Raw genomic sequence first — 72,089 nt, forward strand, 5'->3', positions numbered from 1 at the left:
AGTGTATGGCCCTCACCCTTCAACCCGGCCCCTTCGCCAACAACGTCTACCTTCATCCACCCGCCTTTATGCACGAGCTAAAGTTGCGTGCCGCCGACTATGTTCACATGGAGGAAATGCAGACCCTCTACACCAAATTCAGCAATGACTATGCACCCACCGCCGCCAACCCCACCCCACAACCCTCCCGCCCTGACCCAAGACCATGAGAGTCCCAGCAACCCCGCTTTACTAGATATGCTCCCCTCAATGTCCCCAGATCCCGCCTCCTTGATGAGGTCTTACAAGCCGACCTCATCCCACCCCCACGCAAGACGACTACTCCCACCAATGTTCATATGACCAAATATTGTCGCTATCACCGCAACCATGGCCACACTACAGAGGACTGCAAAGCACTCCAGGATAAAATTGAAGAGCTGGTGCGTGCTGGCCACTTTTGCCGCTTCATCCGCAGAGAGGATCATTCCTCTCAATCCCGCCATACTCATCGCTCCGACCACAGACGCCCTCCCTATGACTCTCGCCACGATAGACGCCCTAACCAGCCCAACAACCAAGACCCCCAACCGGCTCGCACCGATGTTACCCCTACCGACCCTCCTTACGTGGCACCATCAACACCATCTCCGATGGTTTCGCTAGTGGAGGATCCACCTCTTTTGCCAAAAAGAAACACCTCCGCCATATCCAATCCATCAACCACATTACCCATTCCCATCACAGACGTTGCATGCCTCCCATCACCTTCACGGACGACGACTTTCACGACCTCGATCACCAAGAAGATGACCCTATGGTCATCACTGTTGAAATCGAAAACTATGCAGTCAAAAAAGTCCTCATCGGCCAGGGCAGCTCCGTTGACATCCTCTACTGGGCATCATATCAGAAACTTCAACTCCCAGATACCGCCATGGTCCCATATGATGAACCAATTTATGGCTTTTCTGGAGAACAAGTTTCCACCCGTGGCTACATTGACCTTCACACCGTCTTCCGTGATGGAGCTCAAACCAAAACCGTTCCCATCCGCTTCCTCATCGTTGACGCACCCACATCTTATAATGTCCTCCTTGGCCGCCCCTTGCTCAACACCCTTGGCGCCGTCGTCTCCACCCCTCATCTGACCATGAAATTTCGCTCCCCTTCTGGCGACATCCTCACCATCCATTGCGACCAACGCCTGGCACGCGAATGCTACATGGCCAGCCTACGCCCACAACTCCCTATCCAGCAAACCAATCACATCGAGCGGTCACCCGGTTCTTGGATCGCTCTATCGGGTGACGACCTAGACCCTAGAGTGGGCCGAGATGTTCGCCTCGAACTTATTGAATAGACCACCCCCCTGGAGCTCCCGAATGGCTACTCCATCAACCTTGGCACCGGGCTAGACTGTGACGAGCGTGCCATCATCACACCCATTCTAGTCGGCAACACGAACCTTTTTGCTTGGTCAGCCGCAGACTTACTTGGAGTGGACCCTCTGGTAGCATCCCACAAGTTATCCATCTACAAAGAAGCCCACTATATCTCCCAGAAAAAACCCAAACTCGGCGAGGAGCGACGCCTAGCGGCTAAGGCTGAGGCCGATAAGTTACTGAGCGCATGATTCATTGAAGAAGCTCATTACACCACTTGGCTTTCTAATGTAGTCCTGGTGAAGAAAGCCAACGGCAAGTGGCGGATGTGTGTCGATTACACAGATCTAAACAAAGCATGTCTTCGAGATGCCTACCCCTTACCCAACATTGACCGACTTGTTGACGGTGCGGCGGGAAACAAAGTCCTCAGTTTTCTTGACGCATATTTCGGTTACAATCAAATCCCCATGGCCGCATCCGACATGAACAAAACCACTTTCATCACAGACGACGCCAATTATTTTTACAAAGTTATGCCTTTTGGCCTCAAAAACGTCGAAGCGACCTACCAACGATTAATGGACAAAGTTTTTAGTCATTTGATGGGCAAATGTGTCGAAGTATACGTCGATGACATGGTTGTCAAATCTCCAAGCCATCACCAACATGCGCAAGACCTCTCAACAGTCTTCTCCGCATTACGCCAATACAACCTTCGCCTCAACCCCGACAAGTGCGTATTTGGCGTCGACCACGGATAAATTCCTCGGATTCATGTTAACCCAGCGCGACATAGAGGCCAACCCTGAAAAGTGCGAAGCGATCATCAAAATGCGTAGTCCCACCAACGTCAAAGAAGTCCAACGCCTCATAGGCCGCCTTACAGCCATTTCCTGCTTCCTGCCCAAACTAGCTGAACCAACCCAACCCATCATACAACTCCTCGAAAAATCCGCCAGATTCACGTGGACTGACGATTGTGAACAAATTTTCCAAAAATTGAAAAACACCCTTACCTCACCACCTATCCTCCAAAAACTAGATACTCACCAACCTTTGCTGGTTTATATCACAGCTACAGATCACACCGTCAGCGCCGCGCTAGTTCAGGATGTAGCCGGCACCCTACATCCTGTTTACTTCGTCAATAGAACGCTGCAAGATCCTAAAACCAGATACCAAATGGTGGAAAAGCTGGCCCTATCCTTGGTACACACAGCCCACCGCCTGCGCCCATACTTCCAAAACCACAGCATCATCGTCAAAACCGATTACCCAATTCAGAAGATATTGCAAAAACCAGACCTGGCAGGACGGATGTCGTCCTGGGCCGTTGAGTTGTCCGAATTTAACATTCGTTATGAACCTCATGGCCCCATAAAAGCTCAATGCCTCATAGACTTCGTCAACGACCTCCAACAGATACCCACAGAGGTCCAGTGGACACTTCACGTAAATGGTTCTTCAAATCCGATAGGTGTAGGCGCTGACATCATGTTGGAAGGCCCCAACGACATCCTCATTGAGAAATCCCTTCACTTCGCTTTCAAAACATCCAACAACCAAGCCGAATATGAAGCCATCATCGCCGGCCTATCCCTGGCCCGCGAGGTTGGCGTCAAATCCTTAACATGCAAAACCGATTCCAAGTTTACTGTGGGCCATCTGAATGACGAGTTCCAGATCAAGGACCCCACCCTTTTAGAATATTACCATCTAGTCCGTGCAGTCATCCAATCCGCCTTCAACCAAGTCCGCATCGAACACATTCCTAGGACCGACAACATCAGAGCCGGCATCCTATCCAAACTAGCCAGCACCAAATTAAAAAGCTGCCACCGATCCCTATTGCAACATACACTATCCACCCCTTCCATCACAAATACTTGCCATAGCCTAACCCACTCCCAAACCGACAACCTAACCCATCCCCAAGCCGACAAGTGGACCACTCCTTATAATCGATATCTCCAAACCGGTAACCCCCCACCAAATATTGACAAAACTTGGATAGCTAAAGCCGCCAGATATACCATGATAGGCGATGATCTTTACAAACGTGGATATGGCCAACCACTTCTCAAATGTGTCACTGCAAAACAAGCCCAGTACATCATTAAGGAATTGCATGAAGGCATTTGCGGCACCATTCCGGCGCACGCACCATGGCTACCAGAATCCTTCACGCCGGTTACTTCTGGCCGACTATAGAAGTAGATTGCCAAGACTTCGTCAAAAAATGCAAACCATGTCAAAAGCATGGCAACCTCATCCACCAGAAATAAGAACAACTTCATTCCATACTATCCCTGTGGCCCTTCGCTAAATGGGGGATGGACATCCTCGGCCCTTTCTCCCCCGGCAAAGGCCAGGTAAAATTCCTAATAGTAGTCGTCGATTACTTCACTAAGTGGATAGAGGCCAAGCCACTAACCACTATCACAGCCCAACAAGTCCAACAATTTGTTTGGAAGGATATTATATGCTGGTATGGTGTCCCACATACTATAATCACAGACAATGGCCGACAATTTATAGATAAGGAACTCGCCAAATTCTACATCGGTCTAGGCATTAAACACATAACCAGCTCTATGGAACACCCACAAACCAATGGACAAGTTGAGGTGGCAAACAAGGTTATCCTAGTGGAACTACGCAAGCGGCTGGACAGCGCCAAAGGCCGATGGCCTGAAGAACTAGTAGATGTGTTATGGGCTTACAGGTGCACCCCTCAATCAACAACAAACGAGTCTCCGTTTAGCCTAGTATACGGTGCAGACGCTATGATACCCGTTGAAATTGGCGAACCATCCCTACGCCGAGAACTATATGACCCAACCCACAATCATCAAAACATGGCCACTCACCTCGACCTCCTACCCGAGCTAAGAGAAAAAGCTCAGATACGCAACTTAGCCGCTAAACAAAGAGCTTCCAGGAAATATAACGCTAACCAATGACCAAAATCGTTCATAAAAGGAGACTTAGTTTGGAGAATGACCAACAGTGCAAGAAAGAAGGATGGCAAGTTCTCCGCCAATTGGGACGACCCATACCGAATACGTGAAGGCGCTAGAGGAGGAGCATACCGGCTAGAGCAATTATCTGGGGAAGAAATACACAATACATGGAATGTGTCCCATCTCAAGTTCTACTTTAGTTTAAAACATGTATGGTATCACACCAAACACTTGTAACCCTGGGTGTACTCTTTTTCCTCACCTGGTCTTTTTTCCCTAAGGAGGGTTTTGGCCGGGGAGGTTTTAACGAGGCACCCCAGATTCAATGAAAAATACGAAGGGTTCCCAACTTTATTACCATTCTTTACTTCACTTCTCACATTCGTTTAAGTTCCCCACCCTTACCATAAGTAAGCGGCCTGGGTCGAACACCCTTAACTTGTTGTTAATTCGTTTAAGTTCCCCACCCTTACCACAAGTAAGCGGCCTGGGTCGAACACCCTTAACTTGTTAATTTTTTTAAGTTCCCCACCCTTACCACAAGTAAGCGGCATGGGTCGAACACCCTTAACTTATTAATTCGTTTAAGTTCCCCACCCTTACCACAAGTAAGCGGCCTGGGTCGAACACCCTTAACTTGTTGTTAATTCGTTTAAGTTTCCCACCCTTACCACAAGTAAGCGGCTTGGGTTGAACACCATTAACTTTTTGTTAATTTGTTTAAGTTCTCCACCCTTACAACAAGTAAACGGTCAGGGTTGAACACCCTTAACAAACAATCAACTTCGCCAAACATAACATCACGACTATTGACATCCGACAAACAAGATAGCATACGCAAAGCATTAATCACATTAAAATAAAAGCAAATTAGTGTACGGAGTGTCAAAGACATAATGTACCAATTATTACAAACATAGGATCAATAACCATTTCAAATCATAAAAATTAAAATTCCTATTCCGCCTTGTCATTGCCACCTTCCACGGTAATCTCCGCTTCCTTCTCCTCCTCGGCCGCTTCCTTCTCCACCTCCTCCTCCGGGCTACTCTCAGCCTCGTTCACGAGCTGCCCATCAACCACATCTTTGTTAACATCAAATTTAATGTCAGTTGCATCAACATACTTATAAAAGAAGGCCGCCTGCCGCAATCCCTTCTGAATTGATGTGCTCTCGGATGATACAACCCTTCAAATCATCAAGCTCCACTTTAGCACCCTCATATTTTTCCTTCAAATCGTCATAGTCCGCCTTCAGGTCCGCTATCTTCTTATTAAATTTACCCTCTAAATCCAAACATCGAACCTTCCAGGTTCCCAACCTTCCTTCTCTTTCTTCCAGGCCGCCCTCTCCTCCGTAAACTTATCAACCTTCTCCTGCAACTCCTCCACCTTTTCCCGGTTTCCCTCCTTTACTTCCCGACGGTACAAAAATCCAATCCGGCGACTTAAAATCAACGCCTTGCTTCCAAATCCCACCATGGTCCTCACAAGATGATCCGGCTCCATACTATCGATAGAGTTGATGATTATCTTCGGAAGATTGATATCGATATCTTTCCTGACAGACGTTTCCGGCAGCTCAATCAAACCAGATTTTGGTCCTTTGGCCCTACTCGATGACCCCAACCCAAGCAACGCCGCGCTGACCTTCTTCAGATCTTTACCCTTGTCGGGTCGAGTCGGTAACTCAACCTTCCTTTTAGTGCCGCCATGCACGTGCACCTCAACCAGTGACTCCTATAAGTTTGGAACATCAGTGTTCCCAACTGTTTTGGCCTTCGCGGCCATCTCCTTCCTCAATGCTTGAAAATGTGCCAAGTTCTTCTTCCCAGATTGAGCCATGTGCCCTACAGAAACGCACCAAGACCCGGTTAAGTCAACTTAGAAACATTAATACAATTTAAGTCATAAATAGATACCTTCAATATCAATAATCGGGTGAACCGAATTATAAACCCTAACTAGACCCTTAGTGGGCAACTTATCAGAAAACTTCATCAAGACCTCCACCACCTCCTTATCCACCGCCGACAACTCGTCGGTGCCCATGTCCTTGTAACGAGAAGGGTTTCTTGTCCAACTAAACGGGAATTTTGTACTCCCATATGCGTTAAGGAAATAGGACCTGCCCTCCTCCTTCACCACAACTTTAAAGTACCCGTCCTTGAAATGCTTGAAGGACTACGAGAACGCGTCCAATCTGCTAATGCTAGGACGACTCACCAAGGATAACCAGGTAGTCGACTGGCGAGGTCTAGTGTCATAAAAATACAAAAAGGCACGAGGAGAAGGTTGTAGATATAGTGATTGACACAAAACACGAAAAGCTTGCATGTAGGCCCAATTGTTCGGATGCATCTGTGTAGGTGCAACGTTGAGCTCACGAAGTACCCCCATGGTGAAGTCATCCAGCGGTAACCTCACATGCAACTGGGAGAAATGACACATATACATATAAAAATGCTTCTCGGTCGCCCCTTCTTGCCCATGGCATACGCGGTCAATGACGCTCACCCGCTCCAAGGAAATGATACCCCGATTTACACCTTTCGCGATAACAGGGGTACAATTTAACCAAGAATTCAGCAGACGAGACCACTGAAACAAAGACGATTGGTTATGAACATCAACAGCTACCCACGCATAACTGCCCTTGGCCAACCAGTTACTCTCCGCTATTTCTTCTAGAGGGTCTTCTCGCACCTCAGTCACCGTCTCCATTGAAATTCTGCCCACCATAGCGGCATGGCTAGTACTCTCCTCCTCAACATGTCTACCTATACTCCTCTCGGACTCCATACTCTCACTACTGGAAGAAGACAACGACACACTATCACTACTACTAGACATACCTTTTTTCAAAAAAGATGACGGCAGGAACTAGGAACTAGTCGGACAGGTATAACGCATGCAAGATCTTTAATTATGAAATTCTCGCAAATGAACCAACAAACATAAACCCATCGTGAAATCCACATTTATAAGTGTGAATCCCAAACGATAAAACTTCTTCCTGCCAAAATCACAATCCATACCAATCGACGCAATCATCCTAAAGGCCATGAGTATCAGAAACGATGACGCAAAAACCCCCCTTTGATTAGACCTCTGACACCCCTTCACTTGCCACCTACCTTTTCCCATCTTTAGCCTTAACACTGTTCACCATACTTAAAGGCTGGGGGACTGGTGTATCACACCTAGCCGGCCTCCCTGGCATATCCGCACATATCATCCTTCACCGACATACCTATATCGGTAAAGGCGGGGACTGGTGTATCACACCTAGCCAATTCAACCAAGTAATAATAATAAACGACCACCATATCTACACGTGAAGTTATTCAGGTAACCGGCCTTGGTTGACCTAATTCTAATCGGCCTAAACCGGTAACCTAAGACACTAAAACTAGCCTAGGACCACGTATCAGTAATGGCAGCTGTAAGACCCGAGAAAATTAGATAATTAAATAAGTAATTATTTAATAAATACGAGAAATGGACGCCTTTATGGCATTTAATGCGGAGTGCTTTGGTGTGGAAAAGTACTAGCTCATGTGGTTGAGAGTACTTTGATTTTGTGAGAGGACTTGGGTTTGAGTCCTGTGTATGTCAGTTATGTGATGTTTGTTTTATTGTATTTTTATATATATAATATGTGTGAACAAGGTATGTGATAATGTAATACTATATCTGTGATTATTATCACAAAGTGTTAGTTGGTTTGTTGGTTGTGACTTGACCTTGTATTATGAGGGTATGGGTTCGAATCCCAGTAACCCAACTTTAACTCTCTTTTTGCTAAATATTGGATTATGGTAGGAATGTGGAAGGGTGGAGGAAACCCAGTAGAAGAGGCAGCAAAAAGGGGCTGAAAAACCATTAAATCATGGGCCTTGGGTAACAAATAAATCACCACTAAGTTAAGTTTTCGTTTTGTCACTTAAACCTATTAGTAGGATGCCTATATAAGGTGAAATTGAAGTGAGATGAAGGGTTTTGGCAGCTGTAATTTGGTATAGGCAGAGGAGTGCGAAAATCTGGGAATATTGTGGGTGCTAGGGCAATTGAGAGTTGAATTGGGAAAAAGCCAAAGAGAGAGCATTGCTACTTTAGGGGAAGACGCGCAATTCTAGTTAAAAGCCACGAAAACTCCAGGTTAGGGGAGCTCTTTTGTGTATCTTTCATGAATTATTAGAGGTCCTGGTGTAATTTGTAATTGGCAATGAATTATGTACCTTTACCACAAAATTTTTGTGTCAATATGTTGTGCATTGGAAAGTATGAAGGTTTTGTGGTATTTGATTAAACCCTTGTGTGTGTATATGTGAAAATACTGGAGCTTTTGGTACTGCATGATTATTGTGGATAATTGCATTGTTGGGGAGTCAAATGTTAGGGTCTGAAATAAGTGTGTAATATTGGAACGGTGAAAGGGGAGCAGTTTCCATGGTTGAATGAAGTTTTGGCATGGTGTGCGTGTTTTGAGTGCGCGAGACAGTGAGACAATCTGATAGTCTCGCTTAGGCGAGCCAGGCTCGCCTAGGCGAGAGTTGCAGAGTCAGGATTGTGTTTCTGCACGAGCTACTCGCTCAGGCGGGATGCCAGGGTTTTGGGCGACCTGTTGTTTTGCTCAGGCAAAACTTTCTCGCATAAGCGAGAATACGAGGGTGTGAGGGTATGTTTTGGCACGTCTCGCACAGGCGAGGGGATTTGGACTTTGGGCGACTAAGTGTCTCGCCTAGGCGAGAGGTTTTCGCTTAAGCGAGACCTCTTGTGAAACTTTGCGTCTTGTTTAACTCGCCGCCTAGGCGAGAGTTGGAATGTTGGGCGAAGTGTGAGCTCGCCTAGGCAAGGAGAAACTCGCTTAAGTGAGACCTCATAGGTAAACCACTTTAGCACGCTCGCTCAGGTGAGGAAGCTTAACTTAAGCAATACAGGCCTGGTCGCTTAAGCTGAGGCTCCTAGCCTAAGTGTGTTGAGTGCAGTTTGTGTGTGTTGTTTGTACTCACTATGGAAACGTGGATCAGGAGGTGCTGTGGCATAAGCACGTAGGTTCATGGATGGTGATTAACATGTGATGGTATGAGCGGGAAGGTTCATACTCAATTACTCTCTTGTGGGGGTACGAGCGAGGTAGGTTCGTATGTTCCGTGCTCACAGTTGAGAGATGCTACGTGCGGGGAGGTACGTAGCTGGTGGATCACATGTGTTGGACTACGGGCGGGAAGGTCCGTAGAGTAGGACTACGAGCGGGGAAGTTCGTAGAGGCAGGACCACGAGCGGGCAGGTTCGTGTGAGCATCATTAATCCTGAATCCATGGCTAACTTTGTTGGATAAATTGGAGGTTTAGAGAGTCATGGGGGCACCTATGATATGAATAGGGTCAAATGCTGGGAATATAATTGGGTGTTTATGTTTTATATTATGTACGTAATATACGTTTTATATTCTTTTGAGCTCACCCTTTCTGTTTGTGTATGGCGATGATCGTGTAATTCGTTACACGGGAGCAGATGATCTTTCAGGTGATGCCGAGGGTGCACATGCGACGGAGTGGGGGCTAGCTGGGATAGAGCTAGGATTTTTATTAATGTTTCTAAAGTGTTATTGGAACTTGTAAAGACGTTGGATTTATTTACTTTTAAAAATCTTCTCGCAGTTAATCTTAAACTTATGTAGTTTCGAGTATAAATTTTAATAAGTTGGAGACGCTTGTTTTCTAAAATATATTTCTTTAATATAAATCAAGTAATATTCACTAGGGCTGTTACAGCAGCACGAGCCGCCAAAGAGGTAATCGGCCTATGCCGACCACCCTGGTATACTTAACGAAATCAAAGCCCACAACAGTCGAGACTAAGGGCTTGGGCCAAAACCTAGGCCCACCTATAGCCCAAACCAAGGCCCAACCCATGGAATAGACAAACATAATTAATAATCTATAAATACACATGGACCCCACGAATTAAATGTACGTATTCATTACTCCATTAATCACCTGATTTGACTTTTTGAGAGCTTTGGCTGACTTAAGCTTCAGAGTCCCTTCTGCAGGAAACCCCTCCCGGGTCCAAGCCGATATATGCCAAATGGGAAGAAGCCAACTGAGGAGATAACGAATATGGGTAAGGTGATACTTGTGCCTAATTGATCTTATTTGTTCTCTGCAGGAACAATAACATAATTTTACAATAACATATGACATAATTAAAATATTTACTTAAACATATATTTACAATACTGTGTGCATCTTATATCCACACCATTTAGTACATCTTATATTTCCTACACTAGAAGAGGAAGAAGTGTTATTTACTGTTTTCCTTTCATATACTGACTTTCAAACAGGTGGAGGGAAAAGGTTATGGATAGGGTTCACTTGGACTGTTGGGGGTTAATAGAAGGTAACTTTGATTTTTCCTTCGATGATAATATAAATAAATTAAATATAAATAAGTAAATGAAAATAAATATAAATTGAATAAATAGGAACGAGAACTAAATATAAATTAGAATGAAGTTAAGTACACCTCACTTAAGGTAAATATAGAGATAAAAATAATTATGAACATATAAAAATAATCAAAGTAAAAAGATAAAATGATAAATGTCTCCTCCCCTTACTTTAGTTATTGTGAAAGATATATCCGAAAATTTTGTAGTTACTCTGTGAACGTTTTAGCTTTCTTCTTCTTCTTTTTTCTTCACTGTCAATGTCCACACTTTTTGTAAGACCCATGAAAAATTTAATTAATTAAAGGAGGGAGGTGGGAACTTGAATGCCATTAAATGCTATTTGGTATGACGTGGAAAAGTACTAGCTCAAATGGTTGAGAGTACTTTGATTGTGTAAGAGGACTTGGGTTCAAGTCCTATATATGCCTTTTTGTGTTGGGTTGAATTATTCTTATTTTGTTTTGGTAATATAATTTTGACTAGTGAGTGATATTATAGTCATAAGATTATAATGGTTATCACTAAATATGAATTGGCATAATGTTTGTGCTTTGACATTATGAGTGGAGGGTCACGGGTTCAAACCTTGTTAGCGATGAAATAGACCTTGTTTTTGCTAAATGAAGTTTGAGGCTTGAATGTGAAAGGTAAAGAGGTGAGTTTTGGGTGTGCAAAGGCTGAATTGGGAGAGAGGGTGAAGCACAACATTGGTGAACTTAGGAACCTCCATTTTTCTTCTCAATTTTAATCAAGAATTTCATGTTAGGGGTGCTGAAATTATGTGTGTGACTTATGCTTTGTGATTCTGTGTTTTACATTCTCAATTGGTTTCTATGTATATGAAATTTCGTAGTACATACAGTATGATTGAGAATTGGTTGGTTGATCATGTGCACAAAGTTTGGTTTATGGGTGTTTGATATGAATTGAGTAGGGTTGTGGTACTGTATTGGTTGTTATAGCCAAACCTTTGGTTTTAGTGATTCAAATGTGTATGCAAATATGTTCTTGTGGCTGGTTGATGAAATGGAAGGCTTGGTAATGATTGTCTTGAGTTTTGGTATGTGTTTGGTTGTTTTCGTGCAAGAACAGTGGAGAAATACTACAATACTCACCCAAGCGAGACACTCTCGCCTAAGTGAGAGTTGCAGAAATTTGCCACTGGTTTAAAGGTCGAACATCTCGCCCAGGCGACTCGCTTGGTGTTGAGCGACGTGTTTTCTCGCTCAGACGAGAATGGCTCGCTCAAGCGAGGCCATGACGAATCAAGGTTGGATTTTGCGTTAAATCCTTGTTCAGGTGAGGAGCTGAGGGTTTGAGCGAACTAGGGTCTCGCTCAGGCGAGAAGATCTCGCCTAAGCGAGAAATCATGATAAATAATGGTGTGTTGCTTGAATTGTAGCTCAGGCGATAATGAATTGTGTGTTTGGGCGAGAGATGACCTCGCCTAGGCGAACAGACCTCGCCTAAGCGAGATAGCATAGTGAGGCCACTGTTTCACACTCGCTCAGGCGAGGTGATTCAGCTTGGGCAAGATAAATGCACTCACTTGGGCGAACAGGCGTGGCTTAAGCAGGAATGGCGAGGAGCCAGGTTCTTATGTATTATTGTACTGAATTGCTTGTGTTTCCTAGGCTAAGGAACTTATTATGCATGTGTTTGTGGTGTTGGGCTTGAAGGAATAAGTCCTTAGGATTTGGGATGTGCTTGGTTTGAGTCGCGAACGAGGAGCTCGTGATGGGTGGACCGCATGCGGAATGTGAACAGTTCAGTTCACCAGAGGTACCCTTGTTGGGATGAATGAGCGAGGGAGTTCATTTCATGCTCAACTTGGGAATGCTATGAGCGGGGGAGTTCATAGTAGGAAAGGCGGGTATGTGGTCCGGGTCCGAGCGAGGAGTTCGGATGACGGGCGAGGGAGTCCGTGAAGCAGGACTATAAGAGGGATAGGTTTGTAGGTTGGACCACGAGCGAGGAGGGTCATGGAAGCACATGAAATCCCAGATTTAGAATACATGCATGAACTCATATTGGTTATGAGTGTGGGAACGAGGGTGTTTTTGGAAACCAATGAATAATTATGAATGGGCTGGGAAATTATTTCATACTTATTTATGTTTATGTGCATAGCTCACCCTATCTGTTTGTGTGTGGCGATGATCGGGTAATTTATTATCCGGGAGCAAATGATGTTTCAGGTGAGCTAGGAGCTGCTTAGTGGCGAAGAGTGGGCTCAGAGTACAGGGGATTTATTTATACAAGACTTTATTTTAAATCTTGTAATTTGATTTAAGTTTTCATGACTTTGGACTTTTATCTTGTAAAGGCGAATTTTGGAGTAATGTAACTATCAATAATTTATTATTAATGTTTTAAAGTTTTAAAATTTCTCGCGTTTTGGAAAATGATTTATGAATAAATGAGGAATTTATTTATTTTATTTTACTTTATTTTATTTTAAGTAATATCCTAGCGGGATGTTACACTTTTCACACTCACAAACTCCTCTTCTTCTTTTTTTATCTTACCATCTCCGTTCCCCTTTCACATTCCCACCCCTATTTATAATACATGTGTAATCATTACATTTAGTTAGAAAATACTGTACATTTTTTTCTTCTTTCATTCTATGGTTAGTTTTGTTTCTTATGGATTAAGTTCTCCATATATTTTTTTTTCTTTTCTAACCTGTATTGTATTGAATCTCAAATAGCATTCATTATCCATCTTATCCGATGCAAATACGTGGAGCAGAGAATTGTGGTGAAGATTTTTCTCTCTCTTTCTTTTCACTATATATCAATATATGAGTTTATCTATTATTATATATATACAATTTTATCCGTAACCGTAATTGATATATATTTTATATACATATATACATATTTACATTTACGTAACTTAACTTATATATTTTATTGTTTATATATATATATATATATATATATATATATATATTATAATTTAGTTTTATTTTTAATTGAGACAAAAAATAATATTTTAATGTCTTTACAACAATTTATTATTGGAAAATGAAATAATTCTACACGTTAAAAGTATATTTGATATTTTAACATATTGAATGTATTGGTTGTTATATCCTAATTATTGCATAACTTTGATGTTAGATTTTTATATTTTAGAAACCCATGGATTTTTATATTTTAGAAACCCATGGTGTGTTAATTGACAAAGAAAACTTTGGTACATACATAAAAAATGGAAGATAAAGAAAACAATCCTCTCAACGACAGAAACCTATATCAACATTTTAGTAACAAACTTAGAAATACATTGCATGTCATTGACTTCTATTTATTGTGTCCAATCTTATTCACTACACTTACCAACATCGTCTAATCGATCATTACTAATGAGAAATTGATGTTGCAGGAATTTATAAGTAGTTGAGTAAGTCTTTTTTTTAAATAAGTTGCAGTGTCTTTTATTTTAATTTCATTTCAAAATTTCTTTTAATTTTTTGGATGTTATAGATACTGATGATGCCTAGAGACGAAGAGAGGACTCGCATGAGATTTTGAATTATAATTATATGAGTTTAGTTTTCAGTTATTTTAAATTTTGAGAACTTGTAAACAATTATGTTTTTGTGGATGTATTACTTTGGATATTTAAGCGCGTTGTATGAATTTTAAAAACTTCCAGCGTTGGGAATAATAAATTATGATGCTTGAATTTTAATTATTATTTATTTATTTTACTTAAGTAATGTCCAGTAGGGACGTTACACTTACCTTTCCTTTTGAGATATTTTCCAAACCTTTTAACTAGTAGATTCAAGTTCTAATTCTCATTTGATTCAGTCACTTCTTCCTCGGCTTCATCACTCTTTTTGGTGCTAGTCTTCAAGAATATTTCTTCACCTTTTTTGCACTTGACTCTTGCTTATTTAGTTTATGCATCTCAATCTCATGCTCTTTTAACTTACCAAACAATGCAACAATAGTCATAGTAGATAGATCACTTGATTATGAGATGATCGTGACTTTAGGTTGCCAACTCCTACCAAGACACTTTAGCACTTTGATGTTTAGCTTCTCTTTGTCAAAATCTTGTCCCAACTTATAAAGTGGTTGACAATATATGTGAATCTCTTTTGTACTTTCGTAATTGATTTACCTTGTTGCATCTTGAACAACTCATATTCATGTATCAAAGCATGCTTTGTAACTCTCTTTGCATCATTTGTTCCCGTATGTGTGACTTCTAGTACATTGCACATCTCTTTTGCACTTTGCATTGAGAGACTCTAAAGAACTCATTCAAGTTCAATGAAGAGGTTAGAATATTCTTTGTTGTATACTCATATTGGGCAAGCTTCTTTTCCTCCTCTGTCCATTGATTCCATGGCTTATCAACATGCTTGTCATCAACATATGTTTAGGGATGAATCGGCATTCACAATTTTATTCCAAATTCCTTGGTCAATTGAATGAACGATAATTTACATACGGATTTTCCAAAATTGGTAGTTTATACCACTAAAATAAATGGCCTATGCATATAAGCACCTTCTACAAAATGAAGTTTGTTTTTAGCTATTTTTCAAAAAGCAGTTTAGGATCACACTTGAATAGCTTTCAAGAACCCGCTTTGATACCAATTGTAAGTTTAAAATGTCTTTCTTAGCCAAGAAGGGGGTTGAATTGGCTGAGAACTAAAGATTATGCCCAATTAAAACTTGTAAAACCCTTTTAATTCGAATTTAATTGACCAACAAATAAGAGTTGTATTCAAATGATTAAAAACAGAAATAGGTGATTAATTTGTTCATGTAGTATGATTCATCAGATTGAAATATAAAATCAATCAACTGATATCTTGGGAAATTATGTAGAAACATGAAACCACCAAACTCACTCGAACAACATGCTTTTATCACAAAAGATTGTTTCCAATTGATATATCCAACTTAGTTATAATATCAAATAACATAAAAATACATGTAAACCATACAAAGATTGAATTGATGAGTTTTCTTGAGATTTAAATGAAGAACAAGATATGGGAGAAAGGATCACACACTGATTTTTATACTAGTTCACTCAATATTACATCTAGTTTATCAGGACAACTTGAGCCTGATCATGCACTATATCAAAAGAATTACAAAATTCCTAAAAGATTACACTTTTGAATAAAGAAAAACACCAAGATTCTTGAATCCCACGAGAACCTTATTCCTTACATTGCAAGATCCCATTTGCAAACCTAGAATCACACCAGGAAACACACAAAAGCATAAGAACAACCAAACATGGTTGGAGGCTCTCCCTACCCAGCCAAAACACGATCTTCAATGCTTCAAACAAGCAAAACTTTTCTCCAAGATTGAAAGATATTCAATCACAAGTTACATATTGTGTAATTAGAGAGAGAGAACGAGAGAGAGAGAGAGAGAGAGAATTTTCCTAGGGGTGGCAATGCGGACTGACCTGACCCGTTTAGGACCGACCCCCACTTGGCCCGCAAAATGTAGGTCGGGTTGGCCTGCCCCGCATTTTCAGCGCAAGCTGAAAATTTTGGCCTACCTCGCATAAGTGCAAGCCTGTAGGCCTGTGGGCCAATCTGCCTTTTTCTTTTAATTCTTATAATGATAAAGTTTTCAATGTTCAACAAATTAGGAAACTTTAACAAGTTCACAAAATTAAGCAAAGACTTTAAAAAGTTTGATGATAAATTAATAATTCAACATTTTCATCATATTCATGTGTACTTTTTTACAAACACGATGTATTATTCAAATTTTAACACATTAAAAAATACATAATACTAGTCTTTTTCGGTTATATAAGAATTTGGAATGTTCATGCAAAAGTCTAAAAGGAAAGTAACTGATATACACAAGTGCAATTTTTTTTATGCGGCCATGTGAGCCGAGCCTATGACCTGGCTCACCAGGTCAACCCCATATTGCCACCCTTAAGTTTTCCCAATTTGTTTCATTATTTTTCATTCTCAGAAATCGCAAGTGTTACTCTGATCTATGAAAAACCAACTAATGTAACTCGGTCATAAGAGAATTCAACGGATTGATTTGTTCGTATAATCGGTTGGTTTCATTTTACTTAAGTTCAATTAATCCCAATTTAACTTTTTGTAATAAAAATATCAGTTTTTTTTTTCTATAAAAAATAAATATGTAATAGGACTAATTACTCGTCTTTATTTTATAATTTTTTTTTATTGTTTTAACATTTTTCTCACCTCAATCCACCTCATTAATTGACATAAAAAAAAAATTGTCCAATAAAATGAAGAAAGAAAAAAAAAATAAAAAGAAGCGATGTTAGTACAGGAAGTCACGGTCACTTCTAACATTCAAGTTTGTGACCCATTTCATTTAATACTTATATGTTTATCAATAGACGTGATACAAAATTAGTATAAAGAAAAAAGAAAAAGTATAAAAAAGACATAAATTAAAGATAGGTAATATTAGTACACCGAATCTCAGTTACTAGGAACATTCTCGTTCTTATGATGTCCCATTTCCATGTCCAACTTTTCCTCGTGCCCGATTTGCTTGTTCGCTTCTTCCTTCTGTCTCCTCTTCCCGTATTTGCAGTGCAGAACCAGCTGCAGGATGCCCAACGGAGTTCCAACCACATTTGGCCCCTGTTACATATTCAACATTATCACAACATCACTTTTCTTATAGTTCTTTTTTAAAATTGTCACTTAAAAAAAATAAAAAACATTATTTTGAAATAATAAAATTTATATTTAATCTTGAATTATTATCATTTTGTTATTATTAAAAAATAATATTAAAAAGTGAACTTTTAAATTAACTCAATTCCGCATAATCGAATTATGAGATGATAATAGATAATAGGTAAAATAACATGCCGCATACATAAATTTTGTTGGAATAAAGTTTTAACTCATGATGAGTTTTTTCTCGGTAAAATTTATCATGTTATCATAATTTTTGTTCATTAATTGGATCGTTACTCAATGTGATCTTTTATAAAATTAAAAAATAGATCAAGTTTTCATACTTGCAAACAATGAGTATGTACATACCGCAACGAAAATATCACGAATGAGGAGACCATAAGTCATCCACAGTAAACTGACCAACAAGGAGCTCAAAGACAAAGGCAGAGGCATGAATTCCACGCTCTTGGTTTCTATCACTTTCTTCTGCAATATGAACAAAACAATATTATGTAACACCATTTAACAAACATCTGAAGGGCATGTTTGGTTTTTCTCTTATGATGGATCGACTCTGTTCCTCTCTTTTGTTTTTTCTATTCTCTGTTTTCTCTTAATCAGAACATGGCTCACCATTGCAACCAAAGGCGACGCATACAGTGCTATTGACACCCCCAGGCTTACGCTACCCACCAGAAGCTTTCGGTGACGATGATCGGGGATGGCAAAAGTTGATACAATGGCAATGACACCGACCACTGTAAGAACTGCTGCTGCTGTCATGGCCACCTTCACCTGTCAAATTTCATGTGTAGCCATATATGTGAACCATGAATTGTGGTAAAGACAGAAACATGTTATGGTATTAGATTTTTTGCGAGTTTGTCATTGGAGTTAATGTTTGGCCTTTCTTTTTGTTTCTTCAAGAAAATTAATCTGATGAAAACTTCATGCTGTGAATTCTAAGAAATGGGTGACATTGCATGCCAATTGGTTATGAATGAATTGTACGAGGTACTTTTTCTTCTATTTTTCTTCAATGAAATATTTGTTGTACCCCAATTCTTAGGTTGTTATATTCTAAGAATTTATACTATCTTGGTCATTGATTTTGATTTAAATTTAAAATAAGCTTTAAGATTTAGGAAGATTTTTTATACACTGAGAAAGTAACTTGGTCATTAAAGAGGTGGTAGATCAGGAATAAACTTGCCTTTCCTTTGGGTGAAGAAAACCAGAAATAGATGAGAACGTAAGATAGTTCAAAGAGAACCCCAACTCCATTAACTGTGACAAGAGGAAAATTTTCCCACTTGTTGCTTACTACTGGCAAACCATACCAAGTGTAAAGGAGACTGTTCATCAGGGCTATGATGTAAGGAATGCATGAAAACTCTTCTGTGCTTTTCTTCCTTATGACCCTTTTGAAGGTAACCCTGCACAAGTAAAATCATGAGAGTCCAATGCTTGATCACAGCAAAATGAGAAGGTGAAAAAGGTAAGAAGTGGTGGAATTCAGCATACGTTGGTGCAGCATAAAGAGACATTGAAGCAACATTCCCTGCAAGAAACATCAGAAACATGCGGACAGATCATTATTTTTTGCTAAAAAGTAGAAACACCGAGAGGGCTAAGGAATGAATGAACGAACAAAGAAGTACCAAGAACAGCAACAACCATAAGAAGGGTTAGTGCCATGTTGAGTTCTTGACCCTGTTATAAAATGAGATGAAGCTTTTGTGTACAAGTGAAGAGATGGTAAGAATGGCCTATTTATAAGACTTTTTCTGAGGGTACTCTCATGGCACTGTTGAACGCCAAGTGGCGGTTTAAACATTACAGTAAAATATGAACATACAGAAGATGAAGAAAAATTGGAAAACAGAAGAGAGAGATAGAGAGAGGAAGTGCTGTCTGGTGCTTTAATAAACTTGTGGATGCAAAACTTTGTTTAAATTGAGAATATTTTCTCTCCACTTGTTTTCCCGTTTAAGGGCTAATATTATGGTATAGCCTTGGTACATATTTTGCTACCAACTCCTATCAGAGTAGTAGTAGATTAGTAGATTGCTCTTGATTTGTAGCATCCACTTTTGACAAATTTCCTGCGTGTCATCTGATCTGATCTGATTTGATTTGATTTGATTTGATTTGGTGTCTTCTGCTTTTCTGTGATTTTTTTACCCCAGTAGTACGGTTGTGCTTTTTAATTTCTCAAACAGTACACTGTTCCTAATATATACCTCAATAGCATGGTTTTATTTGTAGGTGAGAATTCGGTCTTCTGGGACACGAATTTTACCCTACAAAATGTAATTTTTTTTGTATCCCAGTCAGAATTCAGTCCCCAGGGACCCGAATTCTGAACTGGATTTTTTTTTATTTTATTTTTTTAAATTACATTTTGTAGGGTAGAATTCATGTCCCAGGGGACCGAATTCCCACCTACAAATAAAACTATGCTATTGAGGTATATATTAGGAATAATGTGCTGTGTGGGAAATTAAAAAGCAAAACCGTGCTACTGCGGTAAAAAAATCGCTTTTCTGTTGGTAAAGCATTAATAACACCAATAATGCCTTCAAAAAACATTACTAAATGAAGTGTTATCCTCTTGATGATGTGACTTCCATTTTGCAGAGATATGAGAATTTATTTGGCATGCCACTGAATAAGATCATCGTGGATGACTGCTTCTTAATTTACTGTGTCAAGAAAGAAAACTTCTTTTTTATATCCATTACTGGAAAATGGGCTTATAATGACAGGTAAAACGAGCATACTATGACAGGTATTCTGGTGTCATAGTTTCAGGAGTCATAGAAAATGCACCTGTTTTATGACACAGCAGAAACCTGTCATAGTAAGTCAAACTTACTATGATAGGTGTCCGATTAACAATCATAATAAGTCTAAATAGAATGGAATGTAAAGATAATAATTGGAACGTAAAGATAATAACCTGAAGTTTGAGATTACGAAACTTTTCCTCAAATGTCGAATTCACTTTGGCAGAAGCACTTGATTTGGATGATAGCCACCTATACTATTGATTCAAAAAGTAATTGATTCAGATTAAAAATAAAGTACCAATAATAAATTGAACAAACATGGTTCTAATAGTCTAACAAACAATGCTCGAGTTCTTTTTTGAAAAAAAAAAGGATCTACGTTTTACTTTGAAACTCATTGAAAAGCCGTGAGATAAAGCTCACTTACTTGAGAAGGTTGAGTCCAAAGGGAGGCTGAATCACCACCGTGGCAACCACGACCAGTGCACGAATGGAGGGCGAACGGTGCGCGGAGGACGTGCGAACAGCTCACGGACAGTGTGCGGAGGCGTGCGGACAGCTCGCGGACGATGTGCGAAGGCGTGCGGACAGCTCGTGGACGATGCACGGAGGATGCGCAGACAGCTTGCGGACAGCACGGAAACAGTGCAAACGGCATGTGAACAGTGCGGCGGCACGCAGACAACGTGCGAACAGTGCGGTGGTGCGCGGATGACTGGTGGAGGGCGAGCGGACGGCGAGTGGACTGCGAACGGACGGTGAGCATGGATTGCGAACAGACGATGAGCGTGAGAAGGGTGTGCGACTGTTTAGAAAGAAACTGTGCATCCGAATTTGGGAGAAAATGGAGACGAGAAAGAGAAAAAGAAAAGAGGGAAGGAAAAAATTAGGGATTTGAAGATATTATGACAGATATCTTTAAATCTGTCATAATATATTTTTAACATAATTTCAATTTTGCCACCGTGCCCATCTACTATGATAGGTCCTCTGCACCTGTTATAATAAATTTTCGCTTGTCACTTATTATGATATATTTCTTTTCACCAGTCATAATAACTGTTACTTTTATTACAAAAATGTCACCGATCAACTTATTATGATAGGTGGCTTATACCTATCATAATAAGTCGCCATAGATTCCCCTTTTTCCACCAGTCGTCCGCGCGTTGTCGCACTGTTCACACATCGTCTGCGTGTCGCCGCACTGTTCGCACGCCGTCTGCACTGTCTGCGCGCCGTCCGCGAGCTGTCTGTGCGTCCTCCGTGCATCGTCCGCGAGCTGTCCGCACACCTCCGCACATTGTCCGCGAGCTGTCCGTGCGCCTCCGCACACCGTCCGCGAGCTGTCCGCGCGTCCTCTGCGCACCGCCCGCAAGTTGTCCGCGAGTTGTCTGCGCGTCCTCCACGCACCGTTCGCCCTCCGTTCGTGCACTATTCGTGGTTGCCACGGTGGTGATTCAGCCTCCCTTTGGACTCAACCTTCTCAAGTAAGTGAGCTTTATCTCATGGCTTTTCAATGAGTTTCAAAGTATAATGTAGATCCTTTTTTTTCAAAAAATAACTCGAGCATTGTTTGTTAGACTATTAGAACCATGTCTGTTCAATTTATTATTGGTACTTTATTTTTAATCTGAATCAATTACTTTTTGAATTAATAGTATAGGTGGCTATCATCCAAATCAAGTGCTTCTGCCAAAGTGAATTCGACATTTGAGGAAAAGTTTCGTAATCTCAAACTTCAGGTTATTATCTTTACGTTCCATTCTGTTTAGACTTATTATGATTGTTAATCGGACACCTATCATAGTAAGTTTGACTTACTATGACAGGTTTCTGCACTGTCATAAAAAACGTGCATTTTCTATAACTCCTGAAACTATGACACCAGAACACCTATCATAGTATGCTCGTTTTACCTGTCATTATAAGCCCATTTTCCAGTAGTGATTTGATCTCTATTGTACGGTTACTTTTATGGTGAACTTATTTAAACGTTACCTTTTTTTTAATATGATTATCAATATATATATATATATATATATATATATATATATATATATATATATATATATATATTACATTTTCACTGTAAGAAAATATACAACTGTATAAAAAGTTGTACTTGGTAGATCTAACAATTTATTACATATCAGGAGAATCAGAAATTATCTTGTCTTACTCTTTTCGGTGAGGGTATTTTCTTTCCATTGAATAGCGTTTTTCTAACCTAACCCAAATTATTTATGATCCCTTCTTTAATAATAAAATTTATTATCATGTATTATTACTTGTTATAAAAATTGTTTGATTTAATGAATTTCATTATTTTTTGTGTCCTTTTTTTCTGTAATGTTATCTTCTGCATGAGTCATCATAGATCATAGCACCAGTGTAATAAGGGGTTTTGGCCCCGGTTATTTTCGTCATTCTGCCTCGGTTTTAGAACCGAAGCATACTGGGGTGAGGCCAAAAGGGGTATCTTTTGGCCTCGGTTATCACCCGAGGTTATAAAAACATTTTTCTGCTTCGGTTGCAGAGGGACCGGAGCCATAGATTCACAATTTTGCAGAGTTTTAGGCCTCGGTTATGGTAAGAACCGAGGCCATACAGTCACATCTTCAACCCTGAAAGAAACACGGGCATGGTGCCACACATCCTATGAAACAAATATCCAGGACACAGAATCCCATCTTCATCATCACCACTATCATCATCTTCATCTTTTTCTTTCCTTGTCTCTCTTTCTAGCTTTGCACTCTTTTCCTCTTCTGATTTGAGCTCTGCCACAACCATCATGTCTCTGTTAACCTGCTCCGTGTAATCTTTGTTGGGGTGATTCTTCTCCATTATTTTACCTTCAGAGTTGGGCACTGGAGCCACTGACCCTTCTCCGCCGCCGCCGTGGCGACGGCCGCAGCCTCTCTCTCCCCAATGAACCCACTCGCCACGCCCTTTATGTTCTTCAGAAACGCAACCCCTTTTCTCTCGTTCCTCGTACCACGACAATCCGTTTCCAGAACCCATGAAGAGGGTGAGCCAGCATGAGCAAATCCCAGAACCTTCCTTCTGCCATTGATACACCAAACGGATCAGGCAACACTGCTACACGAATGATGCCAGAAAATGGCTTCGATGTAACCTCGGAAGCGCCGTCACGGTTCAGATAGATTGGGGAGGAGGCGTACCGCTAGAGCCACCGGCGACGGCTCGCGGAGACGGTGGCCAGAGCAGCGCAGTGGTAGCATAGTGTGGTTGCAGAGCTTCGCGTGGTGGTGGTGGGTGGATGAAGCAGCAGATTGGAGAGAGAGAGAGAGGAGAAATGCAGCGGGGAAGAAGAGGGGTTGGCCACTTTTGAACCCTAATTAAACTATATGGCCTCGGTTCAATTAATAACCGAGGCATATAGCCCTATTAGGCCCCAGTTCAGTAACACCCGAGGCCAAAGACATAATGGCTAGTGGCATTTTTGAAATATCCAGTCACATTTTTGGCTTCGGGTCTATGGAACCGAAGCATATAACCCCCTTTTGGCACCGGTTTTTTTGAACCGAAGCATATAACCCTCTTTTGCTTCGGGTTTTCGTTGAACCGAGGCATAAAAGTTGTCTGAAATTGTAAAAATGCCACCGCGTCATTATATGCTTCGGTTCCTGGCCAACCGAGGCATATAAGGCGAGGTAAAAAGCAAAATCTGCACTAGTGTAGGCAAGAAGTTTATAAGTATTAGCAAAATAATTTGTTGACAATCCGATAATACAAATATGTGACGAGCCAATTTATTATGATAAATGAATTATACCTACTATAATAAATCCTCATATATTTTTCTTTTTTCACTGATTTATAAATGACTAAAATTTATTGAAAGACGAAAGAATGAAATAGAATTGAGCGATGTTGATACAACATCCAGTTTTTTATCAACAGTGTAATAATGTGGAGCAGCACACACTGTGTTTTTAACCCACAATGATTCTACTGAGAACATAGAATATGTTCCTAATCCCAAATAATAAAACATCGTTGTTATTGTGTTACTGTTCATGTTAGAAGAACAAAATCTTCACTGACGTTGATACTTCCACCGATTTATTTTTCACACGGGTTTTATTTAGAAACTAAGACTTTTATGTGCAGAATAACTTCTAATATTCACCAAAATAATGGAGGAAAATTCACCAGAAAAAAGAACAACTTTCTATATCAATTTAAACTTTCAAAGAGATAAAGATATATCTTATGCATAATTTATTTATCTCAATGAAGGAAGTGCATTCCAATCTTATCTTCAATAATGCATTCTATGTGTTTTTTATTTTTCAACCCGCTTATATTATTTATTAATATTATGAGTGCTAACATCGTTTATAAAAATCACAATAAGTTACAAACATTTATATATTAGTCAGATTGACTCTAAATAATATAATTATAAAAGTAGCTTTAGTCTCTAATATATATTTTTAATAAAAGATGGCGATGATTGTTAAATATGATTTTTCAATATTCTATTAAATACTCAATTCATATCAAATGATAAAATGATGAAGCTGATATGGATACATAGTAATGAGAGATGAATAAAGAGTAAGATGAGTCTGGATTAGCAACTTATAGTTTATAATTTTCTTTTCATTCATGTTATTAAAATTTATTTTGTAAAGATAATTGATTTTGTTTTCCCAGTTTTAAATAAAAGTCTTAAGGTTATTGTGTTTAAGTAATTTTCTTAATAAAATTTTAGGAGTGGTTATTATATAATAGACGATAAACAACAACACTTAAATTCATTGCACTCTTCGTTCTATTAGAAAATATTCATTTTAGCTTATTAGATGACTCAAGATTTAAATAATAGATGACTTTATTTAAATTATTAGATGATAGATTAACTACAATTAGACTACTCAAATTAAAAAAAAAAACTAATTTTATTCAAATTCCTACACGTAATAAAAACTAATCCGCTATATTACCACCCCAAAATTTAATCACGGCCTAAAACTTAATAATCAAAACTAGCAAAGCATCGTATTGCCATTATATATAAAAATTAAACAAAAACAACATCAAAACCTTATATAATATACGTTACTAAATTTTATATATATATATATATATATATATATATATATATATATATATATAAACAATTCCAACATTTATTTTTCATGCCAAATCTAATAACAATAATAAAAAAATATATGATAGACTAATACTTCAATTTATGTTACATATATGTGTTTGACATATATATGTATCCAATATTTTAATATACTTATTAATACTTATTAATGAAGTATCTAATATATAAAACAATAATATATTTTTATGATGATAATAATGCATAAATTTTTATTAAAAACATTTAATATATTCGATTTTAATTTGAATTTATATAAAAACTATAATATATTTCTCATAATTTTTTAAATATTTAATATATATATATATATATATTACATAATGTCTTATTATTTTTAAAATTAAGATATCAACGTATAAATGTTCCATCACATATATGTCCATCATAGAACAAAAACAAAACAACAGCAACCTATTTACTGACCAACTTAATAAAATATTATAAAAAAACTTTAGCATTTAATTTATTAAAAAATGTAGCCACTACCACATAAACAAAGGATGGGGCTAAAAATAATATCAAACTGTTCCAAGCATTAATTTACTACCTAAAACTTCCAAGAATACACGTTACACTTTCCAATTTTATGTAATATAATACTATTATATTTACTTTCAAAGAAACTATCACATATCTAAATCACACCGCATCACAAAATCACCCACCAAAAAATTTGATTATCTCTTATAACATATTTTAAAACAAATAACAATCTTTATCCATGTTTTATCACTACTCCTGCAGAACAATAATGCATACTGGTTATCTCTATTTTATTTCAAGTAATATATCTCTTAATTTATTCATGAAATCCCAAATTACTACCCCTGCACCTAAATTCACCTAAAATTAATAAAAACAATATTTAAGTAAATTAGAAGTCTTAATTTGGTATCTATGTACCAACCATAACGAAATTTTCACCTATTCTGCCAATCTTATTATTATGCTATCATTTGGTTACTTTAATATTTTATTTCTATTTTTCTTAACCTTAATCCCAATTTTACATGTCATAAACTATTATTATAATTATTTTGTAAAATCAATTAATCGTATTATATTGTGATATTAATTTTATTTATTATATTTAAAAAGGAAAATTATTATTATATTACTTAAATTTACTATTTCACTACTTTAATAAAAACATTTTTAATAATATAACTTAATTTTCATAATATTTCATTATTATTTTATTATTTTAATATACAAAATAAAAAAAATACGCCTCATGCATGTGCACGGGTTAGTGTACTATTTTCACTTAAAAAAATACAAACAATGCTACAAATTCAAAACCATTTATTTATTTTGCCGCAATCACCGATACTATGCAATTCTCTTTATAAAGAGACTCACAAAGAGACTCCATAGAAGATGTACAACAGAAACACAACAATGTCACTTCTCACAACCACTAAAGATTCATAATTTGGCTCTGATACCAAAGTATAACATTCTATCTAGGATATCTCTATCTTTGAACAAATTACTTGATTTATCTCTGATATTATTGTTTTAAATGAAACAAAAAATTAAAAAATTTCTTTGTTTCTCAAACTCATAAACCACTAAAGTTTCAAAAAATAAAAGCCATCATAATAAATTCATGTTCATAAAAATATCAAAAACTTTATTATATTACTCTATAATATTTCTCAATAAAATCCTTTCCATGAAGTCTCAACATGTCTCCTCGCAACTGTGCATCTTCACCAGCATCCTCCATTAACATCTACTCCTATGTAAAAAATATAATCATCTTAATCACATATACCAACACAAGGGTGACCTAACAAAATATCAAAACATCATAAATAAGAATATACATCTATAGTATTAATAACTCACACAAATCTTACATAGTCACGATGTCTCAAAACACCATTCAATTCCACAACACAACCATACACAAAACATGTTGTCTCACACAATAGTTAAAAGAAAACATATTGTCCTTCAATAATACGACCACCAGTGATCTCAACACGAGGAGTAGGTTTCCACTATAACTCTTGCACGCAACTTACCAACAACTATTGACCGACCATTAGAGCAATCACCCTTCCTACATCTCTCAAGTTTTACGAAAAGGGCCTCATTCCCCTATTTCTCGGGAGCCTTATGAGCGAAGTCTCTTTGCTCACAAACCTTACGAATAAAGCTACTTCTCCTACTCCCCTAAAGCCTTACAGGCAAAGTACACATGAGCAACTTCCCTAGTGAAGTCAACCTCTAATAACTACGAATAGTTATCCTTCCTACTACTCTTCTAGAGAGATTTACGAGTGAAGACAACTCTCAATTGCTTACCAAGAGCCTTACGAGCAGAATCAACACTTAAGCTCACTACTAAAGACTAGCAAATTGCATCGCCTTATGTTGAGCCACCACACGCATCCACCATTCCAACATGCACACATATTCATTCATCCAATCACAACAATTAAAATTCACTCAACAATATATACACATAAAGGATAGTTCATCACATAAAACATTGTTTAGGTGACGTCAAACATCCCTAAACATTAGTCCAATTGTACAAACACAACAACACAAAATCACAAACTTGAAAACGTTGGTCACCAACTGTGTCTAGTGATAACACATCGAACAAAAACCAAAAACATCATTACAATTCATATTTGCGCAATTTAAACCACTTTCTTCTTCAACTTGCTCAAAGCTAAGACGATATGATTCCAACAATAGTAAAAAAAAACATTTTATTTAAAAGGTTGACACTCTAAACTACACTGTCTAATCCAAAGCACTTCAAAAACACTCTTTAATTTATCAATTTATTGATACAACTATTCTCAAAATTGAATTAATTTATATTAAACTATCAACATTCACAAAACTTATCTACCGAAAATTGCATTCACATGTTATCCATCAATTTCACTTGAAACATCAATAATAAAATATCTTAACATTCTTATTTACCTCAAATTATTGCACATAAATTTAACCCAACAGTTTTAAAGCCCCAATCTCATAAACCTATTTTCACACTTTTTCAATTCACCAATACTAATTTTAGAAACTCTTAACTTGTTATAAACCATAAACCTTTCAAAACATTTATGTATCAACAACATTTTTATTTATCATAAACCATTTATTTTCATACAATTAATCATCAAATTCGTTACGTCATAAATTAAATTATCAAAAGTTGACTTGCACCACCAAAAATCATTCAAAGTCATTGTCAAAATTTATGACCAATGTATCAATATACACTAAAACCACCTTTCCTTAAATAATATACTTTTTTTTTTCTAAAACTCCGTTGGTATTCAGAAAGTAATTTTATTCAAATTACTGCACGAAAATTTCTTCACGACCAAAGCTTAATAATCAAACACAACATCAAAATGACACCTCTGAATTACCATTTCTTTTTAAAAAACATTGCAATTTACCAACTCATTTAGATCTTTGAAATAACAAAACGAAATAAATAATGTTACTGTAACCAAAGCTAATATTGCAATTGTATAAAAAAAAAGTAAAACCAAAGCGTTAAAAAAATCAAATTCTTTTCATTTATATTATATATATATATATATATATATATATATATATATATATATATATATATATATATATTGTGCCGCAGTCTCTGACAAACATATTATAATTAATATACCAACCCCAAAGTCTCTGTTTTCGTGTAACATAAAAAGAAACAACACCGTGCCAAACTAAACATAAAAAACTTTGTAATTTTTGTATGCAATACACATTAAATAACTCCAATGCTTCAAATGTCTTATAATAATATATGATGTATACGTATTATCAGGGACCTTTGTTGTCTCAAAATTTTTAATTTCTTTTTAAATATACGTAATATATTATATTAATGAAATTAAATTAGACAAATTTTTTCTATAAAATAAAATATTTAATATTAATAAAATATAAAATATAAAATTAAATATAATAAAGATTAATAAAATTTATTGAAATATTTTTATGTTCTCTCTCATAGTCTTTTAAATTTATTATATATTATATCTATCTTTCATCTTTGTTATGTTTTTTTTTTTAAAAAGTTAGATACAAATTTATTTTTTCTACTCTTATTCTTTATATGTAGTCTTTCATTTTTTGAAGATAAAAAAAATAACTCTTTCTTCGTAGTGAAATATTAATTTAATAGTTATTTTTTCATCTCATGAGTTTTTGTATATTGTTTTTATGAATATAGAAGAAAAAAGTCATGTACTATATGTTTTTTATAACCATTTTTTGATTGTAACTTGATTAATATAATTTTTTTTAGTAATTACGTCTCTCAATCTTCTATTATAGCTTAATAAATTATTTTTTAGTCTTAAATTTTTGTTTTCAAACAATATATATTGATGATGAATAAAATAATAAATTTTTTTAAGAGATAAAAAAGAAGATACTGTGACATAAACAAAACACATATACTTCTTCACATATTTTCAAACATAATATTAGGGATCAATGGTTGAACTAAAAGAATCATTTCTTAATATTCAAATAATAAGAAGTGTGAAGATTCATATTAATTTTTTTAAAATCTATTTCAATAAAATGTTCTTTAAATATAAAAATATCCAATAAAATAAATGAAATTAAAAAAAACTGATTTAAATTAAATAAATATAACTTCAAAACTATCATTGTTATAAAAATAAATATAAAAAGAAATTTTAATATAAAATTTTATTATATTAATAATAATTAAATATATAAATTTTAAATATATTATTTTGAATCCTGAAATATTCTTTTCCATTGCATGTTATATAATATACGTTACTACACAATACATAATATATTGCTTCCGATGCCAAACGTAATAACGACAATAATTGAAAAGAACAACAGCTAACGAAAAAACCATTTTAAGATTATGACGCAGCCAACATTTACTATATACATTTACTAGCGTAAAGATATACATTTATTAGCGTAAATATATGTGCTGTTGCATTTATATATATATATATATATATATATATTTTTTTTTTTTTTTAAATATACATGATATTATATTAGTAGATATGATAATATTATAATGTTATTAAGTTAATATATAAATTAAAATTATATTTATTAAAAATAAAGTGAAATATATCAGAACAGATAAAAGAATAACCATTCCATTGATAAATAAAAAAGAAAGAAGAAGAGAAGAAACATAGACATCTGATTTTATAAAAAACTAGTACAAATAACAATCAATTTTTAAAAATCTAATAAATTATTATATTTAAAGGATAAAATTGGTATTTTAAAATGTAAAAAAAAAAAAAATCCTTTAGATAATACAAAATCAAACCTGTCTATTTACTAACTAACTTAATAAAATATTATAAAAACCTCGGCATTTAATATACTTAAAGAATTAAAGAAATGCAGGCACTACCATGTTTACCAAGGATAGACCTAAAAGTAATATATTCAATTCACTACCTAAAACTTTTAAGAATACACTTTTCAATTTTACGTAACCAATTAGCAAAATATAATCTACCCAAAAATTTTATTATCTCTTATAACATATTTTAAAACACATAACAATCTTTATCCATATTTTATCACTACTTCTATCGTAATAAGACTGCACACTGATTATCTCTATTTTAATTCTAGTAATATATAAATCTCGAATTTTAGTTCATTTCCAAATTTTATTTTAATTAACTTCCAAGGAACAACCATGCACCTCAATTCACCTAAAAGTAATCAAAACAATATTTAAGTAAATTAGAAATCTTAATTTGGTGTCCACGTACCGACCATAAAGAAAATTTCACCTATTCTACCAATCTTATTATTATGCCATCATTTGGCTTCTTTAATATTTTTTAATTTCTCTGAATTTTAGTTCCTAATTCTACCTATCAAATTGTTTAATTTCCACTCCAACATTCTAACGTGCTTTTCTTCCAATTTCACGTGCTAGGTTCCCAAATTGCCATTAGAAATTTCACCTTTCACTTCAAAAAATGCTGCAAATTCGAAGCCATTTATTTCTTTTCCCGCAACCACTACTGTAATTGTTAAACAAGACCACAATTTCCAAAAATAATTATATAAAACTAAAGCTGCATATGGTAAAAAAAAAATTGTCTTAGAGTTTATATATGTCATATATATTTAAAATAACACCAGTATGTAACTACTTTTATAATAAAAAACATAGGAACCCCAAAGTCATCAAATGCTTGTAAATAATAATATACATAAGACATCTTCCAAAAAAAAAAAACGAAATTGCAGAAATAGTTTACTCTTTACTTTTATTCGATTCTAAACTGTACCTCGTCACCGTTCCGATACTCATGTAAAATGAACAAGCTATCTTTAGGATTCATGCTACTAGCTAGCTTCAAAATATATAAAATAATAATAATAATAATAATAATAATAATAATAATAATAATAATAATAATAATAATAATGAATATCGATCGCTTAGGATACACAAACATTGCACGCCACAACTCAAACCACAAATCAGTTTTCACTCATTTTCCCACACCCAAATTTTTCTGACTTTCCTAATAATCTAAATGTGCAACCCTAAAAAAAATGACCTGTCTGGACTTAGCTTTTCTAAATTTTTGGAATTTTGCTCTATCTCCACAAACATTGAACGTAATTTTGATCTATCTCCACAAGCATTGAACGTTGTTTTTCCTTCGTCTGTCACACTCCATGTCTTAGGGGAGTGGTTGTGACATTTATGACTAATTAAGATCATTCACCATGTAAGATCTTAAGTTAGGGTTTAGGATTCAGAGTGGTCAAATATATAAAATTAGAAGAGACAAAATAATTTCTTTTTCAAATACTTAATAATAATTTTAACAAAATTAGTGGAACATATTTACATGTCATACAAAGCATTATATAGGGCTGAGCCTAAGCCCACATAAAAGCTTGTAATATATCTAACACCCCTAATGGTGTGTTTGGATGAGACAATTTACGAGAGTTAATTCATTTATTTGGAGAATTTGAAATTCTTTCAAGAAAAATGATATGTTTGGATGAGAAAAGTAAAAAAAAAAATTGAAATTGAAGAATTTTAACAAGGTATTTCAAATAACTAAAATACTAGAATTTGAAATTCACTAAAAAAAAGGAAGGAAATTGAAATTCTCCAAGTTGTAGAATTGCTCATTGCTCATTGCATAGGACAAAAAAAAGTCCACAAGTCCAAGAAGTTGAGTTGGGTCGCCAAAAGCTCAAGTTGACTCGGTTTAGGAGTCAAGTCGAGCTTGCTTGAGCCGAAGGACGAACCAGAGGTCGAGTCGAATCGGGCCGAGCCAGGGGACAAGTTGGGTTAAGACAAGTGTCGATTCAATACAAGACGGAATGAAGGTCAAGCCAGGCCAAAGGTCGAGTCGGGCCTTGCTAGAGGTCGAGCTGGGTCGTCCCGAGCCGAAGGTTGAGCTGAGTCGTCCCTTGTCGTGCCAAAACTAGAGGTCGAGCCGAGTTAGGCCAAAGGTCGACTCGTGACAGCCCATGCAAGAGGTTTAGTCGAGCCAGGCTAATTAAGAGTTCGAGTTGAGTAGGATCAAGCCAAAGGTTGTGAGCCGAGCCAGTCTGGGTCGGAGGTTTACTCGAGTTGGCCTAGGTTGATGATCGACCCAAGTCGGCTAGTGTAAAGGGTGTACCTGAGTCAGCCAGGTCGAAGGTCTAGCCGAGTTGGCTCGGAATGAAGGTCAAGCTGAGTCTACCTGAAACTAAGTTTGAGTCGAGTTGACCTGCACAATGGTCAATTCGAGTTGATCCGGGTTGATGGTTGATTTGAGTCGGCCAAGGTTGTTGGTCGAGTTGAGTTGGCCTTGGGCCGAAGGTTGAGCTGAGTGGGTCGGGCCGAAGGTCGCGCCAACTTGAACCCAATCTAAGGTCGAGTCGAGTCAACCTATGTCGAAGATTGAATCGAGTCATCCATGATCGTAGGTTGAGCCGAGTGAACCTAGGATGAAGGTCGAGTCGAGTTAACTAAAGCAGAAGGTCGAGTCAAATTAACCTAAGCTGAAGGTTGAACATAATTGGTTTAAACTTTATAAAAATTTTCCTTAAAATAGAAATTAAATTGTTTTATCCAAATAAGAAAATTTATATCTAAAATATTTCAATTACTCAATCCAAACAACTTATTTAAGAAATAAAGAAAAATCAATTATAAGTAATTCAAATACTATATATTTCAATTTCTTAGAATTGTTGAAATTTCTCAAGCAAACACAAGGTTCTATTATGTGTGTTTATGAAATACGAGGTTCTTGCGAATTTGTAAAGGAGTTTGAATGTCATAATAGAGGCGTGGATGTGAAAAATGGGTATTAGACATAGAAAGTTTACACTTAATTTTACAAAATTCGCTTGCTTGCTAATATGAGGTTTATTCATCTAAATATTATAATTTTACAACATTTTTAGTTAACGTTAGATTTTATAGATAATCAATATTTGTTTTTGTACCTGTCTGGAAGGAGCGCTTCGTCATCATGTCGAATTATAGGGAAAAGTATTCTCGGCTATAGGACGAGTAGCAAAAGATTATTATTTTGGAATCCAGGAGTTGTGGATGAAAGGTTGGAATTTAGGATGAGATCGGTATAAAGATGAGGTGATGTATGTTGAATGGGATCGGTATAAGGATGAGGTGATATATGCAGAAGGGGATCGGTATATATCTGAGGTTCTTACAGAGGATTAAAGAGAGGATTCCAAAGTAGTTAGTATTCGAACGGGGATCTGATTTTTGGAAGATTCGAGGAATATCTTTAAATAAACATTCAAGTGGTTACTTTGGAGGTGGTTTTTTGTTATTATCTTGGGGAGATATTTTAGGAAAAATGATTTTTCTTATTATGTATTATCTACAAAATCTAATATTTGTAATTGATTACTCTATAAATAAGAATTTTACTCCCATGGTTAAGAGACATATTTATTTTGGCCTAAGCAAGTCTTTAAACTAAGGTTAAAATATTTCTTTCTTTTTGTTTTGGCTAAAGGTTATTTTACACCTTTTTTTGGACCGGAACATTGGCGCCCACCGTGGGGTACGGTAAAACTCGATCCTGACTCCACTTCAACAAAGCAAGAAAAGGAAAGGCATAAATCATCATTATGAACAGAAACTGAAACCCAGCACAAGAAGGGTCGACGCGGCAGCAGATCATGCAAAGCATTATGGAATTGCGACAACAGAATGAAAAAATAAAGCTGCAAACTAAAGCATATTAGGCACAATTGGAGAAAGAAAGGGAGGAAGCTCGTAGGAAGGCTGAGGAAGATCTTCAACTCCTTAGAGAGGAGGCTTTGGGAGAAAGAGAGCGACTTCGAAAAGAAGTCAAAGAAACACATCGGCGATTGGAAGAGGCTCTGCAACAACAAGAACAGTTGAAGAAAACGCATGAGGAGATGCGAAGCAGGAGAGATGCAACCAAGATCGTTTACCGACATGCTAGTCGCCTAACAACTGATGTGAATGAAGCTCACCCGCTGTCAAAGGAGATCATGATGTCAAACATGTTTGACATACGTCAAAATGTAGAAAAATTGCTAAAGTAATTTCTCAATCGTTTCAGCAACGTCAGCATGAAGATAGTAGACCTTGATGACAGATTGCTCGTCAAAGCCTCTGTGAAGGAGCTTCGTGCTAGTCCTTTTAGTGAATCTTTATATCGGATTCCGCCTAAAACTCTGATGGTGATAAGGCAAAAAGTAGAGGTGGAGATAGAAACTGCGGAAGCTATGCGGCACAAGAGGGTAAGAGATAATAGGCTACTGATCAATACAAGGAACGAAAGGGAAGTCAAACTATTCAGAAGAGAAAGAACTCCCCTGCGAGTACGGCTAGATCGGAAATTCGTTCCTTATTTAGCATAGAAAAGAAATGTGCTTCAAAGAGCTCGCAAGATGCCGACATTTAAAGTCACTCCGTCGAAGATACTGGAGGTTGTTGATATATCTAAGCATTTGCGTTATCCTAGTGGCACTGGAAGGACTTTCGGTTCTCGATCGAATGCTTGGTGCAAATTTCATCAGGCTAGCGGTCATGATACTAGTGTTATACTTTGGCAAACCAACTATCCACGTTGTTAGACAAGGGCTTAATGAAAAAATACGTGGGGGATGCTGGAGGAAAACCATATGGCACGCTTCGACAACCGAGCTCCATGAAGTATCCATCCTTGGAGATTTCAATATAATTGCGGGAGGTTTCACTGGAGGAGGACAAACCAGTTCGACCAAAAAAAGATACGTAAGAAGCATTATGACGACAACAAAAATTGAGCGGCCAAAGAAAGACCCTGATATCGTCTTTTCAAGTGAAGATCTAAAAGGAGTAGTACCCCATGAAGATGATCTGATAGTAGTATCAGTCGTTACAATGGGAAGGAATGTCCATAGAGTCTTGGTGGACCAAGGAAGTTTGATAGATGTGATGTTTTGGAATACCTTTATAGGGGTGCAAATCCCCATGGATCATCTACAACCCTTTGATGGGGTGCTCGTTGGATTCTCAGGAGATTAGGTGGAGGTCAGAGGATATGTGGATTTGTGGACAACTTTTAGAGATAAACAAGTTGTTAAAACTATTTTTGTGTGATATATAGTTGTCAATGCTCCATCCTCCTATAATTTGCTTTTAGGCAGGCTTTCTATCAAAAAATTAGGGGTCGTAATATCTATTGTTCATTTGAAGATGAAATTCCCTACTGATGATGGAAGGATAGTCACGATGGCAGTAAATCAAGAAATGGCCCACAAGTGTTATGAAGACAGTCTTAAGGTAAGATGGAAGGTTGAATATTGTGTGACAACGACAGGGACACCCGTTGAATCAGAATTAGATCCCAGATTAGTGCATTCAGAAAGAAGAACTCAACCTGTAGGTGAAGTGAATGAGATATTAATAGATGGTAGAAATTCAAGATAAGGGGAGATCTGAATTCGGACCAAGAACAATGGATCATACACGTGTTGCGGAATAATCTTTGTTCGTTTGCTTGGAGTACTTCAGATATGGTAGGGATAGATCCTGATTTTTTGTCATAAACTCAATATAAATCCTTCAGTTAAACCTAAAGCTCAGAAGCGTAGACGATTAAGTGGGGAGCGTGCTCAAGCTGCTGCAAAAGAGGTACAAAAACTTTTAAAGGCAGCCCATATCAAGGAGATCCAGTATCCTACATGGCTAGTGTAACATCCCAATCAGATATTACGAATTTTTAAATAATAAAATAAAAACATAAATAATAATACCTCATTTATTTCAGATCCTTCCCAAGAAAAACAAGAGAAATTTAAAACATTTAATACATTAGTAAATAATCCAAAATCCATAAATTATAAACTCGAAATAAATATAGAAACATCATATAACTGTTTACAAATTTATTTCAAAAACATGACCCACCAAAATTCTGATAAAACTCTCTCCCAATCTAGCCCCGCTCCGACGCTATGGCTCACCAAATCCACCTGCAACATCATTTGCTCCCGTGTACCGCGTACATGATCATTGCCAAATACAAGCAGATAAGGTTAGCTAACATAATAAAACATATGAATACAAATCATATAATTTCAATCACACCAAAGGAATTCATATATCCTTTGATTTCACACACATGGCCACCACTATGTCACCTATGTTCTACGTCTTCTGATGAGTACTTCAAGATGCCTTGCTGCCACACCTACTAGCCACAATTGGTGAAGCACGTGCGGGAAACCATGCTACAGATCACACACCATAACGCCAGGTGGAGTTCCCAATACGAATAACATTCGTAATGTCCCATGACTACCAAACTCGTCAACTTATTACTGAGGAGGGCAACCTAAATGGACTCATCCGTACACGCCACAACGTGCACACTCACATTGGCAACACTTGCCAACCCGAGCCACAACTCAAGAGTTCCTCGTGTTCATCCGCCATCCCGAGCCACAACTCAAGAGATGCCATTCCGAGCCACAACTCAAGGAATGCCACGTGCTTAACCCCTATCCTGAGCAACAAATCAAGGGATACGTTCCAAGCCACAACTCAAGGAACACCAATAAGCCGACCTTTGAAGAATCACCAAAGCGTTGTAGATCACGCACCACCAAAACAAGGGAAAAATTTAAAACTTTATTTTAACGTGCCAATTATAAAATCCATACGGAGTTCAATTATTACAAAGATTAATTATTCATAATATTCATTACAAAATAATTCATGAAGAAAACTATTAAAAACTCCCATAGTTGGTCCCCACTCCGACTCTAGGCATCCACACGCTCACCTGCATCAACACTTGTTCTCATGTAACAAGTTACATAGTCATCACCAAACACACACAGATAGGGTGAGCTCAAATACAAGAAGGACAATTATAACATGATATAATTAAAGCATTTCATAACCATAACTCGTGTTAGCCCCAATCCTCAATCCTCAACTTCCAAACATTTTGTTGGACGCATCTTGATTCTACGCCCTTTGATGAGTACATTGATCGATCTTTGCTGCATGAGTGTCTACTCGCCCCTCTGACTACAGGCCACCACCCAGTAGTCCACACGCGGGAATAAATTGCCACGACCACCATCTGTGACACCAAGTGGAGTTCCCCAAAATGAACCGCAGCCCGTAGTTGTCCCTAGACTACCAAACTCAATCAGTTACACTGAAGAGGGCAATCTTCCGAAACCTCACCATACGAGCCACGATCTTGCACACTTCACTAGACTTCCAAAACCACCAAGCTACAACCTCGAGTGGCCACGTGTTACCCCAATACAAGCTACACTCGTAACTGGGCCCCCAACAAAGCATCGCCTCATGACCTCTATCCAAAGTGGTGCAGGAATCCTCCTCGCGATCCAACTCTACACTCAAAACCGCCTGGCGCATCTCTCGCGTCACTAGGCGGAACTTGGATCTAGACCTCTTGGCAGACAGCTCACGCCGTTAGGTGCCATACGCTTTCCAAAGCTTCTACCAGATCTTTTCCGCCTGGCGGGATCACATTTTCTGCCAAGCACCAGGCGTTCCAAGTTTCTCTGGTTTTCCCTTATCACTTGGCAGCACACCCCAATCCAGTAGGCGCCACACAAGTAGCGTCACTGCTACTGGTTTTTGGCACTTTGAAGCAAGTTTTAAAGAACCCCAAGCACTATACATATAATCCATAACATGAAATATGCTTATCCAGTCATAATCACCTAACTAGATCATAGTCCAACACAATCCTGAACAACCAAACAATATACAAAAGCAGGAAGAATACATAACTATTGTCCCAAAATATCGTATGGGCAATAAAACAATAATAATGATAATAATAAAACTAACAACAACAACAATAACAATAAAAGTAATAATAATTGAAAATAAAACAAAACAATAAAATAATAATAATGAAAACAATAATTAAATGAAACAATAATACTAATAAGTTAAAACAATAATAGAATAATAATAATAATAATAATAATAATAATAATAATAATAATAAAATAAAGCAATAATACTAAAAGAATAATAATGATAATAAAATCATAAAAGAAAATATATAATAATAACAATAATAATAAAATAATAGTAAAATAAAATGAAATGAAAATAATAATAATAATAATAGGAATAATAATAATAATAATAGTAATAATAATAATAATACTAAAAATAATAATAATAATAATAACTAATAATAAAAATATATAAATAATAATAATATAAATAATAATTATAATAATAATAATAGTAAAAATAATAATAAAAATAATAAAAAATAGTAATAATAATAAAATAAAATAATAATAAAACAATAATAGTGATAATAAAATCATAAATAAAATAAAATAATAATAATAATAACGATAATAATAAAATAATAATAATAATAATAATAATAATAAAATAAAATAATGATAATAAGATATTAATTATAATAGTAAATAAAATAATAATAATAAGAATAATAATGATAATAGTAATAATAATAAAAATAAAAATAATAATAACAATAAGATAATAATAATAGTAATTGAGTAAAAAAAAGAAGAAGAATTAAAATAATCATATAGTAGTTATGAAGTCACAAGATCTTATCCCCACGCAAAATAAATTAAATAATGAATTAACACCACAATGTGGTATACAAGATTTGAACCCAAGTCCTTTCATATAATCAAGTACTCTTAACCACTTAAACTAGTATTATTCGTTGTCTTCTCTTTCCACATTAATTAACTTAGAGATTCCCGCCCTCGCATTTGTAAATAAATAAATAAATATATATATATTTATTTATTTATTTTTCCCGAGTCTTACACCGCCAGGTGCCAAGCACCTCTGGTGCCTACTGATCTACAAATATCGCCTGGCGGGACACACCTCACCGCCAAGCTCCACTCGTAACCAGCCTTTCTGATTTGGTAACTTTCGCCAGGCGACCAAACACCACTGTCAGGTGCTACACCAGTATAGGCACAATACTAGTATTTGTTAAGCACTATAGACCCCTGCTTCAAATGTTTTCACTCATGGCCATCAGACTTATTCTCTATAATAGCTAGTTTCCATCATGTTATCAACCTCATATAATTACAGTTTCATGATTTCGCACTTAATCCATAGAGAGACCTTATCTTTCTATCGATTCACGCTCTAAGTCATGTAACTCCTCACTCCATAGGGTCCATATCCACAACTACAATATTTTTGTCTAGCCTTGCACACTCAAGTTGCCCATTTCTAATAGAGTCCTTTCCCACATACAAATCCTTATCATACATTAAACCCATATCGTATATCTCACTAGTGCATATTCATTTAGTACATCCAGTTCTTGATGGTCATATAACTCTCCATTCCAGGGATGCTTTTGTGTAATGAAGCTCTTTATGGTACTGTTATTATGTTATGATGCATCCCACTTCCCATTCACCTTCTAATTAATTTATACTAACATGTTTAGATTCACCCTAAACATCTGATCTCTAAGAATCGTAGACTCAGCATTTCTCCTCACAGCCACGTAATTCATCCTTATCTATTCTGGTGCTGACGACACATAGCGTGCCGTTAGGCAGTGCATCAGTTCTAGGGAACCCAGAATTCTACATTGCACCTTTGAGAATTCCAACTTCCCAACTTTCCTTCTTTGCAGCTTTCTCCCACTTCTCACGCGAATTCCCTTATGATTATAAGAATTCACAACCTAAACCCATTCATTCATATTTTATAGTACAATTCAATCACTAATTATTCTCGCGACATCCAAAAACCCTAATTGTTCACCCTAAAATCACATTCATACAAATTTTCTTAATTTATATCCATTTACAGCGTGATTACAATAATTCTTAACCCTCATCAATCCATACATATACGAATTCCATTTTCCCTCGATTAGAATTGTTCCAGAACACAAAAAAATACCAAAATCGAATGAACAAGTTCGCGTCGTCTGGCGGGTGTTCATCGCCGCCCGACAATTCATCAGAAACCCAGAAAACTAGGTTGCAGGCACTTGTCGCCTAGCGGTTCCCATACTGCCGTCAGGCAATTCCCCCTTTAGGAACCCATAATTCACTCAGAATGCATGCGTCGCCTGGCGGCTATGAATAGCCCGCCAGGCGGTTTCTGGAAATTTTCTAGAAACACAAAATTTAATAGAAGAGCAGGGTTTCATGTATAATCATCATGTATTTGTCATACAATTCATGCTTAAACATAAAAATTAACGCGTAAAGCTCCCCTAACTTGGATTCCCTTGCTTAAAATTGTAAATGCTAGAGTTCCTTGTTGGTGGTAGCTCTTGACTCCCTTTTGTCAACTCTAATCCTCTCCAAGGGATCTCCAACACACACTCACACGAAAATTTCAGCACAGTTGTTGTTCTAACTTCAGAAGGTCTCTTTCTCACTTGTTTTTGCCCTTAATTGCCCACATCAATTCCACTTTTAATTGGTTTAATGGATAAAACGAAAATTACCATTATTCCCACTTAATGCTCATTGAATTAGTGTTTTAGGATGGTTTTCTAGCACCCCTTGACTGCTAGGGTTTCTTTGCCCTTTCACCTTCATGCCAAAAGGAATTTTGGCAAAAAGAAAGTTTAGTTTGGATACACCAAGATTCAAACCCATAACCATGCCAATGTCAAATCACTACACAACCATTCAACCAATCCATGTTTCATGATAATTCCTATAATTTTAGGACTATATTATCATTCATCATGCTCATGCATATTATTAAAAATAATAATAAATTAAATAGCACATTAATGTCAGACTTAAGACTTGAACCCAAGTCTTCTTGCACAATTAAGTGCTCTCAACCATTTAAGCTAGTACTTTTCCACATTTCATCAATCAATAATTAATGCCATAAAGGCTCCCACTACCTGCATTTATTATTTATTTATTTATTTATTTAATTAATTAAATTTCATGGGTCTTACAACTGGCCAATGTGGTAATGGTTAAAAAATCTAATGGTAAGTGGAGGATGTGTGTTGAATTTACTGATTTAAATAAGGCATGTCTGAAGGATTCTTATCCTTTACCCAACATAGATGCATTGGTGGATAGCGCATCAGTTTGTGCTTTGTTGAGTTTTCTCAATGCTTATTCAGGATATAATCAGATAAAGATGCACTCCCAGGATGAAGACAAGACAACATTCATGGGGGAAACTTTGAATTATTGTTACAAAGTGATGCCATTTGGATTGAAGAATGCAGGTTCCATTTAACAGAGGTTGATGGATCAGATATTGATGTCAATGATGGGGCGTAATGTACAAGCTTATGTGGACGATATGGTAGTAACTTCAGTAGAAGAAATGCGGTATCACGATGATTTGGTGGAATTATTTGCTACTATCAACAAATATCAACTCAAACTAAATCTTGAGATGTGTGTTTTTGGTGTTAAAGCGGGAAAAGTTTTGGGTTTCTTACTCACTGAAAGGGGGATAGAAGCTAATCCTGACAAATGTGAAGCTATTATAACTATGAGAAGCACGAACAACGTCAAAGAGGTACAAAGGCTCACTAGGAGAATGGCGGTATTATCACGTTTTCTTGCTAAAAGTGGGGATAAGGGTTTCCCGTATTTCCAATGCTTGAGGAAAAATGAAAAATTTCAGTGAGCTAGTCAATGTGAGGATGCCTTTCAGAAGTTAAAAGAATATTTGAGTAAGCCTCCAATATTGTGCAGACTAGAGAAAAATAGTGATTTGGCATTATACATCTCGGTAACCGAATAGGCGGTTAGTTCGATATTAGTGCGAGAATCAGGGGAGGAGCAGAAGCCAGTATATTTTGTGAGCAAGGTACTTCACGGAGCTGAGATACGATATCCGACAATAGAAAAGGCTGCATTAGCTATAATCGTGTCAGCTCGACGCTTAAGGCATTTTTTCCAGAATCATAAGGTAAAGGTGATGATAGATCTACGCATTAGATATATATTACAAAAACCAGATATATCAGGAAGGTTGGAAGTGGGCAATATAACTCTCAAAGTATGGTATACAGTACGAGTCCAAGGGATCGATTAGAGCCCAAGTTTTGGCTGACTTTTTGTTAGAGCTCTCCGATCCAGTTGGTGATCGGTAAGCTGATGTGTTGTCATGGATCTTATCTGTTGATGGAGCTTCTAACTTGAAAGGAAGAGGAGTGGGGGTAGTGTTGGAAGGACCTGAAGGAGTTTTGATTAAACAATCATTAAGGTTTGCATTCAAAGCTAACAATAATCAAGCAGATTTTGAGGCTTTAATAGCCGGGATGCTTTTAGCAAAGGAAATGGGGTTTCTAAGTTGCTGGTCAAAAGTGATTCTACATTAGTAGGAGGGCAAGTAAAAGGTGACTTTCAAGCTCAGGATCCATAGTTAGCCAAATATTTGGAGGTGGTTCAGACCCTCGCAAAAAATTTTGTTGTTTTTGAATTTGTACATGTTCCTAGAGAACAAAACCGCCTAGCATATTTGTTGTCAAAGTTAGCTAGTTGTACGAAGCTAGGTCAGCACAAGTTAGTGATAAGAGAGACAATAATGTGCCCTCGTGTGGATATGGGGGAAAAGCTTCAAGTTATGGAGATCCAGGCAACTCGAGAATCTTGGATGACTCCAATAAATAATTATCTTACAGATAACCAATTACCTAGAGATGTGGAGGAGGTAGGAAGGATAAAGAAGAATTCGAGTCGATATACGTTGATTGACAGGAATTTGTTTAGGTATGGGTTTTCTCGTCCTTTTTTGATTTGTGTAGACATGGCGGAGGCTACTCAGATTGTGACCTAGTTGCATGAAGGTATATGTGGGAGTCATATTGGTGGAAGGGCATTGATGTTGAGGATTATACATGGTGGGTTTTTCTGGCCAACTATGAAACATGATTGTATGGAGTATGTAAGGAAGTGTGAGCAATGTCAAAAACATGCCGACTCGAGTAAGGCGCTACCTGAAGTGCTGCACTCTATTAGCGCACGGTGGTTGTTTCATACTTGGGGAATAGATATTCTAGGTCCATTCCCTAGAGTAGTGAGACAACTTAAATTCTTGATTGTTGCTGTTGAATATTTCACGAAATAGATTGAAACTAAGCCTATAATTGTGATTTCTAGCAGCAGAGTTAGAGAATTTATTTGGAAGAATATAGTATGTAGATTTGGCGTTCCTCAACGCATTATTTTGGATAATGGGACCCAGTTTGCGTGTTCACAGGTAAGGCAGTTGTGTGATGAGATAGGGATCAAGCAAGTTTTTCCACCGTAGAACATCCTCAAACAAATGGGCAAGCAGAGGCAGCTAATAAGGTGATACTTAGAGGAGTGAGGCGAAGGTTGGTAGCAACAAAAGGGGAATGGTCGGATGAGATACATTGAGTGTTGTGGGCCTATCATACCACACCTCAATCATCTACACATGAAGCTCCTTTTAGTTTGGTATACGGTACAAATGCCATGATACCCGTGGAAGTTGCCGAAAATACTAAGAGAATAAGATCATTTGTTGCTATGGCTTTTAAGATTGGACTTCGTGCAAATCTTGACACCATAGAAGAAGTTAGAGAATGGGCTCGTATTTCGAGGGAGACGGTTAAGAGAAGATTGGAAAGAAGGTATAAAACTAAGGTAGTACCTAGAAGTTTCAAGGTGGAGGATCTAGTGTTGAGAAAGGCACAGGTGATTCAAATAGATAACTAGTTGGCACCTAAATGGTTCGGACCTTACCATGTCAAAGATGTGTTGGGAGAAGGAGCATATAAGTTGGAAACATTGGATGGTAAAGAGATACCACGAAAATGGAACATAACAAATTTACGTTTTTATTTTAGTTAAGAAGGTGACATTATTTATGATTATTTGAGTTATTAAGCGTTTTTTTTTCTTTATATATATATATATATATATATATATATATATATATATATATATCATGAGTTGCTTGATGATTAAAAGAGCCTTGGTGTTCTATTCCAAGCCGAGTTGCTTGATGTTTAAAAGAGCCTTCGTGTTCTATTCCAAGCCGAGTTGCTTGTTGATTAAAAGATTCTTCGTATTCTATTCCAAGCCGAGTTGCTTACTGATTAAAATAGCCTTCGTGTTCAATTCCAAGCCGAGTTGCTTGATGATTAAAAGAGCCTTTGTGTTCTATTCAAAGCCAAGTTGCTTGATGTTTAAAAGAGCTTTCGTGTTCTATTCCAAGGTGAGTTGCTTGATGATTAAAAGAGCCTTCGTGTTCTATTTCAAGCCGAGTTACTTGATGATTAAAAGAGCCTTCGTGTTCTATTCCAAGCTGAGTTGCTTGATGCTTAAAAGAGCTTTCGTGTTCTATTCCAAGCTGAGTTGCTTGATGTTTAAAAGAGCCTTCGTGTTATATTCCAAGCCGAGCTGCTTGATGATTAAAAGAGCCTTCGTGTTCCATTCCAAGCCGAGTTGCTTGATGATTAAAAAAGCCTTTGTGTTATATTCCAAGCTGAGTTGCTTGATGTTTAAAAGAGCCTTCGTGTTCTATTCCAAGTCGGGATGTTTAAAAGAGCCTTTGTGTTTTATTCCAAGCTGAGTTGCTTGATGTTTAAAAGAGCCTTCGTGTTCTATTCCAAGCTGAGTTTCTTGATGTTTAAAAGAGCCTTCTTGTTCTATTCCAAGCCGAGTTCTTGATTTTTTAAAGAGCCTTCGTGCTCTATTCCAAGCCGGGTTGCTTGGTGGGTCTAAGTACTTAACGACTGAGTGCTCGGTCTATAACTGAGTAGGGTAGTGGGCTGAATGCAAAGATAGTTAAGGATTGAGAGCTTGGTGTGTGACCAAGCATAATGGTAAAATAGTAGAGCATAATGGTTAAGTATGTAATGCAGTAGTACCAAGGATTGAGAGCTCGGTGTGTAACCGAGTATAAATGTTAAGTATAGGAGGTAAAGGTGGTAAGGATTGAAAGCTTACATTTTAACCAAGTATAATAGTCAAAGTGGGTGTAAAAGAGTAATAAAGATGAAAGTTATTGACCAAGCAGGTAGTGTTTTTGTCAGAAAAATTGAGATAAGGAGAAACAAAATTAGTATAAGCGTCAATATTAATGCATAGATAGTCGGCCTAACATTAAAACATAAATAAAGATGTTTAGGGTAGAAGCCAAATAAAAGAGTAAATTTGCAAAAAGTCTAAGTTAATAAAAGGCTTTAGTCTTCTGTATCAACGAGTTGTCCATTAACAATGGATTTGGAGACATCAACTTGTGATATATCCGAATCGGGACAAAGAATGCGAACATGGCCAAGTGCTAGCTGAAAGCCTATATTGAGAGAAAAACCAATCTGATCTTTAAGAAGTTCCGAATTGTTAAGCAGGTCCTTTTCTTTGGAAGCCTAGGTCTTTCTTTCGGCTTCTAACTCTTTCAGTTGTGTGGTCATGTTTAGCAGCTACTCATCTTTTTCTTTCATTTGAGACTTCAACTCAACAACCTCGGTAGCTAGGCGAGAAACTTCAATCTGAGAGGAGTCCAGTGATTTTTCTTTCTGTTCTAAATCCCTGGTTCTTTTAGCAAAAAGGTTGGTAAATTGATCCATTAGCATGAAGGTGGAGGCCTCGACCTTATGGAGACTTGCTAAGACACGTTCATGAAGAGTCTTAAGGTCTTGGGTTTTCAGAAGGTTGGCGTCATGACGAAGGAAGTTGTGCTTTCGGCCATGTTGGGAATGATGGAATTGAGGATGCCAGAAACTTATTTTTGTATCGTCCACTATTTGTTAGGTATAACATCCCTAAGGAATATTACTAATATTTAATAAATAAATTCTGAAAAAAAAACCGCATTTAATATAAAACCATTTCCCAAAAACGTGGGAAATATAAAACAAAGATAGTAACCGTAACATCGTACAAAAGTTCACTATCGTTCTATACAAAAGTTAATAAAGTCCAGCATAACTAAAGTTACATCAAGATCAAAAACATAAAAATGCTTTCAAAAGCCCAAGTAGCCCATGCTCTCCGTCTCTAAGCATCTCCTGACTCACTTGTCAAATCATCTGCTCCTGGATAACAAATTATCCGATCATCGCCACACACACACAGATAGGGTGAGCTATGCACAATATATAACATATACATGAATTAAATATGACGCCCATCCCAAAATAACATAAAGTATATTTCATGCTTTTCAAATAACCCAACCATGACCTCATAGTCCTTCATGAGTCATATACATGTACTAGATCTTGGGATTTCCTTGTGCTCCCACGAAACTAACTCATTCGTGGTCTAACCCTATGAGCCTATCCCGCTCATAGTCCTGCCCTACAGACTCCTTGTCTGTAGTAAAACATCCAAGTCTCATACTTGGACCCTGGCACACATGCAATCACCATACTATGGACTCCTCGCCCAATAGTAGCTGACGGGAACATAACAGTTCCTTGCCCATCGTGCGCCTGACATATACAATCACCATACTAAGGACTCCTCGCCCATTAGTAGCCGACGGGAACTCAACCAGTTCCATGCACATCATGTGTCCAACCACCAATCACATCCCAGACCTCTATTGGACTTAGTCCTTCAAGCCCAAACACTACACCACATGCATATACATCCTATACAAAGGATAAAGAAACCACATCGCACAACACAAGCACACACAAACATGAACTTTTGCATAAACTCGCTTAAGCTAGGGACTCTCGCTCATGCTAGAGCCTCATTCTCGCTTAGGCTAGTGCACCTCGCTTGAGCGAGCATAAAACAACAACATCATCACTTTATCTCACTTAGGCGAGATCCTCTCACTTGGGCGAGCCACACATTCGCCCAAAACCACACCCAAACCTCGCCTAGACGAGTATTCAACCAAACACGCAAGAACACACTTCGAGGACTCACTTAGGCGAGCCACTCTCGCCTAAGCGAAAATGTCACTCGCTTAAAACTCAAAACCTCTCGCCTGGGCGAGATATCGCGCTCAAACTCTCAAGTTCTCCTCTTGACCTCACTTAGGCGAGTGCTTCTCACCTGAGCGAGAGACCATGTCGCTTAACCCTTTCCTTGGTCGCCTAGGCGAGAACCACGAACCAGGACTCAATGTGAGACTCTGCAAATCTCGCTTAGGCGAGATGGACCCACGTGGGCGAGACTTGCAGGGTTTCGAGTCTGTTCACGCACACACATCGCCAAAACAATACCAAAACACCAAATAATCATTACTAGCATAATACAATGACAAAAATGCATCAGAATCGTGTTTTATAACCAGATTATCATCCCATTTAAATACTAAACTCGTGACTTTTCCAAAGGAACTACACAAGACCCCAAACCCACATCCAACACATGTGAAATATCAAAGAATTGACAACAACATCAAGAGCACCCAATTTCTCAATCACAACAGCACAAAATACTCCTAAAAGCATACCACATATAAATCCCAATTGAGCATAAAACGCCAAAACACAAACCATATACAATACACATAAATTCAACACCCCTAACCTGGAATTAGTGATCAAAAATTGAGAAGGCAGGACCTTTAATTCACAATCCCCTTCTTGCTTCAGCCCTTGCACACCCAAAACTCAACTCACTCTCAATCCTGGTGGTTTTCCAACCCTCTTGGCTGTCCCATTCTGCTAGGTTCTCTCTACCTTTCCACATTCATCTCAAACTAAGGTTAGTAAAAATAAAGGTTAAGTTCTGTTTACCAAGGTTTGAACTCATGACCTTCCACCCATAAGGCCAAAGCACAACCATTATGCCAATTCATATTTGGTGATACATTCCAATCAATATAAGTTTACCTTACCAATTCCATACTCCTACATATTATTAAAAATAAATCATAAAGTAACAACACATAATTGGCATACATAGGACTCGAACCCAAGTCCTCTCACATAATCACAATACTCTCAACTACTTGAGCTAGTACTTTTCCACGTCACATTAAACAACAATTAATGCCATAAATGCGCCTTCTATCCGCATTTATTAATTAATTAATTTTCCCGGGTCTTACATTATGGAGCGAGCTGGGCTTGAGAAGTAGAGTTTTGAGAGGTAGCTTCGACTATCTTCTTCCCTCGGGATTTGAATTTTCTGGTCAGAGGCTCGAGGTCGGGTTCAAATATTTCCTCGTGGCCCTTGGTGTGAGGAGGAAGGACTGAAGGGCTGGCATCGGCTGTTGTGGTCTTTTGCTTTTTCAATTGTCGAGCTCGTTTTAATACATCCTCTTATGACATCGCCATTAGACTCTCTGCGAAAATAGTAATTAAAAGGTTAAAGGGAAGCAGAAGCATACAATTTTAAAGAAATTAAAAGTAAAAGTAAGTACCGATGTGGAATTTTAGATCCACCACTCAAAATTCCAGCTCTAATAGTTTTGTGTATCAAAAATAATATCCAGTTGTTCCAGCATCAAGCAGTCTATTTTCTCAGAAGGGTCCAAATCTCCTAACTGCTGAGGGGTTTGTAGGTTGGTGGATTGGCACCAATACAAAGGGAAACCTTCTAAGAGAGAAGGGTTGTGGTCGGGGGCTACTATTTTTATGAAAACTCCTTTAAAGCCCTTGTAGGACGAGTTGAATAGAGTCAGTAGGCCTCAGCCACCGACTCCATTGAGAGATGCCCACAATTGTTTGTGTGGGGCTTTTAACTCAAAAAAATAAAGAAACATGTTGGCCGATGGCGTAATACCAAAGTGAGTGCACAAAACTTGGAAAGCACAAATGAAGGCCCAATTGTTTGGGTGTAGTTGACAATGAGATTCGTTTAAGAGAGTGAGGAGTTCCTTCTCAAAAGTGTTAAAAGGGAGTCTTAACCGTAGTTTTTTGAATAGAGTAATGTACATATAGGTGAATTTATGTGGGGGTAATGGAAACATGGTACCGCCTCTACAAATGGGTTCATCATTATCACAAGTAGTGATGGCTAGAGGGGCCTAAGAATAGAGGGAGTCGTAGTAAGTAGTCATTGTACAGGATGAAAGGGGATAATGCGGATGGTAGGGAGCTTTTCTTAGAATGAGGTAAGTGCAATTAGGGGAAGAAAATAGCAGTCACAATATTAAAACAGGCAGTAGAGGCAAAGGTAATCAACAAAAGCAATCAACATACTGTAATCAATGGTAGCATATCAATAAACGATAAAGTAGAGAAATTAAAGAGATCAAAATGAAATGAAGGAAATGAGAGAAATAATACCTGAAGAAGGAAGTATCGTAAGGGAATAAGAAGCAATAGAGGAAAATAGAGGAAGCAGAAGGATCATGGGGAAGTGGGAAGCTGAGGAGTTATTTAGGGTTGTATGTTTAAGGAGATAAAAGAGGGAATGAGGTTACACTGATCATGATTTGAAAAGAAGCAACCTGATGGGTGACACATGGCAGGGGGTAGTTGAGAAACAATGATGATTCTGTGGGAAGTGGTGAAAGACAGTTGTTGATAAGACAACTTATGGGTTCCTCGTTGCTGAGAAGAGGAAGCTTAGAAGTTGGAGAGCTATGTACCTGTCTGGAAGGAGCGTTTCGTCATCCTGCCGAATTATAGGGAAAAGTATTCTCGCCTATAGAACGAGTATCAAAAGATTATTATTTTGGAATCCAGAAGTTGTGGATGAAAGGTTGGAATTTAGGATGGGATCGGTATAAAGACGAGGTGATGTATGTTGAATGAGATCGATATAAGGACGAGGTGATATATGCAGAAGGGGATCGGTATATATCTGAGGTTCTTGTAGAGGATTAAAGAGAGGATTCCAAATTAGTTAGTATCCGATATTCTGGGGATCTGATTTTTGGAAGATTCGAGGAATATCTTTAAATAAATATTCAAGTGGTTACTTTGGAGGTGATTTTTTGTTATTATCTTGGGGAGATATTTTAGGAAAGATGATTTTTATTGTTATGTATTATCTACAAAATCTAATATTTGTAATTGATTACTTTACAAATAAGAATTTTACTCCCATGGTCAAGAGACAAATTTATTTTGGCCTAAGCAAGTCTTGAAACTAAGGTTAAAATATTTCTTTCTTTTTGTTTCAGTTAAAGGTTATTTTACACTATTTTCTGGACCGGATCAGTTTTAAAAATTAAAAAAGAATAAAACATATCACATGTTAATATAGAACTATAGAACAATGAATATTATTTAATTTAAGATGTGGCTTTGACTTCGTGATCCATATAAGTAAGTAATTAACAATTAGAACTAAGATTAAAAGATATATGTTGGATTTTAAGAAATGAAGAAAAAATAGCAATTATATAATACCGAAATAAAAACTCATTTATTAAAAGGTATTGAAAGGGAAAAGAATAAATTGTATTGATCAACACCATTGGTTGTCTAATTAATCTGGAGCAGCGGGAATGCCTCACAATCGCAAGTGCATCTTCGGGGAGGTTCATGGATGAATCTGGAGCTGCAGTCACTGTGTTTTAACCCACAATGATTCTACTGAGAACATAGAATATGTTCCTAATCCCTTATAACATAATAAAAAAAAAAAAGACTTTTGATACTAACACCCATTTATTTGTCACACTTGTTTGTGCGGAATAACTTCTAATATATATTCACCAAAATAAAGGATGAAAAATCACCAGAAAAAAAATCAACTTCTATATCTGTACATTATACCCCTCCGTAAGGACTTCGTGGTTATCAACCTCCAACCTCCAACCAATCGGTTATAAAGACAACAACGTGAAATAGAAAACAAGGTTAAGAATCGTAAGGTTATTAATTTGGGCTTTTATATATATATATATATATATATATATATATATATATATATATATATATATATATATATATGGGTTAAATATGTTTTTATCCCTTAACTTTCAGTGAAAATTGGAAATGATCCTTTCTCGAAATGCGTATAAAATGTCAAATAAACTTAACAAAATTTTGTTAAAAAAATAAATTTACCCAATTTTTAAAGATGAGGGACTAAATTGGGCTAAATTTCAAAGAGGAACTAATTTCAATTTTGACTAAAAGTTAAGGGACAAATATATATATATATATATATATATATATATATATATATATATATATATATAATAAATTAAATACGTTACGTTGGGATCATTAATTATATTTTATTAGTTAATTTATTAAAGTGATCTAATTAAGATAAATTTATGACTAAGAATATATATGTCATGAAATATTAATTGGGTAGAGACCATAATCAATATTCTAATTTGATAAGGGGACAAATTAAAAATATTGAAATTTAAGAAAAAGTAACGGACAAAGGTTACATAAAGGGGTTATGGTATTCATCATAAGCACATACACATATTCTTGTTTCCATTCTCTTAGTCCCATCAAAAGAGAAAATCAAGAATGAACTTAAGGTGCTCTAGAATGGGAAGATAAAATACCTTTGTTCTACATTATTTCCAATGACCAATCCAAGTACGCTTCCACATACTACTCTATGGGGTAGTAGGGATTGCTCAATAAGTTAAAGGGTTTGATTGCTCATTAATTATTAATCTATATTTGATGCATAATCTAACATGAAACTCTTGAGTTATACTCGTAAAAAAGATTAGAGAATCATTGGACTCTGTGATTAGGTCTCCCAAAAGGAAAAGATCCATCAAGGACATTATAAATAAAGAGTCAATGTAAGGTAGTTAGTACTTTTTACCATCTACATTTATTACATTAATTGAAACTGAACACTCTAAATAGTATCAAAATACCTTTTGCAGATAACCCGATAGCCCGATCATCCTAAAATAACTGAATGGTCAACGACGGACGGTGAAAGACAAGGAAAGAGAAGAATTTCAAGAATTAATTATGTGTTTGGATAGAGCATTTTAATGAAGCAATTCATTTTTTAAAGTATTTAGATTTCTTTGTGATGAAATCCTTTGTTTGGATAGAGAAATTAAAAAGCATTTAAAATGCAAGCATTTTGTTGAAGTATTTCAATTAGCTAAATTTGCAATTTGAAATTCTTCTCACACAACCTCACACTATAGACATCTATGGTAGAGTTGTCAATTTGGCCTAGTCCATAAGTGGCGGGCTGACAACTCGACAAGCTAGACAAGTCGAGTGGGCCTGACGACCAATACGAACCGGGCTGGCCCGACGACCCACACAAGTCAGGTCGAACAAGCCCGACGACCAAGATGGGCTTGACGACCAAGACGAGTCCAACTAGCATCCAAGACAGACCCAACAATTAAGATGGATCAGACGAGACCAACGACCAAGATGGACCAAATGACCATGACGTGCTCGACAACCAAGATGGGCCTGATGACCAAGACCAAATCGACAACCAAGATCGGCCCGACCACCAAGACGAGCAAAACAGACCTAATGACCAAGACGTGCCTGACGACTAAGACGAGTCGGACGGAGTCGACGACCAAGACGGGACGGTCGAGCCTGACAGTCAGGGCAAACCGGACGGACCTGAAGACCAAGATGGGCCTCACAACCAAGATGGATCGAACGGGTCCGATGACCAAGACGTGTCAGATAGGGCCAAAAACCAGGATCGGCGGAATGGCACGACGACGAAGAAGTGTAGAATGGGCCTAATGACCAAGATGGGTCGGATAGACACGACGATCAAGACGGGTCAGACAGACACGACGACCAAGACGGGCCAATTGACCTTGAAAATCAAGTAAGTTCGAACGAGTTCGATGACCAAGATGGGTAGGACAAGCCTGAAGACCAAGACGAGCCAAACAACCAAGATGAACTTGACGACCAAAACAGGCTCGACGACCAAGACGTACCTGAAGACCATGGTGGGTCCGACGATTAAGACGAGTCCAATGACCAAGACGGGCTCGACGACCAAGATGGGTTTGGCGACCAATACGGGCCGATCGCGCCTGACGACCAAGACATGCCGGATGGACCTGATAAGCGAGACGATCGGACGGGCCCAACGACCAAATAGAGCCGAGTGGGCCGACGACCAAGACAAATTGAACGGGCATGACGACCAAGACAAGCTGGACGGGCCTAATGACCAAGACAAGCCCAACGTGCTAGACGATCGAAACAAGCAAGGCGAGCCCAACAACCCACACATGTCGGGCGAGCCGAAGACCTAGACATACCAGCTCGACTGGGTAGTCGGGTCGACCTGGCTTATTTAAGTCCTTGAACCCGTTTCCAAATTTATCATAAATTCAAAATATAATTACGCCTAAAATTTTATCTCATAAGAAATTCAATTGTTTATCCAAACAAGAAATTGAATGTAAGGTATTTTAATTTCTTTATCCAAACAAGTTATTTAGAAAATGAAGGGAATTTAATTGTTAACAATTCAAATACAATGTATTTCAATTTCTTAGCATTGTTGAAATGCTTCATCCAAACACGAGGTAAAGGATTAAGGTATTTCTCAATCTTATAAAAGCAATATCAATTTAAACGTTCCAATAGAGATAAAGATCTTATAACAAAATTTACCTGTCTCCATGAAGAAGGAAACCCAAGTCTAGACTTCATTCCTATCTTATAGTTTCCTCTAATAACTTAGTTTAAATATGCTTTTGGTCCTAATTTTCGTCAAGATATTTGAAATTGGTCCCCTAATTTTTTTTTCTCAATTAGGTCCCAATTTTTGAAAAATCTATATAATTTGGTCCTTTTCGTTAGTAGTGTACTGACAACGTTAAAGATATAGCAAAATAAAATAAAAAATAAGAAAATCATGAAATGACACGTGTCATATCTTTAATGTCATTGGAGCACAATTCTAACAGAAATGACCATACATTTGAGGTATTATTCGCTTTGGAGTGTCGGTTCCATCACGATTTTATCTTTAAAAGGTTCCTCGAACGATGAAGGAGGAAAGGGTATTTAAACCTCCTTAGGCCTCAACTTCTAAGCGATGTAGAACTATTGAGTGTAGTAGGAACATAGTCCCTTAGTCTCCCGATGGAGACTTAAGGGATAATGATTCGCATGTAGAACCTCGTGATCGACCCCACGGTGGGCGCCATTGTTCCAATCCCAAGTCCAACGAGTGACATCAATAAAGTCAATCACCCCTCATCCGAGGTATTGTCCACTTTGGAGCGCCGATTCCATCATATATTTGTCCTTAAAAAATGCCTCAGTGGGTGGAAGGAGGAATTTAAACCACCTTAGGCCTCGAGTTCTAAGTGATGCGAGACTATTGCGTGCGGTAAGAGCATAGCTTTTTCGTTTTTTTTCATCAATATGTCACCTAATTCAATTTTAGTTTGTCATGTGCTAGATATAAAAAGTTATCGAATGAAACCTTTGGCGTGAGAGTAAAACAAAATTAAAGTATAATGAGCGAAGAAAGGAAAATTTCTTTGTAGGTTTTCCCTTATTTTCAATGTTGTTTAAGTTTTTTATCTTCGCATATTTTCCAAACTTCCATGTTTTCTAAGTAATGAAACTAAGTTCTTAAAATCCCTCTTTAGTTTAGATGTCCTTGCACTTTCCTAATATAATATAATATATATATATATATATATATATATATATATATATATATATATATATAACACAGAAAAGTATTACCTCAAGTAGTTGAGAGTATTTGATTGTGTTGAGAGAACTTGTGTATGAGTCCTGTATATGCCATTTGTGTGTTAAATTAATTGTTTTATTCTTTTGAGAATATATGTGATCATGGTGCATGATAATATAATCCTAGATGCGTAGAAATTATCACGAAACATGAATTGGTTGAATGGTTGTGCATTGATTGGGCAATAGGGTGGTTGTGTGTTCGAATTTGGGCTAGAGTAAAATTGTAGTATTTTATTTGTGCCTGACCCACACAATTTACTTTCTCTTAGAAGATGAACAATCAAATGCACCATGATGTCAAAAACCAATGGATGAAAAACATCTCCAATTAACACAAGATGATAATAATGAAGTTCATCCAACTTTGAAGGTCAATAACTTTGTAACATATGGAATTGAAAAAAGAACACCCTTCTGTTACAATTACCCTCACATTTTTTAGGACTTTAATCAATAATTATTGCATTAGAACATGACAATCATTAAAGTTGTCAAAATGGGTTAAAATCTGCTAGCCAAACTAGCCCACCATGAGTTCGAGCCGGGTTGGATTAAAAATAATGAAAATTTATGGGCCAAAAATTGACATAGTCTAGTTAGAACCTGACTCACTCAGGTTGAATCTATGATGAGCCAGGTTGGTCCATAAATTCTAAATATTAAATTATATTAACAAAAGAAAACCCTAATGATTTTTTGTGGGGCTTTTAGATGGTGAATTTTGTTGGGGCTTTTAAATTATATTAAATTTAGATGGTGGATTTTGTTGGGGGTTTTGTTTTTTTAGTTTAATCAGAGTTTATTTTGTAGAAAATGAATTAAAAGCCTTCAATTTGTGGTGTTTCATATTTATATGAATGAGATGACTAAATTTAGGATGGTTAAGATTAAATGCTAATTAATGTGTACAAGACTTGCATTCAAGACTTGTAGAAAAAAATTGTAATTTTCTTTTGGGTTGAAAAAAAAATATTGTAATTTTTTTTAATTAAGTGAGTCAATCTGTTTAACCTACCAACCCATAGTGGGCTGGACTAGGTTCAAAATTTTTGGGCTTACTAATAAGTGAGACAAGTTGGGTTGGCTCACTAATGGTGGGTCGAGTTGGATGACCCGTTTTGACAACTCTAACAGTCCTAGGACTTTAAGCCAGTTAGCTTTAACATCATAAGAGTATCCTTGTGGTACCTTAACTCCTTTAAGACATTTAAAGAAACTTGTTCTCTCCTTTTTGGAAAAAAGTGTAACATGTTACATGCAAATATGTTTGCTTACCAACTTCTTTTGGTGCTAATTCCTCTTGTGTATTCTTCTCAATCATATCCATATGAGCATTGATGTAATCTTTGTCTTCCCCTTTATATTTATAAATGTTCCAATTAAACTATCACACACATTCTTTTCAACATGCATTACACAATGTCGCACATCTAACTTGCACTAGTACAAAAGATAAAAAAATATTGACCTTTTGTCACAATTGCCTTTCTTTTTGTCCTAAACACTACATTAAGATCTTTTATCTTTTCATAAACTTGAACACCAACTAATGGAATTGCAAAAATGTCATGTACTTGGTGTCTACTATAGGCCTTTTCTCAATTTATGATACATGTGAAATTGATTTAGAAATCCATGATGCCGAAGATAGAATATTTCCATCCTATGTTTTAATTGCTCATATGATATATTTTCTTCACAAACCAAACTTGCTTTGTGACCTTTCACACTATACTTGACAAGTTTCCGTTTGCAGGAAAGTCGTTGACAATACAAAATAACATTGCACACATATGAAAAGATTCATTGGCAAACTCATGAAAGACTTCAACCCCTTCATTTGATAACAATTTGAAATCATCAATCAATGGACTCAGACAAACATCTATGTCATTCCCTAGTTGTCGTGGACTAGAAATATATCATAGATAACATCATGTACTTTCTCTATATACATAAACCAAGAGGCAAGTTATAAATCACTAGCAAAACAGACCATGAAATATGACATGTACTTAAAATTCTATAAGGATTCATTCCATGAGTAGCTAGTCCAACTCAAATTCCTCGATTCATTTCCAAATGCAAGAATTATTTATCAATGTTCTTCCATTGTATAGAAGAAACATACGTTTAAACTTTCGTATTTATGCTCATCAACATGACATATAAGGTTTTTAGCATAATTTGGATTCACAATCATACGTTTAAACCTTGGAAAAATTGGTAGATTTCAAATTGCCTTCAAAGAAGGGTTGTGCTTTGTAACCCAATCAGTATTCTCCTGATCACCATCATTGACTTTATAACGTGACAGATCACACTTGGGACAACTTCTTAACTTTGTAAACTCTTTTTTATATAAAATATAATCATTAGGATATGAATTAGTCTTTTGATATTCCATACCTATTGGACCAAGTATATTCTTTGCCTCATAATTTTTTATCAGGTAGAGTATTACTTTCTGGAAACATTTCCTTCAACAATTGAAACAATGTTGTGAAACTTTTATCACTTCATCCATTCAATGTGTTTAAATTCATCAACCTTAATAATGTTGATATCATGTAAAGTTAGTTAAACTAGAATATAATGAAGTATCTGCATTGATAGACATAATTTCATACACCACTTCAACAAATGATTGTACTCCAACATCACAAATTATGTCTTCCAATCTATCATCCATTGTCTAATCAACAAATTCATCTGTTTCAAACACACTTGGCAAGTTTAACAATTCACCATGCCACATCCATGTTATATAATTATTCAGAAATTCATTGAATAAAAGATCTTCTCTAATTTAAAAAACATGTAATATCCTCCTATTCAATTAATTCACACAAGGACACCTCATCCTTACTCTATCTTCTACTCTACTGACATTGACATTACGACATGCAAACTGTAGAAATTCTTCTACCCCTTTCTCGTAAGCATCACTTACATGGGGTGAACTAATACAACTCTGGTCCATGTCTTGTACGTAGGTCATTGAAATTATGTTTTTGTTCAATGCATGTAAATCTTAATTTTTCTAATAAAAGGTACGACCTTATCCCATTTAAGAAGATTCACTTTTATTATAACTAATAGTGCATAAACTGTAATCATCATCTCTTATATTTCACAAAACTTTCAGCAGCATTTCACATTGGTCTTCAGGTGACATGAAATGAAAGTGGTAAAATGAGATATCCAAAAGCAAATATGCACTCGAAGATCACCATAAATGCAACAAACCAACATTAAATGAAATATTGATTATGTTATGTACTAGTTAACTACTAAAAAGTGATTACTCTTCTTAAACTGTCCCACTGGACAATTCAAGATTCAATGCAATTATTGTCGGTACAACCTTTGCTAAATTTAAATAAAGTTTAGCTTGTTTAAAATTGGAAGAGTACCAAACAGATCAATGTAGTAAATCTCAATTGAGAAACTAAGGATCTCTCAGTGCATATGTCCAACAAAATATTATGACATAACAAATAAAAAATAACTTTCCCATAGTCTAATAATATTTGTTGGAGGTCAAACACTTTCGGACTCAACACTAACATGTTCCAATACTTTCAATTCTTTGTAACATTCCAAATGACTAAAGAAAATATAACTTACAACATATTCTAAATTACTAAATTGAACCTATTTAATTTACAATTAAAAATTAATATTTAAATAAAATAAAGAAATTAATACAAGCAAAAAAAAAATATTTGTAAACACTCATGACTTGTGTTTCCAAGGTGCTAAAGGCTACAAAGGTGGTAAAAAAAGTAGAGGAAAGAGGAAATGAAAGTAAGAAGGAAGAGGAAATACTCTCACTAAAAGTCGTGTGGAGAAAGATGCAAATTTAGCGATGGTTTTTTAACTAATTGTCATTATTTCACACACACTCCTCTCTTATCAAAGTTTCTATAGGTAAACATCGTTAAAAAAATTCACTGAAAATGCAAATTTGTTATCACATGTTTTTCTTATTACGGTAAAATATCGTCAATCGATAACATGGAAAACTTTTTTCGTTCTGGTGATATAAGGAGTGCTCATAAAATATATTCTCTCTAATGATAGATATATAGAGTGTTCATATACTATATTCTCTTTAGTGATAGTTTCCTTATAATATTTTTTAACAACTTCTATTTTAAGTCCAAAAGTGACAATATGTAATCAAGAAAACCAAAAGTGACATCGTGTTAAAAAATTACGTGTGCTTTATTCAAGGAGTGATAAAGAAATGACCATAACTAGTGTATTTGTATACTTGGATGAGTCAATAATGGTAGTATAATACTTGTAAATGTTTTATTAGTGGAACCCATTACGGTTTGTAAATGAACTCTAGACATAATATATATATATATATATATATATATATATATATATATATATATATAGACATATACATATATAATAGTTATGGATGGTGCGTTGGCTACTACATTGTTGGAATATGGATGAGTCATGTTATGATGATAACAAATTATATAAATTTATGTAATCCAATCATGTATAATACTTCAATTTTCTTAATACTTTAAAATGTCATGTATACATAAAACTTCAACTTTTACACAAACAAAAGAAGTAAAGAACAAACTCGTTCCAAAATGTTTAACTTTATGGATGCCACGTTACAAATCAAAACACAAACATTTGTCAAATATACTTAAATCTAAAATGAACAAACAAATATGCTATAAGAAAACATAAATTTAATTTTTAAATATTAGTATTGCTAAATTAAAATTACGACACTATTAGAATTATTTAATCGACTTTAGTACAACATAAAAAATTAATTGTTTTATTTTACAAATGAAAAATATTAATTATTTTTAACTCTTTTCAATAAAAATAACTTGGATTAACGTTTGATTAACATATGCTAATTAAAATAAATATTAAAAATATATAAATTAGAAAATATTAACTAAAATAAATAAATTAGTGTTAATTTAATAAATAGTAACTAAAATAAATAAGATTAATATTAATTAAATAACGAATCTTATTTTATTTATTTTTAATACTCATATTTATTTAAGTAAATGTAAGTTAAGTAGGCATTAACTTAATTATTTTTATATTTATTTAGTTAATATTCGTTGACATTAACATAAATATTATTTATTAAAGATATTAAAATTAATTTTACATTTTTTAATTTCCTTTAAAATATTATTATTTTTTTGTTTGATATCAAAAGAGTCTAAATCTGACATTAATATTTAAGAGTTAAATTTATATTTTATTGTAGTTATTTATTTCCAAAATATTTTTCTAATACATTATAAATTTAAACTCTTTTTTTAGTATATATATATATATATATATATATATATATATATATATATAATATGTAGGGGTGTGTTTTATCTTTTTGTTACATTACTTTGCATCCATTGTGAATGTTTGTGAGTCCACAAAATTTCGGTACATGTTGTGATCCAAAACCTACAGTTTATTTCCATTTCCCTTTAAATTTTTATTTATTGTATGAGACATTTTGTAACAACATATATTTTAAACTTTACATGTTATATATTTTTGCATAGATTATTATATACTGTTTTAAAAATTTTATTAATTACTTTTGAAACTATATCCAAAAAAAACTTTTAATTAATTAATTAAGAATATGACAATATTCACATTAAGGCCGTGTCGAAACTAAATTAGTTTATGAATCACGGTCAGTTAAATAAAACATAGAACAATAAAAATGGTAATTAAATATGATTTTAGTCCATACGTGAAATCAAAATTTATCTTTATTTGAAATTTTGATAAATTTTAATTTATAAATTTTAAAAATAATAAATATAGTGTTATTCTTTTTTTTATTTTTTAAATATAATTTTAAACTGACATTGAAATGAAAACATGTATACCCAAGTCAAATACTAACTAGAAACATGTAATTTTAGACGGGAACAAATTATAATTTTAGGTCACATGTACTGAAAATATGTTTAACCCCGAATTTTAATTCAGAAATTTAACGTAATTTTCTTTTTCATTTAAAGTTACTAGGATAAAATTTTACTTTTAATTAAAAAATTCTCACGTAAGATAACTACTAGCTAGGAATATATTCTTTAATGAGTTCCCTACCTGATACGTGCATCATAAAAGTTGAAGTGTCATTCAAATGAAAAGAAAGTGTTGAAGTGTCATTGAAATGAAAAAGAAAGTGTTGCTGTAAATTTGACACAGTGGTTAGCTGCACTTGAATGATGCAATTGGGAAGAGATTTGTATGGACAGAAGTTGAAGGTGCAACATTGGGAGTTCTAAGTCACTAAATAATATTCTTCTTGAAAATTAGAGCATCACAAATGCAGAACCTAACACACACCAAGCATCAGAAACCCTTTGCTGTTGTCTCAGTTGGGGATATTTAATTTCCAGTCTATTCAGGCCATTACCACATGAGAGGGAACATTCACAAGACTACTATAGCTCATAAACCATTAGGCGACTTTATCTCAGTTGCGTGATAATATTTATATTTTGTTGAATAATATGACAAAAAATTTGTAATATCAGTCATGCTTTCTTAGATTATATGGATACTTTCTTGGAAATAATTCTTTATATATTGGTGGTGAGCATGATTAAAACATTGGTTCTTGATTTTACTATGATTGTCATCTCATGGGTTACTTAAAAATTTATTTAAATATTTGAACACTAATAAATAAATAAATAAATAATTTTTTTAGGTAGGTTGGTGAGCCAACCCACTTAATCCACCAACCTGTGGTGGGTTGAGCCGGGTTACAAAATATTTGGCTCACCATAAAGTGAGCCGGGTTGGGTTCACTCATTTTTAACCCGGCTCGTGGTGACAAACCCGTGTGAGTCGGATTGACTCACTTTGACATGTCTAATTTGCTCCATAAAAATTATAGGTTGATATAGATAATAAATATGATATATATCGTTATGATAAATTTATTGGGAATAGTCACATTGAAAATTTTTAAGAAAAAAATCAAAATGATAAATATTTAAAATTATGATAAGATTAAAAAATAGTTAATGTCTATGACAAGATGACAATTGTATATAAAATTCTATACCATCTTTAAGATCAATCACCATATTTGAAATATTGTTTATTTTAGATCTTGTAACTATTGTCATAATTTTTGTCTTTAAAAGATGATTCAGAGTTGGTTAAAAAAGGAAGATGTATTTAAATTGTCTTTGGTCTTGCTTCCTAAGTGACGTGGGACTATTAGGTATAAAATAAATCTTCCAATCGAGATCTAAAAGTGTTCCCTCCTAGATAGAGAAAATCTCCAATAAACCAAGGTATTCAATAGGCCAAAGAATCGGGCGAAAATTCAAGTCAGAAAAGATGTCTCCACGAAGCCGAGGTCATTGCAAGAAACCAGAAAGATGTCTTCCTATGACCGACGCCACTAAGGGTAGTTGGTTGATGGTTCAAGATTTACGAGGATGTCACCCTAGGACCGACCTCTCTGTAAGAAACTAAGATTGAGGAGATGGTGCATGTGAAGATAGAATCTTAGATTATATAAAGTGATTATTTTGGTTAAGAAAATATTTAAAAGAAGAAACATTAGTTATTATTTAGGGAAATATTCTAGTTGTTGTTTAGGGAAATATTTTAGATTATCTCTAAGACTATTATTATGCATTAACTAATTATGTATATCTACAATATTTATAACCGACTTACCTTCTACAAAAAAAATGTTACTCCCATGATCAAGGGATAGATTTATTTTGGCCTAAGTGAGTCATTAGTTAAGATTAAAATACTTCTTTCTTTTTGTTTCGGTTAAAGGTTTATTACACATTATCTCGATGTTTCGGCCTCAAGTTCATTTAAACATCATCTATAATATCATTGTATCATAAATTTCATAAAATGCAATAGGTATATATTTAAGTTATAAACGAAATACAATTTGTGAAAAAAATTTAGAGATGTAAAACATATAAGCCAAAAATACAATTATTCAAGTTTTAGTTAATCTCTTATTAAGATCATTATGAATACAACTAACTTGGTGGCAATCAATCGTAAGTCAATAAATATTTTAAATATAATAGTTGTAAAACATTATAAGTTTGGAATTTGTTCACTTATACTTAATTCAAATTTTGAAAGATTAGAAATTGCATAGTTTAGTGCTTAGAGGATAAGATAAGTGAGAACTAATACAATTAAAACTTTTTTTTTACATGTTGACATTGAATAATGGGAAGGTATATGTTGAAGTGTCAAACAAGAATATTTTTTTCTTTCATAATCATAATCCTTGGGCATCACCATCTTCATCGAAGATAAACCCACTTTTTTTAGCAGTGAACTGGAATAGTGTTCAACAACTGAATGGGTTAATTTCGCATCATTAAAATCCTTTCTGTCAGATTAGTTTTATATTCCATATACCGCAAATTGTTCGTAAGGTTCAAAGAATTCTTGGTGATGCGTGAATGAGAATAATAAAATCTAAATCATTGAATGGTAAAATCTGATTTTATTTCCTTTCTTCGATGTTCTCGTTACAGCAAAAGTGTGATAATAATGAATCTGATAGTCTTGAATATAGTTTTATTCCTATAATTATTTTATGAGATATTTTTCTTCTATTTTGTTTTAAGGAATTTGAGGTTGGTTTTGAATGATTAATAGTAAAGGAGTTGTTAAGAAGATAAGATAAAAAAGAAGAAAGACGAATAACAAAGAAGTTGTTAAGAAGATAATACTTATGTTTGGTCAAATTTTGAAATGAACTTTGATGCATCGGAATCCACCACACACACTTCAAGAGATAAATAAGGTAGGAGAGGATCGTAATTTGAGTTTTTCCTCAAGATAATACAAAAAATTATTTATTTATCGATGAAAAATTACTAACATAATGACATTCGTTAAGAAAATTTAAATTATTAACAAAAATACTTGTCTATGAATTAAGTCTAAGTTAAGTTTTGTAGTTTTTTGTCAATAAATACTTGTCAATAAGTGTTATATGTGCTTGTCTGTTGATAATATATCTGACAATAAATTAAGCATCAAATGATGAGACACATGCTTTGGGTCTTAAAATCTTTGTTTGTAGTTATCTGTTTGTAATACCACTAATGCAAAACAATTTTTTCAAAGTATGTTATTTTGAGTTTTGTAAGTCTATTTTCGAACAAACTTAGATTCAATAGATTTAAATTTTAACATACGTAAAATTGAAGTTTGTTGTTCACCAAAATACTTAATTCTGAATACATTTCTACACAAAAAAGCAGTGCATTTAAGTCAGTTTTGACCATAACAGACTTAATTTTGTTATATTTTTTTTTAAAATTAATTTTGTTTTAGCATAAAACGAAAACCTATAATATAGAAATTTTTCTAGTACATAATAAACAATTCCAAAATGAAAATAAAGAATAACATGTCTAACTTAAAATTGGAGGTCATCGGTTCTGGATGGATGGGAGATTGGGAAGTAAATTGTAGGTATAATTAGTCGTAACGTATCCAATTTCGTCTCGATGTGTCTAAATGGTACCCGCTTTTAACTTTGCATCTACTTAGTACCCAAATTAGTTAATTTGCATCAATGTGGTCCCTTTTCGTATACTCCGTTAAATAAGATAACGTCTGACTGAGTTGACCAGTTAACTGAGAAAAAATGTTATGACGTGGCACGAAAGTAGTGTGTGATGTGGAACAGTGCAGCGTAAGAGGAAATTGAAAAGAAAAAAAAGGCACGAATTGGGAACAGAATAGAATAGGGGTTTTCTGGAGTTAGGGTTTACGAAATTTGGGTCATTTCATGCGTTGTGGACAAAATTGAAGGTGTAATTGACATCAAATTGGCAGCTATTTGGGATTGCAGGTGCACAAACCATTTGTTTTTGTCGTTGATTGCATTATTTGTTGTTGGGATGGTGGGGTTTAGGGTTAGTGGTTGAATGTTGTGCGTGGTTTAATTTAATGGTGTTTTGGGTATTCTGAAGGAGATGGATTATGCCAATGTGAAGGAGATGTGGTATTCCACCCACTGACCCAGATACAGAACTAGGAGAAGAAACGCTGTGATTATGTGACCCACACGAACAAGACGACCACGAATGACTAAAACCATGCGACATTTCCCACTTCACTCGCCATCTTACCCCTGCAATAAATCAGCTTCCCGGGGAAAAAATGAAGAAGAAGATGAAGATGGGAATGGGAAATTAGGGCTTTTTGAATGAGGACAATCAATTCAAATAGGGCATGACACATTATCCACAAATTGCCACTGTATAATTATTTTCATTGACACGTATCTGTTCTGCAATGCCACATCACAGATCTGTTAACGACATTTATGAAAACTTAACGGGATGGACCACATTGATGCAAAATAACTAATTTGGGTACTAAGTAGATGCAAAGTTAAAAGCGGGTATCATTTAGACACATTGGGACGAAACTGTGTACATTGCGACTAATTATACCTAAATTATAACATCCCGGTTGGACATTACTAATTTAAATAATTAGAATAGAAAAAAGTATAAAATCGCATTTATCATAATTCTTTTTCCCAAAACACGGAAAAATTTACAACATTTATTATATCGCAATAAATTAAAATTCACAAACTATGATTGTCGATTACAAACTCCGAGTCTGGTAAGATAATTGTTTACAAAATGTTTAAAATCCATAAAACAAGAAAACATCATAAAGGTTTTTCCCCAAACTAGCCCTTCTCTGAATTTCTGCTTCACCAACGCCACCTACAATATCATTTGCTCTCGTATAACACATTACACGATCATCGCCAAACATAAGTAGATAGAGTGAGCTCAACAGAATAAAAGTGCACTATACAATATAATAAATAACTATACAATATTCCAACAATTCTAATACTCTCAAGTCTCATCACATAGTATACTATTCTCTCTTAACTAACCAGTTTCATTTCCTACGCTACAACGCCTCTTGGGAAGAACAAGCAACAACCCTTACCTGACCAAAACCCGGTAAGAGCATTACAATCCTTAGGACTTACAAGCAACCACCCTTGCTTGCTCACCAAAAATATGGCAAGAGCACAACCCTTACCTGTTCACCAAAACCCGGTAAGAGCGTTACTTTTCCTAAGACTCACAAGCCATAATCTTTAATCCTCGACTTCCAAATCTTTCTCTGGATGCCTCTTGATTCTACACCTTTTGATGATTACATTAATCGATCCTTGCTACCACGAGTGTCTACTCGCCCCTCCGACTACAGGCCACCACCTAATAGTCCACACGCGGGAATAAATTTGCCACGACCACGATCTACGACACCAAGTGGAGTTTCCCAATACGAACCACAATCCGTATTTGTGCCAAGACTATAAAACTCCTCGGATAACAGTAAGGAGGGCAATCTTTTGAAACTCATCCGTACGAGCCACGATATCGCACACTCCACTAGACTTCCAAAACCACCAGGTTACAACATCGAGTGGCCACGTGTTACCCCAATACAAGTTACACTCGTAACTAGGCCCCAACAAAGCATCACATTAAGACCTCTATCCAAAACTGTGTAGAATCCCTCACGTAATCCATCACTGCATCCAAAACTGCCTAGCACAACACCCTTTTTGCTAGGTTAACTCGCATTCTAGACCGCTTGGCAGACTACTTGGCGCCGCTGGGCGCCAACCCACTAGATTTTGGTCTAGCCCCAATTCCACAACACATCGCCTGGTGGGACCACTTTCGTCGCCAAGCACCAACTCTTGGGTTTTATCCCAGAGTTCACTGTGTGGCCTATCTGCTAGCGGTTTACACCATTCCGTCAGACGCCACACCAGTAACTGGTAATTTATTAGTATTTGGCACTCTAGAATAGGTTCCAATGAACCTATTTACACAAGACACTCAGTTCACGCTAAACATGCATCCATGACAAGTAAATACACTTTCATATCATTAAGTTGGACTCAACCACACAATATCACATGGTCATACATCAAACTCAACCATATTCTTACTTTTATACATTCCGAAGAATTACAATAAATCCACATAATCCACAAAAAAAAAAATGTTATACTTAACACACAATCTATACAACCAAAGAATATACAAACTAGGAAGAACACATAACCATTGCTCCCAAATATTGCACAAGCAATAAAATAAGCAATAATACTAGTAAGATAAAATAATAATAATAATAATAATAATAATAATAATAATAAAATTAAGCAATAATAATAAATAATAATGATAATAAAATCATAAATAAAATAAAACAATGATAATAATAACAATAATAATAAAATAATAGTAAAATAAAATAAAATAAAATAATAATAATAATAATAAAGATAATTATAAAATAAAAATAATAATAGTAATAATAAAAATAAAAATAGTATTAAAAAATAATAATATAAATAATATAAATAATATAAATAAATAAATAATAATAATAATAATAATGTTAATAATAATAAAAAAAAATTTAAAAAATAAAAATAATAATAATGAAAATAATACTAAAATAAAATGAAACAATAATAATAAAACAGTAATATTAATAAAATAAAATAATAATAATCATAAAATAAAACAATAATAATAAAATAATAATAATGATAATAAAATCATAAAAAAAACAATTTTAATAATAAAAATAATAATAAAATGAAATGAAATGAATAATAATAATAATAATAAAATGATACTATAAAAAAATAATAATAAAATAAAATGGAACAATAATAATAAAATAATAATAATAATAATAATAAAATCATCATTAAAATAAAATAATGATAATAATAAAATAATAATAATAATAATAAAATAATAATAATAATAGTAATATAATAATAATAGTAAATAATAATCATAGGTGTGTCATATATAGAAAAAAAAACTTTAAACATCACGCCAAGGAAGAAAGAAGAATTATAATAATCATAGATTATTATATACTGGAAACCACAAGCACATGCATACTTTCTCTAAAACCACATACAACAAGTATCAAGAAGTTAAACGATACAAGAATTTGGTTCAAGAAAGACTTTCATGCATTAATATATATAACGCAATTGCATATAATATCATTAAAATAGGAAATGACAGGTCCCCTAACTTGGAATTCCGACTCCAAAAATGCTCTTAGAATCCTTCCTTACACCATAATTGATCTCCACCCTTGGACACTCCTTCCAGCCTTCTAACACTCTCTAAGTTCTGTTTTTAGGGTTCTAAAACTCCCTTTTGGTAGCCACACGATATTGCACCATTCTCCTCCATTAACAAGTGAGTCCATTAACATATTATTCCATGCCTCTTTGGTTTCTATGATAGGGTAATATGGTTTCTAGGTTTTCCCTAACATTGCAGAACCAAAAAAATAATAAAATGCAAATAAGTCAAGACTAAATTGTACTAGCCAAGGTTTGAACCTACCTTAACTCAATTACCAAACAATTGCACAACAATTCAACCAATTCATATTTTGTGATAATTCCTACACCACTAGGATTATATTATCATGCACCATGTTCAAGTATATTATGAAAATAATAAAACAATTAAATTAATACGCTAATGTCATACACAAGGCTCAAACCCAAGTCCTCTCGTAATGGTTAAGTACTTTTAACCACTTGAGCTACCATTGTTCCTTATCTTCTCTTTCCATATTAATTAACTTAGGCATTCCTGCCCTCGCATTTATTAAATAAATATTTATTTATTTATTTAAATTTTTCCGAGTCTTACACAAATCGTTGGAGAGGAGGTGGGGAGGGAAAGAAATCGCATGGGAGGATTACAATTGTGTGGCACCGAAAGTGTTTCTTTATCACCCAAAATGAGGAATGCCCTTAACCTCTACGAGAAGCATGGATAAATACCCTATTTTTGACACAACAACGTCGTCACCACTGTCGGGTGCTAGCTCAACACCATTGGGCGCTATAAGATAAAACACAAAATCAATGGCCTCTACAAAACTATAAGACTCATTGAAATTAATTAAATAAATAAATAATTAATAAATGCGGGTAGTGGGAGCCTTTATGACATTTAATATTAATTAATGTGACGTGGAAAAGTGTTAGCTTAAATGTTGAGAGTACTTGATTGTGTGAGAGAACTTGGGTTCAAGTCCTATGTATGCCAATTTTGTGTTGTTTGATTTAATGTAAATGTGATATATGGTTCAAACTTGGATTTTAGGGACTATTTTGGGTCTAAATTATGTTCACATGTTTGGTGCAATGTTCTGAATTGTTTGGCATGGATTGGAATGTGGTTTAGACTTTGTTGCTGGTGTTTGTGTGCGTAAATAGTGCAGAATTATGCAATTCTCGCTCATGCGAGCCAGGCTTGCCTAGGCGAGATTAGCAGAGAAGCGAGCCTGATTCTACTCGAGCGTCTCGCTCAATCGGAGGATTTTGGTCTTAGGCGACAGACCATCTTGCTGGCGAGTGTGCCTCGCTTAAGCGAGAAATCGTGAGTGTTGGGTGATTTTGCTTAGGCATCTAGCCCAGGTGCGAAGCCCTACTTTGGGCGACGGAGTGTCTTGCTCAGGCGAGAGTCCCTCGCCTAAGCGAGAGTTCAAGGTTGGTTTTGTGCGAGGTGCTCGCCCAAGCGAGGTACCTTAGCTTAAGCGAGGTAGGTTTGGGTGCTTAGGCGAAGGCTTCAAGCTTAAGCGAAGGATGTAGAAATTGTGTGTTTCAAGGCAATCGATTATACTGTATTGGAGTGGTTGGTGTTCGAATTGTAATGTGTGGCCGATAAGGCTTCTAAGATATCTCAAAGGTGGGCTTGCTGGTGTTCCTTGAGTTGTGGCTCAGAATGTATCCCTTGACTTGTGGCTCGGGATAGGGGTTAAGCACATGGAATTCTCTAAATTGTGGCTCAGAATGATGTCCCTTGAGTTGTGGCTCAAGATAGCGGATGAACACGAGGAACTCTTGAGTTGTAGCTTAGGTTGGCGAGTGTTGTCGGTGTGAGTGTGCTGGTTGTGGCCAGGACGGTTGGGTCCAAATAGATTGCCCTCCTCAGTAAATAGATGACGAGTTTGGTAGTCTTGGGAAGTTACGAACTATGTTCGTATTGGGAACTCCACCGGGCGTTACGGTGTGTGATCCGTAGCATGATTTCCCGCACGTGCTCTATCGGTTGTGGCCGATAGGTATGGCAATAAGACATCTTGAGGTACTCACAAGAAGAGGTAGGACACGATCAACATGGTTGTGGTTATGTGGAAGGAAAGGATGAGATTTCTTTGACATTTTTGGATGTCAAATCATTGTTGTGGGCATGTGAGAGCAAAGAGTGGTTTTCCTTGAAGTGCTTATGATATCAAAACATGGTTGTGGCCATGTGGGATGAAGGAAGGAAATTTTCTTTGGTGTAATTATTTTGATATATAATTGTTGTATATACATATGATTGTTTGATATTAGTTCACCCTATCTGCTTGTGTTTAGGGATGATCATGTACGCGGTACACGGGAGCAGATAATATTGCAGGTGGTTCTAGTAAGGCTTAGGCTCAGAGTGTGGGCTAGCTTGGGACTTTTCTCGTAGTTTTTATATTGTTTTATGATTTCAATAAGTTGTAACTATTGATATTATTGAACCTTTGGATAATTATATTAGTATTTATATTCCATGGATTCTGGATTATTATTGGCGTAAATAAAAGTTTTAAAATTCCCGTGTTTTTGGGAAATGATGTTTTAATAAATGAAGTTATTTATATTTTCTTTTTCATATTAATTAAATTCATAATATCAAGTATATTATTAAAATAATAAAACAATTAAATTAATACGCTAATGTCATACACAAGGCTCAAACCCAAGTCCTCTCGTAATAGTCAAGTACTCTTAACCACTTGAGCTACCATTGTTCCTTGTCTTTTCTTTCCATATTAATTAACTTAGGGATTCCCGCCCTCGCATTTATTAAATAAATATTTATTTATTTATTTTATTTTTCCGAGTCTTACACAAATCGGTGGAGGGGAGGTGGGGAGGGAGAGAAATCGTATAGGAGGATTACAATTATGTGGCACTGAAAGTGTTTCTTTATCACCCAAAATGAGAAATGCCCTTAACCTTCACGAGAAGCATGGATAAATACCCTATTTTTGACACAACAATGTCGTCTCCACTGTCGGGTGCCAACTCAACACCATTGGGCGCTATAAGATAAAACACAAAAAAATGGCCTCTACAGAACCACCATCTGGTACCAATTATGTGTTAGATTGAAATAATGATTTGAGACTAGAAGAGGGGTTGAATTAATTGTTTAACACTTTTTCGAAAGCTTAAAAGCCCTTTTGATTGAGTCAAATAGACCACAAAATTCGAATGCAAAAGTTGCAGAACAACACACTTTCAATTGGTCAAAACATAAAATAAAAGACTAATTTGTTTTTGAGCCTATGAATTAGATGACTAAAATTTAGAATCAATCGGCTAAAATCCTGGGAAATTATGTAGAATGCAAAATTCACAGATTTAACTCAAAGA

General features: G+C 35.7%; 1 protein-coding gene across 1 annotated transcript; it reads right to left on the reverse strand.

The window, feature by feature from the left end:
• Positions 1 to 17,103: 17,103 nt before the first annotated feature.
• LOC114193939 (bidirectional sugar transporter SWEET3-like) lies at positions 17,104 to 19,350 on the reverse strand. The gene is made up of 6 exons (XM_028083941.2): positions 19,139 to 19,350; positions 19,002 to 19,038; positions 18,691 to 18,913; positions 18,111 to 18,272; positions 17,844 to 17,963; positions 17,104 to 17,432 (listed from the first exon to the last, which is right to left on the reverse strand). The coding sequence occupies exons 1-6, from the start codon at positions 19,173 to 19,175 to the stop codon at positions 17,268 to 17,270; spliced, it is 744 nt and encodes a 247-aa protein (XP_027939742.1). The 5' UTR covers positions 19,176 to 19,350; the 3' UTR covers positions 17,104 to 17,267.
• Positions 19,351 to 72,089: the final 52,739 nt, after the last annotated feature.

Source organism: Vigna unguiculata, chromosome 8 (genome assembly GCF_037176805.1).
Source record: "Vigna unguiculata cultivar grain cowpea cultivar isolate G323 ecotype 2 chromosome 8, ASM3717680v1, whole genome shotgun sequence".
NCBI lineage: Eukaryota > Viridiplantae > Streptophyta > Magnoliopsida > Fabales > Fabaceae > Vigna > Vigna unguiculata.

Bases quoted from the DNA above. Each gene is read 5' to 3' on its own strand.
- LOC114193939 (XM_028083941.2), bottom strand. From the start codon at position 19,175: ATGGCACTAACCCTTCTTATGGTTGTTGCTGTTCTTG. The intron at 19,039-19,138 runs GTACTTCTTTGT...TGTTTCTTGCAG, and splicing joins TATGGTTGTTGCTGTTCTTG to GGAATGTTGCTTCAATGTCT. The intron at 18,914-19,001 runs GTATGCTGAATT...TTACTTGTGCAG, and splicing joins TCTCTTTATGCTGCACCAAC to GGTTACCTTCAAAAGGGTCA.